We start from the raw sequence: 72,089 nt of genomic DNA on the forward strand, positions 1-72,089 counted from the left end.
GGCAACTTCAGCCTCCCAGCGTCTCAAGTCAGAAACCTAAGCATCCTCCCTGCCTTCTTTCTTACCCTCGTAACAACCTGTCAGCGAGTCCTTTCAGCTTTACCTTCAAAATCAGCCAAATCCCTCCTCGCCACCACTCCCACGCCACCCACTGCAGGCCGCCGCCTCTCTCGTCCCCTAACAGGTCTCCGTAAGCCGCCCTAGCCCGCCACAGCCTGTTCTTCCACCACCACAAGGAAAGGCTTTAGAAGTAAGTGACGGAGTCTCTTCCCGAAGCTCTCCAACGGCTTCCTTGACTGCCGAGAGGGATATCCAGTGTTCAGAGCACGGTCCCAAGCCCCTCCATGATCTGGCCACCCACCACCGCCCACCTCTTCTCACCGCCTTGCTGTCTGCTTTCTTGCAGCTCCGCAGACACACCAGGGCCTCTGTACAGGCAGCTCCCACTGCCTGAAAGGCTCTTTGCCCGGGTCTCTGCAGGAAGTGCTGCCTCACTTCAGCCTACTCATGTCGCCTACTTAGAAAGGTCTTCCCTGCCTCCTCCACTGGAAAGAAAGGGTATGCTGTATCCGCTCACCCAGTTTCGCCTTTCTGTCTAACAACACTCGCTGCTCCGTGAGGCGTTATCTATTTGCCTATTTGTACAGAGATTTTGTGTGCTGGTTCATTGCTATAGTCTTAGAACCTGTAAGACGAATAGCTAGAGAGAGCAAAAGCACACCTGTCAGGATGTACTTTGTGGGACTACCAAATGGCCATCTCCAGACGTTCTTCTGTAAGAGAACTACAGTCTCCCAAGAAATATATTGAATGTCTAATATCTGACTAGGATCGAGGCTCTGGAGAAGTAAGAGAAGGAGAAATCCGGCTAGGAGGGAAAAAAAGGAGGGCAGGACTTAGGCAGGTAAGTGTCGGGGGCTGGGGAGCAGGGAGGGCAGGCACTGAGGTGGAACAGTGTGCTGAGGGACAGAAATAAAAGGAATAAAAGAAGTGTGAGGGTATCCACTACAAACTTGGTCTCTGTCACAATTTTGCCTAAGCTCACCTCTAAAGTAAGGTTTTTTTTTTCAACCAGCAAAAAGGGAAAGAGATTAAGGTCTTCAGAGTACACATTTATCTTGCCAAAAGACTGGTCATGTGTTTTTTTATAACCATAAAAAAAAAAAAAACAGCAAACCTGAATGTCAAACAATAGAGGATGGTTAAGAAGTTATGGTATAGCAACTCAATGGAATATGATGCATAATCATAGTTTTGAAAACTATGTAACACCATAAAAAATGTCTATGGTATACTTTTAAGCGACGAAAGAAGAATTTTAAAATGTGTCTCTTCTCTGACTAAAACTATTCACCTCTGGATAAGGAATGGAATAGAATGTGAAAGTGAAAAATCAATGATTCCTTACGGTTGTGAGATTCTCTGGGATGTAGTCATCCCGCCTATTTTTGAATTTCTAAAACATTATTACAATCGTTTTTGAGCTACAGGGACATCCATCAGTACACCAAATTTCCCTAGGCTGATTCTCCCAGGAACACTTGCCGGACATCAAACATCTCATGCTGGTAATAGGAAATGCATGACAAAGAACGATGTTCAAGTACCCCCTGATCAATTCACTCAGGGCAAATTAACCACCTACCCTGTGCAAGGGACTACATGTTAGATTCTGAGGGAAATCAGAACTGAGCATGCATCAGTTCTTGCTGTTACAGGGCTTACAATCCAGGCTAGGGAATTTATGACAAACATAAAAATAAGCTCAGTAGAAGATAATTTTTTTAATCATAAAAATATATATTAACCAAGCACTAAGGAATTAATTAATTTTGCATTCAGCTTTGAATGTGGGGGCTTAGGAGGGAAGTGTTTCCACAGGCAGAAGGTGAGGGGTGGAGGAAATGGGAGTGATGGACAAAGACAGGGGACACCCCAGGGGAGAGGAGAGGCTGAACATGAGGGACACTCAACACAGACAAGACTTTATTATGGGTCGGGCTTGAATGTGGGGTAAATCTATAGGGATTTATTTAGCAGCCAAAATGGAAAGTGTGAGAGCAAAGGGACCAAACAAGGCTTGTTCCAAACGCCAACTTTGCCATTTACTGGTTTTGTCACAGTAACTGGTTTGTCCCTTAACTTCTAAGCCTCATTTTTTTAATTGATAAAAAGAAATAACTTCAGCTTCTTGGTAGGTTTGTTATGAAGGTTGCCATGGTAGATCAAGAGAGTTGATATCGGTCCAGACTCAATAAAAACTCAATAAATAATTCTGTTCCCCTTAACTCTCACTTTGTGGAAGGAACTGGTTGAGAAGAAGACAGGAAAGAAGGACAAAACTCAGGACACTGCTCAAGTGGAGGGTCTAGAAAACTTGGCAATGACGTGTTCATGATGGCCAGGGGAAAAGGCGAAGTCAGTGACTGTCATAAAGTTTCAAGCTGGGAGCACAGAGGATGATGGCAGCCCCCATGGAAATGGGTGTGTCACAAGGAAAAATGGTTTGAGGATGTGAATGTTTGAACAATTTGAAAATTAAGAAACAGCAGCAGCCCATCTAAGAGGAAATAGCCCTGGAGAGAGGTATGGGTTAGAGACACATATGACATATGCTGTATGATTTTTAGTAGTTGACTGTCCCTATTACCATGGTCTATATTACTTCTATTAACCTTTCTCTATTGTTCATCTTGATATATTTATCCCAAATATGTAAAGAAGTTGTTGGGTCAAAATACCCCACTTGGCATCTATTCTAACTAAAGTTAGCATCCTATATTTTCCTCCATGACGTGTTATCTTTTTAAACAGCTTTATTGAGATAAAATGTACATATCATACAATTCACCCACTTAAAATGTACAATTCGGTGGCCTTAGAATATTCACAGATATTTGAAACCATCACCGCTATCAATTTTAGAACACTTTCATCACTCCAAGAAGAAACCACACATCCCTTAGTTGTCGCTCCCAAGTCCCCAGTCCCATCCTCAGGTTTAGGCAACCACTAATCTACTGTCTGTCTCCATGGATTTGTCTGTTCTGAACCTTTTGTACAAATGGAATCATACACTATGTAGTCCTTTGTGTCTGGCTTCTTTTTCTTACCATAATGTTTTCAAGGTTCATGCATGTCAGCATGTATTGGTAAGAACTTTGTTTCTTTTTGTGACCAAATGGTATTCCAATATATAGACATACCATACTATCAGTATCTGTTCATCAGTCGATTGGGTTGTTTCCACATTTTGGCTATCGTGAATAACACTGCTAGGAACATCTATGTACATCTTTATATGTGGACATATGTTTTCATTTCTCTAGGTTGTAAATCCAGGAGTGGAATTACTGGGTCATAAGGTTTATGTTTAACTGTTTGAGGAACTGCCAGACTGTTTTTCAATCCCACCAGCAATTGAGGATTCCAATTTCACCGCATCTTCGCCAACATTTGTCATCGTCTGTCTTTTTTGTTACAGACATCCTAGTGGATGTGAAGTGGTATCTCACTGTGATTTTGATTTGCATTCCCCTGATAGCTAGTGATCTTGGACTCATTTTCATGTGCTTATTAGCCATTTGTATATTCTCTTTGGAAAACTCTCTATTCAGATCCTTTGCCCATTTTTTAATTGCCTGTTCATTATGACATGTTTTTAAAACAGAATTTTTTCTTCTGTGTTTTCATTGTGCAAAACAGAGGTAGCACATGGGTATAAATTTCCATCAGCAACTAGAAAATCAGAATTTTTTCCTTCCTGCATTGAAACATCTATATTCAATTTGGTATGCGTGTTCTGTTATAGGAACTAGTGGCTTTTGTCCTTGTCAGTAAATATTAGCACATCAAAACAATGATTGTTAAGCCTAGCAGGCTGACAAACTACAGTTCTATTTAATTCTTTGTTCTCAAGGTTAAAGTTGGTGCTGCCCTTTTGCCATTGCTCTTTCACAAACCCTAGGGATAAATTCAAGGCCAAACTAAGGTCAATACCCACATTAGCAAATTCGTTAATCAATGCAACATGTATATATCTATTTTTTAAGTATAGCTTTTTTTTTTTTTTTTTTTTTGGTGTTTTTCTGGCTTTGTCTATACCAGGTAATGTGTAGACCCACATCTATAAAGATTTATTCTAAGTTTTTCTAGGAGTCCATCAAAAATTTATTTTTAACACGGACTAAAAAATGTCTGGTTATAATCTACATCACTTCTAATCTGTCAGCTCCCATAGGGTCCCACTACCACTTGTCCTGGGTACTGCCTTCTTGCTGGACAAGTCTACTGTTACGGGTTGAACTGTGTCTCCTTCCATAGCTACCAAATCTCCAGTATCCCAGGAAGTGACCTGATTTGGAGATAACATCCTCACATAGGTAGTCAAGTTAAAATAAGGTCTTTATGGTGGGTCCTAAATAGGACACCAGTATGACTAGCATCCTTATAAAAAGGAAAAATTCAGGCACAGAAGGAAGACAATGTGAAGAGACAGGGGAAAGACAGGAGCTGGAACAGCCCTCAGAAGGAACCAACCCTGCTGACACCTTGATCTTGGACTGCTAGCCTCCAGAAAGGTGAGAGAAGAAATTTCTATTGTTTAAGCTCCCCACCCTCCAGCTTCTGGTGATTTGTTACAGCACCCTAGGAAGCTAATACACCTGCCCATGCCCTGAATCCCCCCAAGGGCCAGAGCTGTGGTTTCCTCGCTGGGTGGGTGCCTCTCCCTCTGGAGGGTCTACTCTCTTGACAGAAATTGTCAAAACTGCACTGCCTTGCAATACAATAACTGCACTACAGTTTTTAGTTAGAGTTGCTCTTCGAGTTTTTGTTCACAGTTAGTTTCTGTTTTCTTCCAAGGACTCAGACACAAGATTATGGGGCTCTGGGCCAGAAACCTTCCCCTTCTCGCACACCAAAGAGGACAACCCAGGCTTCCTTGCTGGGTCAGGCTTATCCTGCCTGGCTCCCTCTTCCCTTAGAATGAGTATAACTCCTCTCCCTTTCCCTCATCTTCCTGTTAATCTGTCCCGTAGTCATAGTGATCCTATCTCTTAAATGGCTTTTGGATCTGGCACCATCGTAGCCCAAGACACTGTCACCCCTCGCCTGGACAACCCCACTAACCCACTAACTGAGCTTTCTGCATCCATAGTGGCCCCCCTCCCCCCCACAACATTCCATTGCAGTGACTTATTTAGTACATTCTGTGCGGAGAGGAACCGAGTCTGTTTTTGACCATGGACCCCCAGTACCTGGCACATAATACGTGCTCAGTAAAGGTCTGATGAAGGAAGAGGAGGGAGGGAGGAAGAAAGGAAGTGGGGCTTGTATTCCTTTTGATAAGCTACCAGGCTCTGTTTTTTCATTGATCTTAATTGAGCGCATCCTTGTGCTGAGAAAGGCAGCTGATACAAAGAGAGGTGTCAAATGATGTGTTTTTCAAATTAAGTGATGCAGCTTTCTATACGCATGGCACATGGAGATCCAAGCTGGTCTCCAGAGAGGAGTCATTCGATGGGTGCTGTGTGCCTGGCTGTGCTCTCCCCTGGATTATCCGACACATTGGGGTGATGTCATACACCCTTCACCTGAAGTGTCCTCTTTAGGTTTTTGTTCCTCCCATCAAGGCACTAAAACTGCTACATCTAACTTTAAACAAATGGTTTAAACATTCTATTTCTCCATCTGGGGAATGCCCACAAGTGAACCCTATACCCTCCTTTAAAAAAAAAAAGGTGCTAAAATGCACCTAACATAAAATTGACCATGTTAACCATGTTTAAGTGTATAGTTAAGTATATTTACACTGTGATGCAACCAATCTCCAGAATCCCCTATTTATAAAAACAAACATTAAATAACTAAAACTGTGTAAAGGAATGCAAGGCTTCCTAAAGAGACTTCCTAAAATATACAATAAATACTAAATAAAGATAAAGCATCCATTTACAGCCTTCTTTTTAAAGGTGCTATAGTTTTTGTGCTTTAGAAAAAAACAAAAACACTTCCTGGAAAGAGTGAAAATGAGCCTTGGGTTGAATGGTGAACCTGTCTGTCTGTCTGTCCCTTCCAAAGGGCAGGTCAAGTCATTATGTATAATTGTTTTATTCCCTGACTTTTGTGAGTGCTTCTGAGGCACATAAAAAAAAAAAGTGTACTTCTCAGTCAATGCTGCTTCCATCCAACAGGCAGACAACACTGTTGTTTTCTTAATATTTTGAATGGTTTGGAGATTATCATGGGTATTTAGCAAAAAAGTACAATTTCAAATTACATGCTGCTTCATGGTGCCAAAACACTGTGCATCATCATCTGTGATGACGTCCCCCAGCTCGGTTCTAAGAATGGTGGGGGTTACTCATCTGGCTTTGCAAAGCTGGGAGATGAAATTGTAAACCGTGTGAGCTCAGACAGGCCTTATTAGAAAAGAAGAGCGTCTTAAACATGGTTTCACTTTTTAAAATCTAGTAATATCTTTTAATCAACAATGTGTGTATCTAAATCAATATGACAAATAGATGTGCTCAAAGGAGGAACATGTTATATATATACATGGGCATCCTCAAAAGATGATAATCACATTCACAAGTATATATGCTAATAACCCTCTGGTCCTCATTGGCCAAGGTTTTTATTTATATACAAGCTTAACCACCATAACCACATATATGTGTGGATGTTAAAATTGCTTTAACTTCAGTATAATGCTTAGAAAAGGATCCAAAGTAATCCCTCCTGGCACTGGTCGCAGATTGCATTATTAATCATGGCTTGTATTTCACCCATGGAAGACACAGAGGTGCAGACAGAAACTGAAAATGGCTAAGTCCAACCCTAATCATTATTTGGAGAAAACAAAAACCAAATACTCAAAAGCAGATGGCTCTATGCCCAGTATGAAGACAGCACATTGCTATAACAAGAGCTAAAATATTTTAGTAAAGATAATTCAGGAGCTAGTGCTAGAGTCTATCTCGCTCAGTGAATGAATAGCTAAACCCCTTTACTTTCAATCCCCAAAAGAGTTGAACAAGTTAAAACTTTAATCTCATTGTCACGCCACAAAGTCCTCTAACAGTCGATCATAAAGTAGCCTGAGAGAAAGTTTCCCTAGATACCACCAAAAACACAGGTTTGTAACAGATGTCTCCATGCAACATTTAGAACAGATCCCATGTTGAGAGGCTGATATACCCGTATGTATTTGTTCATCAATCCAGGTATATGTAGTCTAAAGCTGGGGCCCAGGAATTATTAGCAGAGGAACCACTTAAGTGCGGATAATGCATGGAAAAGCATCAGAAAGAATGAGTTTAAGTAATAAGTTTAAGAATGAGAATAAGCAATAAACTCACAGGCAAAGGCACAATTGGAAATTCTCGCCTGGCAGCCACCCACGGCCGCACCTGTACAAACGTGAGCTCTTCCCCCACACTGACCAACCTTCTGATCAACAAACGCTACGCCTCACCAGCCTCGTCAACCCCTCAGCTTCTCCATCTATAAAACGGGAATTGAAGCCATGTTTTACTACATGGAGGTTAAACTCTTCTAATGACTGGCATTACAGGAAAACACAAACGTCATCTCACAGAATGTAAAGACACACGCAATTCTGTACCCAGAAATGGTTTTCAGTCATGTCTAAAAGCACGTGGTCAGACAGACCTGTACCTGGAAGCAGACTGCGGTGGGGACAAGGAGAGAAGCTCGGGTGAGATGACCCAGGCATGCAGGAACCCAGAAGCTCTCGGTGGCCAAGGCAGCGGGAAGTCACAGGGACCTTCCCTGGGGTCTTTCCCCACCTCCACAAACAATGCTACTTGTTGACTTCAAAAAATGATGGGTAATGAGTCTAGAAATCATTATTTCTCTTCCTTTCTTCTTTTTTTAGAGGGGGTTCTTTTTATCATTTAATGAGTGCACAGACTGATATATTGTTTAAGAATTTAAAGAAAAACACGCTGGTGTGCAATGAGAAATATTGATTCTTCTGATATTTGAAAGAATGACAAACAATGCAAAGACTATAAGCTGGGGGGCTGGGTGTTATAACTAACATCTTGACAGAGCAAAAAAGCACATTTGGCCTGTGCAATGACACAAAGCTCATTAAAATCTTCGAGGAAAGAAACACAAGGGGATGCAGATGTCTCAAATGGAGTAAGATTTTCCCTCCAAAAACAGCTAAAGGCGAGTAGTATCTGGAACAAAGCAGCAAACTAGCAACGTAACGGAAATGTGCCAGTCTTGACTGTTTCCAAAGTGAAGGGTTTCTAAGAGGCTACATGCAAATCAAATCATAAGTGAAGATTTGGGGGGGGGGTGAAAATCATTTAAAATATCCATATTTGAAACTTAAACAAAACAAGAACTCATCTGAGGTACAAAGAATTATCTTCCAAATGAGTCAATCTGTACATTTTAGTTTTTATTAATTATATTTTCTTAAATGTTTTGTAGCATGTAGCACACCTTAGAACAACCACTTGATGCCCTTGAACTTTGAATGCAATACAGAATCTTTCCTTAAATAGAATCACAGAATATTAAGATAGACGATTCCTCAGAGACCAGTTAGAATGGTGGTTCTCAACCCTGGCTGCACTTCAGAAATAATTTTGGAGCTTTTCAAAAATATAGAGGCCCAGGGTTCCACCCCAAACCAATGAAGTCACAAGGGGGTAGAGATATCAGTATTTTTTTGTATTAAACCCCACAGGTGGTTCTACCTGACTGCCAAGATTGAGAACCATTGGTACAGGATGTAGAGTTGCACTGGCTGATACCATAGCCACCGGCTACAGGTGGGCACCGACCACCTGAAATGCGGCTGGTCCGAATTGCGTGGTAATTGCAAAACACACACCGGATTTCAAAGATTTATTACAAAAAATACTGCCAAGTATCTCATCAACATTTTTTATTGATTATATGTTGAAATGATAATATTTCAGATATACTGGCTTAAATAAAATATTATTATAATTAACTTCACCTTTCCCACCCCCCCACCTTTTAATGTGGCTACTAGAACATTTAAAATTACATATGCAGCTTGCATTTGTGGTTCTCACTATTGAACGGTGTTGGTCAAGACAACAGTCTTTTAGTACAAATGAAGAAACTGAGGCAGGGAAGCATCATGCGTTCAAGGCAACACTCGGGGGGTTCCCTCTTCTAGTCTTAGGCGCCTCCTGTTGCCAATAAAACACTTGCTTGCAGAGCTAGGAATGGCAGAGCCCCTAATGCCCTCAGTCAGAACTTAGCCTTGCTTTCTTTTTGTCTTGCCGTTTCTTCTAAGACTTTATATTAAAATATATTTCCCTTATGGAAAAATCTCCCCTCTCCGTTGTGCACATACTTGTGATTTGTTATTGTAGGGTTACTTATGAAAGCAGAATACTGAGAACGGATGTCAAAAAATAAATCTAGAAAAACATTAGCATAAAAAAATGTAGAGAATGGATGAAAAGGATTATTAAGGCTTTTAAGATGTCCATGGTCAAGTTCAAGCCTGTGAATGTTTTACCATGTTGTAGTTTAATAAGTAACCCAGGAGACTCTCTGCATTCTCAGAGCCACCTTCAGCACACTCTCCATATCCACTCAGAATTTAGAAGTTTGAACCTATAATATTGTCTTTCTTCTCAGAAGGACTGTTTTTCTGGGCAATATTATCATTATAGGGAGGCAAATCCAGCTCTTCAAAATGACATGCCACTTCATACCTAGATACCGTGGCGGAAATGGACTTTGTCCTCAATACCTTCTACCCTCTGGTGCATGGATTAATACCTGGGCATTCAGAAGCCAGACAGCATCGTGGCTTACTTAAAGAAGAAAATCTTGTTTTGATCAAATGAATTGGTCCTACCAGATCTGCCAAATGAAGATGAAATGTGTTTCTTCTAACAACCAGCTAATTTTTTTTTTTTAAATGTTTTTTGGTTTATGTAGTTCCCCACCACCACCACCACTGGAAAGCCAGCAGAGTGACTTGTGTAAAACTGGCTGAAATGTGTTATATTTGAGAAATCATGCAACACAGGGTTCCTCGGTGAACTAAAAGAATAAAAGAGACCTGAATTCTGACATGAAGCCTTCATGCAAAGAGCTGGAAAGGAAACCCACGGGTCAGACCAAACCACAGATACAGGAGATGCATTCAAGATCTCTATTGAGATATTCTTGTTCCCCATCCTAAATATAGCATAACCCAAATGTCACCTTAAATCAAATGTTTGGGGCTCTGGAGCCCCCTATGTTGCATGCATGATTTCTATTAGCTATGATTAGTCAAGTTTTGCCAGTCAAACCACAAAGAGCATACTTCCAGACTCAACTCACTTCTCATGTAGTAATATTCACCTCTAAACCCTCTCATTCCTATACACCAACCTGGAAAGATAATAAGTTACAGATGGATCCTGGGCCAAAGTACATCTGCCAGAGTGAAAACACTTGTTGCTCTATTCAACTAAAAGAACGATTATTGATTTTAACTTTAAATAATTTTTCGGATCTCTTCCTCAAAGAGGATAAAGAAAATACAAGAAGTAAAGAAAGTTACTGCCTTATTCTGAGATGGTCTTTTAGGCCATTTTTAGTTCTGCCTGGATTTTCATCTCAAATGAAATCTGGATGGCGTACTTTTACAAGGCATGTCTAATCCTAATGGTGAAGAAGAGAAGAATGATCTTCAAATAAGGAGGTCGATAGTAGAAAAATTAACATCACAGCTGTATAAGAATAAAAAGAACAGAAACTGCAGTTTATATGGTTAGGGCATTCATTCAAAAGACCTGATTTTTAAAATCGACTTTGAAAGGACAGTGATCAAAGGCTTGAAAGGAGCAGGCATCCATGGGTTGGGTTTCATTTGTGACAAGGGTATTTATGGTGGCCTGGCTCAATGGAAAGAAAACCTGACAACCTGGAGGCAGAGACTGGGCGTCCAGGCTCCACTTGGCATTCTTTCATTCTGGGTCTTGGGTGAACCAGTGAACACCACCAGGCCTTAGGTTCTGTTCTTCAACGTGAAAAGGTTGGTTCATGAGTGAGAAGACCTCCCCAGCTGCAGTTCTACTTGTGCTGCACGTCTTTCTAGCTCACCCTCAGAATCCCCAGGCCGAAGGGAACTCCTACTCTCTAAAATTAGGTCAAGCCAAGCACCAACATGGCAGTTTTCAATCCTGGGAATTTTAGGGTAGAGATTACAAATATAAACCTTGAGGAAATAGAAGGAAGCAACTAAAATATGTATTTTTAAAGTGTTAAATGGATTCTGATCCATTTCTCAGAAAAGATAATTGGGCAATAGAGTGAGCATGGAGGAAAGAAATGTGGGAACGTCAGTATAACATCTTATACATTCAGGAATTTAGCCTAAACATTTTAAGTTTTATTTTGAAAGTTCCAGAGTCTCAGCAGAGCTTCAAATTTTTGCTCTTGTTTCTGGAACAGTTTCCTTCCATAACCTAGTAATTTGTAAAAGCTCTCTCTCTCTCAAGTTAAATTCATGATTTGTGATTCCCATTGATGCCATATTAATGGATCCTTTAAAAAAAAGCACTAATTGCCAATTTTTTCCTAATTACAAAATGTAAAAACTCTTTAGTGAAAATATTAAACATGATTTCATTGTTAAAGTGCCAGGGTGTTTCTTAAAGCAATGCTACAAAATGGGTAGCTTATTTAGTTTCCACATAGCAACACAGGAAGGCTCTTTAAGTCTGCTTAGCATATCTAAAAGTGCTCCTTTCTCACACTTAAATATTTGAGGTTATTGTCCCCACCCCCACCCCCCAGTTTATTATCTCACTCGATTGTATAATCTTCTCCAATGGGATTCACAGAAGTAGTCCATGATTTAAATTTTTAAACACTAAGTTACAAAAATCATCGGTAGATTCCCATAATACAGCTAGCAGTCAAACTGGACAAGATAATGAATTGACTGAGATCATTGTTCCATCTTCATCCAAGGAAGCTGCCTCTAAAAAGAGATCTTAAATTGCTGTAGAAATCCAATTTGTAAGTTGCAAAGGAAGCATATAGATGGGAAACACCAGCATGATCACATTAATTTTGTGACTAAAGGCAATGCTTTGAAGTGAAGAAGAAGAAGAAAAAAAAGATGACAAAAATAATAAGTCCACTCAAATCCCCAATTTTAAGTTAACCATACAACCAGAAGAAAATTAACTACAAATACAAAATTCACATCCTGGGGATCCAGCAAGCATCACCCCCAAATACACAAAATAATTTTCAGCTTAATAAGCAAATTCCAATGCTAAGGAAATACTACAGAAAGATGGTGATCCATCATTGCTAAAAGGTAAATTATAGTGAGAAATCAGGAAACCAGGAACCTGACATCAGTACAAATAGTCATGGAAAGTTCGTGGTGATTGATTGGTTTTCAGTCTGTAGGTATGGGAAACTGACAAGTAGTTGTCATGAAAATCTTCAACTTACTGTAATTGAAAAGGAGAACTCTCTAGACAAACTACCATTCATTTAAGCAGCTATTCAAATAAAAGCTGGAACACCGCAGAGACAGAAGCAGAGGCAGTTTCCACTTTTTTGGTGGGAATCTAATAAACTATCTGCTCGCGTATAAACTGTATGAGAGGCCACAACAGACTTCTACTTTGCAGGCAGTTTATGGACATCAGCAATTTACATTAAGAAATAGTCAGCTTGAAGATACTAACAATTGAGCAAATGTGTTTACTGTAAATAATGGTGAAAAATAAAAATCACCACGAATCAGTCAGGAATTTTTAAAAAATAGAGCTATCTAAAATACTACAAGCAAAGGAAAATGGGAAATTTTATAGGGAGGCACAGGTGAGTTCTTTCATTGTTTTCTTTTTAAGTTTTAGAACTAACGTAATAGCTGACGTTCAAGAGACAGCACCCTTCCTCAGGGGAATACACATCTAGGGTTGGAAGGTGGTGAATGTTTTTTGGTTTGTTTTATTTTTAACTTTTAGGTTTCTTTTTTAAGAATTCCTTCCTTATTAAAACTTAAGTACTTACTGAAGTGATTCATAAAAGCTCATGGAATAAGGGAATTCTTACCTGACACATAAACATGCTCATAAACATTATCTTACTCAGGAAATAAAGGTCTTATTCACACACACATACACACACACATACACACACACACACACACACACACACACACATACCCTTCCACAAAATGCTACCAAGTCCCAGGAAACTAACAAAAGCAACATTAAAATTTAGTGCAAAATATGAACTCCATTACTGAATTTCACCTATGAAAATACAAGACTGGCCTCATTTAATCAACTGCAAATTTCCCTTTCTGCTTAATAAGCATAATAAACATCATCTTACCATTCTCTGTAGAATAAAGTCAGCAACGTGTTGCTTCCTGCAGTCACCAAATCAAGTGTTTTTTCTTCCTTTCTTTCTAGTAACTTCTTTTCACCAGCAAGATTAGGAAGAAAATAAATCTGAATATTTGTCTCAGTATTTCAGACCACAAGATTGCGAAACTAACTCTTAGTAAAAAAAAAAAAAAAGAACAGATCTGGTATTTTACAATCACTTCTGCAAAATCAGAGGTACCTCCTGGGCTCTCGTACCTCCTTTCCTCCCTCGTTCTCTACGTTTCTTTTAGTAATGAGACTAATTTTTCCAGTAGCCTTAAACTCCCTAGATTTACTGACATGGAAAATGTGACTAAAAACTTGTAGAACTGTCTAGCCTCCAACCCTACACAGAATCAACTTTGTTGTAAGTGTTGAAGAACACCTCGCAAGCAGCTACTTGCTCGCTTAGGCTCCTGGGCTGCTCAGCACAGAACACCAAATAACAGTGCGCCATCTAGTTAGCGAGCCACACTCTCCATTCCAGAAGGGGGGACACCTTCAAGCCCTGGGCGTTAAGGACTTGTCAGGGCTCAGCTGCTCTAAAGGTCCAATTGTTTATTTAAATTTAAAAAAAAATATCGCTACGGAGATAATCCACATCTAGTGGATATGGGAAAATCTAGGTTATAATGGCACTACAAACTTTTACATCTAACTTTGATTTACAAGATAAAAGCAAGTTTTAAATTAAAGGGGCTTTCTGTTAATAGAGCTTATTATTCTGAAGACGGGAATGATTTTCTTCGAAAGTTGTCCCTGGGTGCATGCCTATTATCTTTGCCTTTCCCCTTCCACTAATGAGCATTTATCTAAAGAGCCTGTTAATCCTCTGATGTGTGCTTCTGGTCAGAGGTAACAGTTTGAATAAAACCACTAATCACTGATCACTAAATCACTAATCATTAATCACACTCTCGAGTGTCGGTGACCCTGGCCATTTTTTCCTTTAGGACTGTGCATCACAAACAAGAGGTTTAACATCTTAGATGCACATGGGTTGTGTGGGGGGTTATACTATTTCATCTCTACATGTGAATAAATAATAAATACTGCCACAAACCTGGGGAAGGATTGTCAATTAGACCCCAGGCAGGAGTTTCACAAATGTCTGCTCTACAGCATGGCTTTCACTTTGAAGGCACTAGACCTGATTATAACAAAAAATGTGTCCTTCGAGAAATTCCCACCTACTCAGGATATAAATTTTCCTTTGTTTAGCTTTCACCCACCCCAAATCAAAGAGCACCCAAATCCTCTCGTCCTTCCATCCAAAACCCTGTTAGCAATTTCTTATTTGATTTCTGCTGCACACACACCCCAAGAGTTTTTACTTTTATCCCTTCAGACTGCCACAGGCAGTGTTTTTATTTCAACTGGCAGATTCGAAGTTCTGACTCAATCCAGTAACTTCAGTATTTAACTTCCTCCTTGACTACAGAAAAACTTAAGGTTAAGAGAAAGAAAGTAACACACAACAATTCCTTATCCTGTACTTTGGGTGCAACGACTCCCATTCCCTCACTTTGGAAATGGAACGTTTAATCTTGATTCTTTCAACCAAATCTGATTTAGTCAGCATCCTCTCGCCTTCCCTCTTCCGCTAAGCACTTGGAGAAAGGCGCTCCGTCAGATTAAATACTTTGTTTGCAATGGGCGTGTTGTTTTCCTAAGTCACCGCAGGCACCCAATATTCACAACGTCTCCAAACATTTCCTGAGATGCCTTTTCTGTCAGGACTGAGCACTTTCGCCCTGGAGACGAGCGCTCGCCGGTGCCTTTCTTAAAGAACAGAAAAGGGCAGATTGTGCCCGCGCCGATCAGGTACCCGGCTCCGCTCTGACACCAGAAGCTCTTACCCACACTCCGGGGACAGTGGCCGCCCCAGGGACAGCAGTAAAAGGCGGAGGCGGGGCCGGAGCGACCGCGGGGTGGGCGGGAGAGGGGGTGGGGAAGGAGGGGTCCTGCGGGAGAGGGCAATAAAGCTACCCTGGAACTGGCGACTGTACAAAGTATGTTGGGGGCTGGGGGTGGAAAGCAGAGTTGCTTTGTCAGCATTTCTAAGCCTCCGAACCCTTGACTATCTGAACCTGTTAATCAAACACTCACTGGCCCGCAGAATGACGTAATGGACCTGCATCCAGCTTTATTCTTTGACACATGTCAGAGAGGGAGGGAAAAACAAAAACCAAACACACTCTGCGGACTCTGACAAAACATACAAGCAGCCCACCCCCGACCCTGGCCTTGAAAGAGCATCAAGTGGGGGCGGCACACGTCCAGGGAAAGTTGGGGAGCGGGTGGACACCTTCTGGGACTGAGCGGTTATACAACCCCTTCCCCCAAACAGAGTGACAGCAAAGAAGAAGCGGATGCAGCCGCTGGGAGAAAAAACATCTCCTTGGTTCCTTCGCACGTCTTGCCCCTCTAAGAACTTCATGAAAAGTTTAAGCGGTTCCGTGGAGAATCTGCCGTGGAGGTTCCGCCGCCAGGAACTGCCACCGCGCCGCTGAGGCAAAGGCGGCAGCTGTCATTCGGGGCAGCGGCGGGGAAGAGGGAACGATACCAGCGAGCACGGGGCGCAGGGAGGCAGGGGCCTCGCCACTCCCGAGCCTTCCGCGCCTGCAGCACAAGCCAAGTGCCCTCCAGGAGCAGCGTCCCCTCCTCGGGCGGGCAGCCCTGCGGGAGAGGTGGCGGCCGCAGGCTCAGCACCCGGGAGGGCGCGAGCCCCCGCGCACCCGCCTGTGCACCCGCTAGGTGACCCGGCGTCCTCGCCGCGCCCGCTGGAAGTTTGCAAACTTTCTCCGGGGGTCCGCCGCATCACGGGGAAGTTGGGGACGCGGGGGAACGTTCCTGGCTTGCCATCTGCGCTGCCGCCGCCGCTGCCACCGCTTGACCGCACTTCCGGAGGGTTCCGCACCTTGCCAGGTCTCTGGAGGCAAACACACACCCCCGATTCATAACTGTTCCCCGTGTCAGGGAAACACACGCGCGCTCCCACACACGCACGCACGCCGGGCGAACACCGCGCTCAGTCCACGTTAGCATCCCTCCAGTCGCGCGGCGCTGCGGCCGCCGAGACGCGCTCCGGATTGGACGCGGCGTGGGGTCTCTAGGGTGGCCTCAGGACACGGCAGAATTCCACAGTCCACCAGCATATGCGGCCGGACATCCTTCTGGTCCGCCAATGTGTTTACAAACACATATCACCCTCACAAAAAAAAAAAAAAAAAAAAATGCATCGCATCTTCCCTGCTCCTTGCCCTGTGACCTGCCCACTGGACCAAGTAACCTCTCGGCTGCTGCCGAGAACCAACCCCTGCCAACCAGTACGCTCCGGAGATGGCTCCCTCGGCAAGCGCAACAAAAGTGGCTAAATGCAAAAGCCCCAGAAGTGGCCCAGCCGTATTTTTAGGAACTTACCAAACAAGTGTGGAGAAGGCAAGAGCAGAGCCCGGGTGAAGGGACCACGTTGGACTGAGCAAAGATTACAATACATTCTATTTAGAGTGCATTACATCACCCCCCCGGTGACGTCACGTGGGATTCCTGAACTTCTAAATCATTGCGGTCCGCGGGGGAGGGAGGGAGGGGCGGGGCCGGCGCGCCAAGGGGGCGGACCCCGCCCCGGCCCCGCCCTGACCCCGCCCCAAGAGCGGACCCTGGTGCACCCGCTGGAGAGCGCGTGTTGGCGGCAGTGGCAGCGACAGCGCAAGCAACAGCTTGCAGAGCCCAGCGCCGTGTGACACGGCTCCCTGACATGAGTGGTGTGAGTCAGCTTGGAAACAATCCTCAGGGTTTCAGACAGGACCATGGAGGAGGGGCTCTCCTGCAAGGAGGGCCTGGTAGCATTTGAAAGGGGCGGGGGTGGGGGTCGGGGAGAGGTGGCAATCGGGGGGGTCCTGAAGGGTGAGGGAAGACTTCCTGCGAACGTAAATTCAAGACGCTCCACTCCTCCCTCACCAGCAGATGTCCAGCTCCTTTTTGCCTGCGACAGTCATGACCTCATTACAGTGTTCCCTGCCTCCTGGCTTCTCAGAGCGCTCACTCAACGCCCTTTTAATCCCCCCCCCCACCTCACATCCAATGGAATTACTTTATTGTGCACACTCCCGTGGAACACACAGACCCCACCCTTTGGAAGACCCCTGCCACGCGCTTCTGGGAAGCTGGAGGAAGAGTTGCTCCTGGAGGCGAAAGGTAAATCACAGCCAGAGCCAACTTATGCGCCTGATTTAGATTCAGCGTCAGAGCCGGAAGGGCCCTTGGCGATCACTTCCAGAGCCTCGTCTGTAACTTGCCCAAGCTCACAGGCTGGCAAGTGGCAGAGCCAGGGCCAGAGGCAGGATCCCAGCGCCTGGTCTGCAGTATCCCACTGACAACTCCTTGAGAGAAGGAGCCTGGCGTTTTCGGCATCGGCCAGTCACCATCACCATCACCATCTTCAGCTTAATTTCCATTCAGATGTCCTACCTGCGAGGCGGACTGCGGGGGGTGGAGGGAGGAGGCACAGGCTGAATTCCAGCCATGGCCCCTGCAGCAGTTCACACTTTACAAAGCACTCACACCCATGTGAACTTCCTTGGTTAGTACAACAACCAAGCACAAAAAGTAGGGCAAGTGTTATAATTATGCCCATTATACAGGTGCGCTAAGGCAGACTCCAGAAGGTGAGGGGGCTGGCCTGCAGTCACTTGAGCAAGTGGGGGCAGTGGCACCACCCCAATGCCTGTTTTTAAACCCCAGGCCCCAGACGCGGCTCCTTTCTAGAACTCTCTCCTCCTGAGTTTTTGGTGGTTAGAACCTTTGCTAAGGATGTGTTGGCTAGAAGTTGAAGCTTTGCTTAGGAACAGTTTAGCCCCATTAACTAACAATAATTATTCCTGACATTTATGTAACATTTGACATTTATATAGCTCCTCTCATCCCAATGCATCATAACCGTGACTGTGCAGTTTGCCAGAGAATCATGACTGGACTGGCTAGAAATCGTAATGCTTTGCCTGGATTGTCACATAGTTCTGAGCTGGTTTTGACATAATAAATGAAAGAGCTTTGTGTTTCCCTTCTGTTTTTAAGTGTTTAAACAACTCGCTTCCCTTCAGTGTTCCTTGAGACCATAGGAACTGAGGGCTGTTCGTTTCTCACAGCCTTATTCAGAACTCTTCACTGAGTCTTCTATTTGTTCTTTTCTATATGGAACCCCAAAGGAATTTGCAAAAGAAAGGCACCGGTCCTAACTTGAATCTTAACCAATAAAACTTTAAATATGACAGCTCAATTACATGGGTTTATGGAGGGAAGCAACAGCATGCTGAGGGACAGCCCTCTTGCCCACTTTCCCACTCAATTCCCAGGACAGCCTTTTCCACCTAAAACAGGGCTCTGCCTCCTTCTCCCTCAAAGAGAAAGTATGAGCCAGCAGAAGAGCAAACTTGAAGCAGAAAAGGGATACAGCGCAATATATCAGAGCTCAGTCTGAGAGTCTATCATCTTTTGTTTTTGTTTTTCCAGTTGACAGGTGGGACCCAAGGACTAGAATGGAGAATTTAATAAGCAAAGCCAACATGATAATCAAGTGTTTAAAAAACTGTAAGGAGTGAATCAATAAATTTAAAACATGTAATCCCCAACATGCTCTAAACATAAACATATAGATACGTTTTAATGCAAGTAGTTCATTCGTTTCTAATACTACCTAAATCATTTTTGATCTTTAAAAATTATTTATGACTTCTTGTTTGACATGCTGTCACTAGGTAAACAATGCCCCTGTGTGAGCCATAATTGACATAGAAATACACAGGGAACTTTTCCAATGACTTCCCCAATTACTTGATAATCATTAGGCTTCTTGAAATCTCAATAGGTAGATAATTTCTCTTAACATCAGCAATATTGTTCATGGTGCTGACTCCTTTCTCAGCTTCTGCTGAACTGACAGCAATTTCACTTAGATTATATCTATCAATTGTATTACAGGTTTTAAAAATATATTCCAGATCTCTGTTACCACATCACATACACACACACAAAAAAAAAATTTTTTTAATGTAAATTGAAAAAGAAAAGTAAATAGTGTTTAGCAGTTTGGATTCTAATGCCGACCTGCCTAAATTCAAATTATGGCTCTTATACTTGAGTTTTTAAATAATCTCTGTGTCTCAGTCTCCTTATCTATATCATAGGAGTGGTGCTGATAACACAAATGGGTTAATAATTATGATATGTAAGTACTTGCCCTCATTTTTATTAATGAATGTAATGTGGCTAATACCACGATAGGAGGGCACTCAGTGATTTTAGCGAACTTGCCCAAATAAGTGAAAAGAGAGCCCCACACTGACCCCTGCATGCACCAGCTCTCTGTACCAAGCAGGCTCTCACCTGTCAAACCATGCCAACATAGCCCTTGTGCTTGTGGTCTCTAAATCCTGTGTGCCTTGTGCTTCCCAGTCTCTTCCATGATCACTCAGAGTCAATGTCCCATGGAGGCTGCAGTTCCCAGAAGCAGTGATCCAAGAGCATCTCAAGAGGTATCTCAACTGGAGGTGGCCATCATCTGGGGCACTTGCCCACTGGGGTACCAGCACCGCCTCCACAAATGCCATTTTACCCACTAGGACTCTGCCCATTATGGCCTGGCAGACATGTGAAGACAGGGACCCTTATACTAGAGTCAAGGTAAACTGGCTAGGGTACCGCATATCTAGGATGCTCTGACCCCTACATCACCCCCGTCCACAGGGTAGGGGCACAGGCAGCGCATAAGCCCCTTCCCTCAAGGCACCACATTGGCTGGACCTATAAGGGGCTGACTAGCATCTCTACCAACCCAAGAAACTAGATGAGACCCCTTATTGAAGAAGGGGTTAACCCTTTAGTTGCTGAAACACAGGGCAGTGCAAGGGAGAGGCTGGGCAGCTGGGCCAGTGGATAGGACAGAGGTCAGAGAAGTGGGTATTAACTAACCCCTGTGGAAGAATAATTATATTTTAATAAAGTTATAGCCCTATCAGTCTTACCTACTGAGTATCAGGCCTGAGTAGAACCATCCCAAGGGTCCTCAGATAGGGAGAAAAACCTGGGCTTCTTGCTTTAAATCTAGTCATTTCTCCAACATTCAACAAAGGGTAGCAGATCTACAGAGTGCTGGAGAGAAAAATAAAAATAAAATGGTCTCCTAGGCTCCCACAGAAGTTCTCAAACTGAGCCGCATAAGCAGTACTTGGGCATCTTATTAAAATCAGTTTCTTGGGTCAGACTTCCCCAGGGATTTCAGTTCAAAGGTCTGGCATTGGGCCCAGGATTCTGCATTTGTAATTCTGATGCAGGCATCTGGGGACCCCACTTTGAGTGGCTCCGGTTTAGTAAATTCATAGATGGGCAGCGACCTGAGAGGAAGCTGAGGAGGGAACAGGAAGTCTGCTGCCTGCAACACTAAAAAGACAATGACCCTGGGCTCATATATTGAACTTAAGATCAGTCAGTCCTCTAGCTTCGTCCCCAAAAGACACACATTCCCCTGGAGCAGACGTCTCCTTGCCCCTTGTACATACACCACTCGAAGGAATCTCTCCCGCTTATTTTTCATTCAAGGCCTTTTTTGACTGAGTTAACTGTTAATGGGAAGAATGCCACTGGGTTTGTGGTTACACCCCTAGCTATGGCCCCACTGTGAAGTTTCTATCTCTTCTGAAATGGATCTTCACCAGGTTTCTTCATTATCTCATTTGAAGGAATAACGACTTTCAAATAAATGAAACTGCAAAACGCTGAAGACAGCAACGCCCACGACACAGCTAACACTTACCAAGCATGCACTCTGCGCCAAGCCTGGGGCTAAGAGCTTTGTGTGTATTCTTTCAGTTCCTCCTCATAATAACCCTGTGACGTTGGCGGAGCCATTCTCACTTCACAATGAGGAGATCGACTCCTGGAGCAGCGAGGAACCCGGCCAGGGTGGCACAGCTGGGCGTGGCAGGGCTGGCAGAGGATCACTGGGGGCCTGCACCAGCACCTGCCAGAAGTCCGATGGACATACATGGAGCATGCACATGAGTAGAGGACATTCGCACAGTAAGCATGTCCACCGTTCCCTCCAACCCCATCTGCATGTAGCACCCATGATGCCTCCTGAGCACAGATTTCTGGTGCGCCCATGGTGCATGGGAGTTCAGTGAGACACAAACCCAGTAGGTGGAAGCCTATTTCATCTGCACGGGATGGGGGTGAGGCCGGTGCTGACAGCCCCAAGACACCACGCTTTCCTTTGAAATCAGAACTTTCCTAGAACACAGGGGGAAACCAAGGTGTTCTAAGAAATATAAGTGACCACGGAACCCTATCTTACATATGTTATGTCCCTGTGTTGGCCAACCAACTGCACATGCCTTACATGGTGACAGAGAAGGAAAGGGAAAGACAGGGCAGCCCTTACCAGCTTTTTCTTTCAGTCCTCCCTCGCTCGTGAGCAAACAGAAGGCAGCATGTGGGTAGAATGTGTGCATATCAAGAAGTGAAATAAAGACAGCCGAGTTTCTTTGCACAACATCTCCACTGCCCCGGTAAGAACAAAGTCCTTATGCACATACCAGCTATGAAATACAAATTGTGTGAATTCAGTGATTCCACATACAAGTTAACTTACATGTACATTTAAAACTGTCATTGCACAGTATAAAAGTGAATGGTAAAATGAATACTTATAATTTAATATTTTAATTTTTGTTACTTAGAATGACATTAAATGGCAAATTAAAAGCACCATGACAGGTCCACAGATTGACTATTTATTTTCTTTCTATTTAATATCTTTAATGGCACTTTTCCCCTGTCTTTTGAACACGAGGCCCTGTATTTTCAGTTAGCACTGGGTCCCAAAATTATGTAGCAAGCCTACCCACAGTCAGATGATTGACATGATGTACCATGCCCCCAGACCCACACTCACCGTGCTGAGAGTAAAGGCAAGCAGAGCGGAGGTCTAACAGTCGCTTACTAGCTGTGTGACCATGGCCAGTTTTTTAACCTCTCTGAACTTCAGATTCTTCATCTGTAAAATGGAGATAATATTAGCATCTACTTCCCAGGATATTACAAGGATGCAATGAGTTATGTATGTACAGTGCTGAAAACAATGCCTGGCAATAATAATTACTGAAAAAAAAAAGTTAGATACTGCTATGCCTTATAAGGTTTGGGAGAACACTTAATAAAATAATCATTGTCAAGTGTGTTTAGCACTATGCGTGGCATTTAGAATGTGCTCGGTAAATATTCATTACATCAAATTGCGCATAAACTGTAATATTGAAGTTCTAGGGATTAATGTGAAGGAATCAATCCAATTAGTCCTCAGACTAAGGGCCTTTGTAAAAACCACTGGTGTTTGTAGGAGAAGGTAGAGTTAGATAAACAAATCTGCCTTGGATTTCTGGGCAACAGATCCATTTTGTACAAACTGATGGTCTAGCTGGAACCATCTTCACAACTTCCCCTTCAGTCTGGACACACAAATGCATTTTTACACCAACCGTTGTGTAATTATTAACACTGTGCGGTTTAGATTTTCCAGAGTTACATCTAAAAATCCTAAGAGGTATAACCCTGGTTGGTGTGGCTCAGTTGGTTGAAGTGTCATCCCATAGACCAAAAGGTCGCTGGTTCAATTCCCAGTCAGGGCACATACCCAGGTTGCAGGTTCGACCCCTTAGTTGGGACACGTACAAGAAGGCAACCAATCGATGTTTCTCTCGCACATTAATGTTTCTCTCTCTCTCTTCCTCTCTCTAAAAGTAATGAAAAAATGTCTCAGGTGACAATAAAAGAAATAAAAAAATAAACTTCTAAGAGGTATGGCTTGAAAATGTCATGCTCTTACATGGGAGGGGGGGCGGGTCACTCTGAAATGTTTAACAAGGGACAGCCTGGTCACTTGGCTCAAGCTTGGAAGACTTCATCTGGAAGGCCACCAGGTGCTGATGGCTTGACCTATTTCAATATTGAATTATTGTATTCACCACCTTATAAAATGTAATGTTTTCTCTTGAACCTGGCTGAAAATCAAAAACTTCACTTATCCCGAAGAATATTAAAATGTTAACATCTCTATAAAAATTATGCTTATTTTAACGCACTCCCCTCCCTTCCGCTCTCTCGCTCTCTCTCTCTCTCTCTGGAAAGAGAGACTTGATTAAATAAAAAGAAACTACTCTTTTCTTTTCCCTGCCTTGGTATTAAGTGGAAGAGATTGACACCTCCTCTGAATAATGACCCAGAATAATAGTGCTGTGTCAGCACACTCCAAAAAATTTTAGTCATTTCCTTAAGATCAATGGTAAGTGGAAAGTAACGGTTTTACAATAATTAGGAGTGTTTTATATATAGGGAAGGTTCATTTAGACTAAAACATTATTGATATCACATAAATTAATACTGAGCATGGCCTCACATGAACTGATATTTCACATACCACCTCTTTTTATATCATCATTAACCACATGTTTAACTCATGTACTGCTGATGTGGAAGGTTACTCTCATCTCTTTAGGGGCAATTGGAAGCACCTTATTTAAATGATTCTTGAGAATTTCAGTAGCTTTCACACCTAATTGATCAGCAGTTCCTCCTCATTCTTACATGAAACAGAATATTTAAAACCTGGGAAGTTCCTCTCAACCTCACTGAACTGTGAGAACTGCCTACCGAGGGAGTCAGGAAATAGAAAGCTTCCCCATGCCCCTCTCGCCTTCCCCACCCTGGTTTAAAATATTCTGTCTACAGCCTCCTCAACTGTGCCCTTACTTGGCACTTAGAGAGAATGCAGTACAGACAGCACACTGGGACATGGTGCTGGTGAGAAAAACCATCTATTCGCAGGGCTGCTGTGGCCATTTAACGCTGTGCCGAAGTCTGAGGGTGGGGAAGACGACGATTATCGTGAGCGCCACCTCTGGTTCCAGCCGATTATACGTAGTTATCTCATTTAGTCCTGACAACTCCGGTGAATGATGTTATTACTCCTGTTTCATAGACAGGAGTATTGAAGCTCAGAGAGCCTACGTCTTTTGACCAGGGTCACAGAGCTAATAAGTAAGGCAGCTGCGTTTCAAACCCAATTCTAACTCTAGAATCCCCCTTGCCCATCACATCCTGCTGAGGCCTTCGTTTCAAGACACTCCATCTCTCCTTTAACCCTCCTGCATGACATTATTTTGTTTTTTTGCACAACCCACCAACATGTGTATATGTATCTATATCTATATCTATATCCATATCTATATCTATGCAAGGGTTAACAACTGCTGTGCCTCGTAGTAATCATTTTGTTGGAAGCTGTGTCCCGTTATAGGCTGAGGGGAGCAGAGATATCTTTGATGAAAAACAAAGGACTCTGCATAGCAAAATCCTGGCCATTGTGTTGGGGGAGCTGTGGTCTAGAGAGGCAGCAGTTGTCTTGAGTGCATATTGTGAGAGTGGGCTGCTGAACTTGGCTTTGAACTTCGCCCCACTGCAAAGACATACCAGGGAAGGCGGAGAAGGCATGTGGAGGCTGGGGGACACTCAAAACGCGACTGAATTTGCCAGAGGAAGACAGATGCAGGGACAGTTAAGGTTGCCGGAGCGCAATTTCTCTCTTTCATTGCAATAATTGCACATCTATTCTCTTTTTACTCACTCAGACCTGGGGGATGTTTCTCTTAAAAATTAAAAGGTTTAAATTAAGATGACACCTTGAGGAGGGCCAGGCCTTGTTCTTCCTCTCCGTAGCCCAAGAGGCCCCTTATGGTCCCCTTTCCTTTTTTAATGGAAATATTTTTATTGTTTCTACAGACTGTAAAAGTTATATATGCTTGTAAAAACCTCAAGTAAAACAGAATTATTTAAAGCAGAAAGTAAATTTCTCCCTATAATCCCATCCAGAGATAAGCATGATTATTTCTGATGAATATTCTTCCAGAAATTATATGAACATAAATTGCATGAATGTGATCAAAAACATAATCTGTTCTCAAACTGCCTTTTCCTACTTCACAATTTATTGAGGACGTCAGTCCAGCGGGATACTATAATATGGCATTATCCTTTTTCAAGGTCATATAAGATTCCAATGTTTGGATTTAATTAATTTGCTATAAATGGATATTTACACAGTTTCAGATTTGTTGCTAATAGTTAGTCCTACTGTGAACACCTGTTCATGTACTTACACATACTCATGTGACTACTCTTCATAGAATAGCGTCTCCGAGGCACAGGCTCTGCCTGTTTTAAAGTGTTGTTACAGACTGCTTAATACTCCTCCACAATGGCAGTTAACAGTTGACTGTCTAACCTACAGTGAGTGAAAGTGCCCCCTCCCCCATACCATATCAACAGGGGGCATCTTTTAGGAGGAATTAAAGTCAGACATGAGATATCAAGTCAATGAAAGTCTGTCTTATAAGCAAAACAGAAATTGGTGGTTTCTACAGAGAATCCTACAAATAGAGGACTACACCACAAATGCAGCAATTTTAATGACAGAAGTCACACTCACAAGTCATCATAACATAGGCGAACCTTGATTATCACGAACCAACGTATAAATCTGCTCCACACATCCCAGTCAGTTAGGATAAACCAGTGAAGCTAGTATCATTATTATCATCCTGGGCCATTATACAGATGAGGAAACTGAATTAGAGAGAGGGGCAGTAACTTGCCTATCTTGCTAATATGAGGGGGACTGGGAGACTTTTTTATCTGTTTATATTGTTGTAACAATAAATTTACCTTTTTAGCCACTTTTAACTGTACGATTCAATGACATTACGTACATTCACACTGTTGTGTAATGATCACCACTACCTACTTTCCAAAACGGTTTCATCTTCCTAAAGGGAAACTCCATACACACTAAACAATAACTCCTTATTTCCTCTGCTCCTGGAACTGGGATTTGAACTCATGAAACCTGAGGCTAAAGCCCAAAGGCTTAAATACCGGGATCTACTGCTTCCACTGGTTCCACCATGTTCTCCTTAATTATGCATTTGAATAAACTAAGGTTTTAGTGTTTTCTTTTTGTGAGTAGGGACTTGTGTGCAAAGAAATAGCAGCCAACCTGCCGTGGCCAATGTGGCTCAGTTGGTTGGAGCGTCATCCTGTATACAAAAAAAGTCATGGGTTCGATTCTTGGTCAGGGCACATGCCTAGGTTGCGGGTTCAGTCCCCTGTCAGGGTGCATGCATATAGGAGGCAACCAATTGACGTTTCTCTCACTCTCCCTCTCGTTTCCTTCCCCTCTCTCTAAGGTCAATGAGCATGTCCTTGGGTAAGGATAAGGGGAAATAAAAAGGAATAGCAGCCAAAGAATACTTCCAGAAGAATGGGAAGCTTCGCAGCAAAGGAGGATTGTCAGAGCAGAAGTCCAGCCTTGGCCCTGCTCACCTACCATCACCGAACCTCCTCGTGGTAGTTCTAAAGCTAAACACAAAGGCCAAGGTTTTATGTTAAGCTGATGAACCAGTTTTAAAGAAGAAGAAAAAGGGAGTAACCATATCTACCTGGATTCACTAATCCAAATAAACTGACCAAGGGGCAGCTGTGGCATAGCTAGGTATCCTCAGGGCAAATCCTCAATAGCTCACATCTGGAAGGTGAGGGAGATGCTGTATCCTCCGGAAACTGGTTCCAGCCCAAGAGATCCAGACAGATGGGACCCTTACGTCTCCTTATCTCTTTGTGTTGGTCCCACCCATCCTAAGTTTTGCTTCCCCAAATAGATCCTTCTGGAATACAGCTGCCATCACTCATTCCATTGTCAAGGGGAGGATGGTTGCCTTTTTAGAGAGGAATACCACTCTGTAAGTCAACCACCAGGCCCTGTTTGTCCACGGATGGATGCCACACACCCACACAGATGGGCCCTAGACCAAAGCTATGGATTATTTTTCCAATCCACATACTGGATGTTTTTCTCTGTATTTTCATCTTATTACACCCACTTTAAAATAAGTTCTTCTTGGGAGATCAGGTTTCACATATCATTTATCCCTGCAGTCAAGGCACTGACTTAACAAGAAAACGTAAAACTTAAAATATATTATAAAGTAATCTGTCTTCATAAAAAGAGACTCCGATTGTTCCCTCTTTTATATTCATAGCCCAAGGAACTGAATAAAGTCTAAATAGTCCAGAATATAAGGAGGAGGGGAAAGAAAAATCAGACAAAGGAGTCAGTTAGAGAATGACACAGGGAGAAAGCAGAAGAATACAGAGGCCACGGCTTCCTTCTTCCACTGTTACCTGGTCTTCTTCAACTTGCCAGAAACAAGGAGAAATAATAGCATCCAAGAGTTATGGTCATGTTTTAAAAATAACAAGAAATTACAATTAAAATGATTAAACTAAGTAAAACAGACACAGGAAACATAGAAAAAATATATTTCCTGTGCACTAAGCCTCTGATCCCATTAAATACTTAAATAATATCTTCCTGACATCACGACTATAGAAATAACATGTTACTTTTATACTTATGACATCAAGAGATTATATTACTAGTTCATGAAAAAATATGTTTAATTTGCCATTTTTAAATGACACTGATATAGATTAGTATATATTATGGAATTGGATACATATGCTATACCAGCTAGTTTTATATTTTACTATAAACATCCCCAACAGGTGCAAAAATACCACCTAAAATAAAACAAAAGATAATGTATCTTATGACAATAAAAGCATATCTGCCTTAAATCCAAAGAGAAGAGAAAAAATACATGTATATTCCCATCATCCCACATTTTTCTTTCTTGGGCACAGTGCCATATATCTATAAACTTTTGTATCTTATGATTAAAAGAAAATAAGTGTAGAATCATGGTTGCTACAGTCTGCTGCCAAAAGCTCATGTCTACAATTCATCATTAATATGTGACAGTGTATAGCTACAAAGAAAGAAAAATCTCAGTCGTCATGTTCATTTGCAAATGTTTCAGGGGCTGAAGATTGTTTGGCAATCCTGCTGTTTCTAGGTTATTTGTGGATTAACCAGTTTATTAAACTGATGATTGCCTTGTGCCTGCCTTGCACTTCTGACTTAGATCTTTATTTCTGCTTTTGGAATCAATGTGTACTACATGGCAAGGGAATGGCATACATTCAGTAAGCCCAGATTCCAGAGTTCCAGCCCACCCCGCCTTTGCCCTTGCCAATCCGATTTCTGAGGAATTTGCCTAGAGTTGCTTCAGGAAATAAAATGGAAAAGAAACTCCTTGCCCCATTTTGCAGACCATTCTATAGAATACCTCCCCTTTGATTTGAGGTTCTTGGCTCCAGTAAGGAAAAGGGCTTTTGTGCCTTTATTGAAATGAAGGCCTGTTTAGGAGGCTCTCTATAATTGGAACACATCCCCCTGCATGTAATACACAATACAGACCAACCTGTTGCAACCTGGAAAACAGTGCAAGTCAGTTATTTGCTACCCAACCGAGCCAATTAGAAAAACCGATGGGGGGAACCTGGGTTAACCAACCTTGTCCTGACATGCACCAAGGCTATAGCATGAAGGAAAATTGGGAACAGAAACACCAAGAAGATCAGTGAGAAGGCAGGGCCTCCCTTTTTTCCTTTACTTTGTTCCTAACAAATGTTCATCTTCAACCACCCTAAATCATGTCCCTGGAATGAAGACAGGATGAAGGGGAAATGCATACTGCCAAGCCAACGTGGAGAGAAACTGCCCTTGGACACTGATGGAAATGACTGTAGCCTGCTTTGGAATGAGTCCATCCCCCCTAGAGAGTAGGTGATTACCCCAAGCCAGCTGAATCTTGGAATCGGAGATTATGATGAGATCAATAGACATCATTTAAGAGTTTGTATTTTTCTTCCATGAGAACAGCCTAATATCGGGCCCTTTCCCAAGGAAAATTTAAACAATGTTCTCAATAGTCAATTTCATCTAAAAACCTCCAAATAGTTTCCTCCTAAAACCCCCCAGAGAAATAACTGCAGTCCTTTTCCTTCTCCAGGGAAGAGAGATAAGACGTATCATTTCAGAGTAAGATAGTTTTGATGAACATCGCCAAATACATAAACATTTAATTCAAAGAAGGTATACAGCCAATAAGTGTGCTAAAGTAAAATAGGAAGGTGTGATTATTCTTTTATTTCTCCTCTACAAAAATAAAAATAAAAATGCAAGGGTCAGAAGATGAATTTCCAAACACTTTTCTTTTCATGACAAAGTTTTGAGCAACATTGCTCTATCCTTCGTGAAACCACATCAGACCTAAACACTCAACAGGCACGATGTAATCATGGAACTACAATGGGTACATACTCAGATGTGGGTGGAGTTTGTGCCGGATACCAAAAGATGGGGGACTCTATTTTAATATGTGTCACATGAGGCGAAAGCAAGCCCTTCTTAAGAACACCTGTCTCTCCACAAAACCACATTACTCATCTTAAGCACTAACTTATCTGAAATTAATATAACTACTTCAGCTTTCTTTTGGTTAGTACTAGCACGATATATCTCTCTCCACCCCTTTACTTTTATTAAGATTTTATTTATTTATTTTTAGAGAGACAGGAAGGGAGGGAGAAAGAGAGGGAGAGGAACATCAATGTGTAGTTGTTGGCAGGCGGGGGGGACCTGACCAGCAACCCAGGCATGGGCCCTGACTGGGAATCAAACCGCCAACCTCTTGGTTCGCAAGCCAGCCCTCAATCCACTGAGCCACACCAGCCATGGCCATCCCTTTACTTTTAATCTATATGTATCTTAATACTTAAGGCTGGTTTCTTGCAGATACCATATAGGTGGATCTTGTTTCCTTCATCCACTCTGATGATCTCTCTCTTTTAACTGGTGAATTTAGACCATCCACATTTGAAGGGATTACTGATGAAGTTGGAGTTATATGTACCACATTTGTAACTGTTTTCTATTTTGCCTGTTTCTTTTCTTTTTCCACATTTTTTCTGCCTTCTCTGCTTTTAATTGAGCATATTATGTGATTTAATTTTCTCTTTTCTCTTAACATATGAATTTTACTTTTTTTTAAATTTAGTAGTTTCCCTAGAAATTGCAATATACATTTACATTTTAATCCAAGTTCACTCTGACACTATACCACTTCACAGTAGTCTGAGTGCCTTATAAGAGAGAATTCCCAATTCCCATGCCTTATAACTATGCTTTCCTTTCTCTCATCCATAAGTTATAATCACCCTACACATTGTTGCTACTATTTTGAACAAACTGTTTTCTATCAGATAGTTGTTGATTTTCAATTGTGAAGGTGGGATTGATGACTTCCAAGCTTTTTATATATTGAATGCAAAGCCAGAAGTCAACTTTAATTTACATCACAGTGAGACCAGGAGAGACCAGAGAAAGGGTAATTAAGATCTAGCAGAAACAGTAATGAGACTAGAATCCATAATCAATCATCAGAATATCAAAGTAACCAAGAAAATTTGAAATAAATGGGGAGATGGGTGGAAATGGAGCAGACAAGGGATAGGATGGATGAGAGACGTTTGAAAACTAAAGCTTTCAGCTTGCTGCTTTCGTTGTGAAATGTAGAGTCTAAGGAAACAAGATTTCTGAGAGGAGAGTCAGCCCCGACAGAAATAGTTGCTGTTTCTTGGTCCAAAAGCATGGCTGTTCTGTGGGTCGAGCGAAATTGTCATGCTTGGAAGGACAAATGAGTGAACAAGGAGGCAGCAGGAAGCTTTGACTCACCAACGCTAAAATCGTGTCACGGGGCTGAGGTGTAACCTGTATCTAGAAAATCTCTTCAGCCCTCCCAGCTTCCTTTCCCACACCTTTGAAAATGAGGATTTGACTAGATGAATTACAAGATTGCTCTATACTGAAATTCTAAGGTTTGATGAAGGGTGTATATGCAATGGAAATACTGATCTATTCGTGTTCAAGGGCAAGAGGGAATTAGAAAGAGCTGAGGGTGAAACTCTGCAAGAGAAATCCTGCATACTCCATTAGGTGTAGTCCCTCCAGTTCAATCCTGGGCTGCACAAAGCAAGGCCATGGCATATAGAATGAACCCTCCACTTGAGGAAAATTAAAGAAGGGGCAACCCGACAGGAGTCCCCAAAGCCAGAATCTCCTGTAGCTTCATGCAGACCCTCTGATGGAGAATGGGGAGAACTCTTTTGACATCCCTAAAACAACCACATTAAGAAAGGATAAACCATAGCTAGGATGCAAAAATAACTGAGAAATCACCCCCAAAACACAGAAAATAAAAATTCTCCTTACAATAGAGGAGGTGAAGAGCAAAGAACGCTAGGGTAGGAAAACAAGCGAAAACAAGGAGCCAGAGATGGAAGGTTAAATTTTTGTTCTGAAATTTAATGAGGAGAAACACATCCAACCACACCTGGAGGCCATGGAAATACTTCAGGTGTCTTATAGGCAGCTGCCACTAAAAGGGGCACAGAGGGCCACTGACTGATTGCCCATCCGAACCGGAGGAGACCTTACAGAAGTAGACCTTATACCATGGTGTCACCGATTCTCCAATGAGTGATTCTTCTGTGGCCAGTTGATCTCATTTTGTTTCTTTCATGTAATATTTATATTGGAAAGCATGACACTATTTTAAATATAAGTTTTATTTGTTCAAGTTTTTTTTTCCAAAAGATTTATTCTACAGCATGTAATAATAGCCTGTTAGTAGTGGCAAATGAAATCCAATTAGTATCAGAGAAAGAAAAGGGCAATAGAGGAAAAACATCTGTTGAGCACTTATGTGCTAGGCACTGTGCTAGGCTACTCAAATGAGGTCATTTAATCCTCATATCACCCTCTGAGAGAGGTATGATTACTGTCTTCTCACACACGAGAACAGTGCCTAATCTTTGAAGACACACATAAATTGTACTTACTGAAATCTATAAGAAGTCTGAAGAACACACCAACACATGAAAAACAAGTTTTTGAAAAATTATTTTATAATACTAAATTTGAAATAGAACAAAACCAGGTGATGATACAAATATATATATATATATTTTACCATATGAATAATTGATGGCTAAAAAAAATAACAGCAAATGCATTAAGGTGACAGATGAGACACTGAGTGGATTGTTTTCTTTATTTTAAAAAAAATTTAAAAATCAAAGTTATCAACAGACTTGTAACAATTCCATCAACAATAAAACAAATATGGCAGGAGGCATGTAATGCATATTATATCATATTCAACTCATCTTTCAAAGAGTTAAAAATGCATAAGTAAAGTCTAAGTTTGAGTCCAAATCATAAACTTGACTTGAACTCTGTTGTCAATTGCCAGGGAAAGCATTCCAGACTCTAAGAAACTGTTTGATTTTTTTTTTTTTTTTTCCTTCATAGCATCAAGAAAATGCTGGAGGGCTTAGAGGGCCCCTGGCATGTAAATTGCAGCCATCAGGAGAAAAACCCACTGTACTATAACAAGTGTCACTTTCGAAGTCATTTTCTTACAGTCTCTTATAATGTTGCCACACAGACAGCATAAGAATGGGACAGAGAAGTCTTCTGGTTTGAAATCAACCAAGTGGTGCAGAAGAAAAAGAAGCTCTCTGCCAAAACCCCAAGATTAAAAGTGATAAGAAGAGAGTTGTCTGTCAACATCTAGAAGAGTTTTGTAAACAATAAATGCAAAAGAGCAGAGCCTCCAAAAAAAAAATTTCTTTCCAGCGCCACTTTTGAAGAGGGATCAGTAATGTATTTCATTTCTGGTTTAATAAGATTATTAACAGTTGTGTTTTTTCTAAAGAGCAAAATAGTATTTTCTGTGAAGGTTTGCAGATAGGCATCAGTGCAGTAAAGAATTGTGTGCCTTTTTATGAATAGTCTACAGAGTAGAATAAAACACTATATACATGAGCTTTTACACAGAAGAGCAATTAATTAACTTATGTTGGTGAAACACTGTTCTTACTGAAACTTATTAAGTCTGATTCATCTGCAAAGCCTCAGGCAATCATCAATTGCCTCATAATAATACAAAAGAAAAATAAGTTATCGTTTTGTTCTCATTTAATACCCTAAGAAGATCTTCTTTGCCCTCTGTCTTTGTTTGAAAATATCTCTATTAAGAGTTGTTTTTTTTTTTTTTTTAACCCTCCCATTTGACATGAAATATGTTATGGCAGGGAACCGTGGGAGTAAATTACAGAGCCTCCAGGATACCAGATTAAGAGGAGAAGCTGGACTTTCTCAAAGACACACAAATCATTCAACATGTAGCACAACAGGGCATAGAGTGTGTTATCGATGCCGAGTTCCAAGCACCATTGTTAATACAGACCAGAAGAGGAATTGTTCATTAAATAAGAAAAGGGGGGAAGGGAGGGAACGCTCAGACTTCAGCGCTAAAAAACCAGCAGCAGGGGATGATGGTTTCACAGGTCTTAAACAGCTTAATAGTTATTAATTTGCTTAGGATTTTGGTTTAATTCAACTCTCTCAAATATCAACCTAATGACTTCTAAGCAGAGACTATAGTTTATGAACCATGGTTTTGTTTTTTTTTTAAATGTTTAGTATAGTTGACAATATCAATAGCGCCCTCTACAGGAAGCTCCAAACCCACACCTTAGGTTTTCTTAAAAAAAAAAAAAAAAAAACCTAAGGTGAATCATCTGATAAGAAGATGAAAACATTGAACAAAATTGATAAAAATTGAAGACAATTTTGAAATGCTGATCATGTTTTCATTTCACATATAGATTTAGGAATTTGGGCTGAAGCAACAAAAACCACCCCTACGTTATTTTATATCTGTGTTATTTTCGTCAGTGGTGGTAATGATTTGTTAACAGTCATTCGAGAGAAGACCATTGAACTCCTAATTTGCCTTTTGTCTGTATGTTGGAATCTCAAAAACATGTTAGCTTTTTTCCTATTCTAAGATTTGCTAGTTGCAATACTGTACAGTATTGCTCAGATTCTTTTCAAAATGCAAATAGAGCCCACTTTTTTGAGAATACATGGATAACTAATGTACATACCTTTAAAATTACACTTATTTTCCTAATATACAGTTCATGCATAATCTGAGGCTTTTGCATGTGAGAAAGTCCTGGTGCTAATAAAATATACCCATATGAATCCTAAAAATGTGGCTGTTTAATAACTACAGATAGTTCCGTGATTAGTGATCTCAAACCCAGATTTAGAGCCAGGGTCTGCTGGAGAAAATCACTGCAACTAAATTTTCTGTTTATGTCACCAACAGCCTTGGAGGTCAGAGGCACAGGCTTCTTAGCTCACAGCTGTAATACATCAAATGACCTTGTGACAATGATTTAATCTCACCTTATTTTAGTAAGTTACCACAACTTGGGGGAGACTGACTTCGGATTTCAGAGCTCTCTCAAGAGTTACTAGGAGGAGCACAACAAATAAATGCCAAGTCTAAGAGCTGAAGAGTTATAATTGTGCGTGATCCATGAAGACATGAATAAGGAGTTTGGAGTCTTGGCTTTAATTTTCACTTTGCTATACCTTCTTCAAGTCAATCAACTTTTGAGGGGGGCCTTAGTTTCTTCATCAGAAAAAAATAATGAAAAGATTTCTGTTTGGTGAAAAATTAAGAACTATATACTTACAAATGCTAGATGAAATCCAATAAACATCTTTTTAATAGTTGAGCTATGAGAAAGGAAGGGTAAACAAAGAGGTGGACTCTCAAGAGCTAGAAAGCAGGTGTTAGCTGAAGGCATGGCTATCCTGTAAGCATCTGCCAATATCCATAACTGAGAGGCTTGGATTTAATGGCCACCCTGGGGCCTAAGCAAGATGAGGAATTGGAACTGAGACCTTGTACAAAGCCAAAATAATGAAGGGGCTAGGCCTTCTGTATTACCACGTAAAAAGGAATAACAAGGAGGTCTTCTGTCTCAGCTTCGGCTCTGGATTGAAATATTACATCTTTCCTGAAAATGTATAACTACAGGCCTGTCCTTTGAAGGTTTGGGGTTAAATTGGTACTATCTGTGCAATGCAGGAAACTTCAAACCAAGAAATTAATCCAATGTGGACCCATATGGGTAGTGATTTGCAGGGGTTGAAAGAATGGGCTGGAAATTCACTATACTATATTTTTTTCTGGGGAACCTTGTAATGCTACCATTCTGTATCTATTATTTTGTTTTGGTAATATTCATATTTTTATTCAAAAAGCCATATCCTCTTAACTTTTTTCACTCTCATGCTTCTTCTGTTGCTTCAAAGGAGAACAATTTAGTTAAGGAAGCTGCACAGGAATCGTGCGTCTAGGTTAACACACATAGATGTTAATTCTCATTAATCCCCACCTTGTTTTTTCCCACCTGCATGTAATCTTCCTTAATTTCAAATGCATTTTTTTTAAATCTGCAAAACTATTATTTTTCCAGAGCATTTGTTATCAATTTGTCTCAAATAAACTCTTATAAAAATTCTCTACAGGTTGTTATGTTATTGTTTTTCTTAAACTATGAGTTATAATAGTTAATTATAAGCTTATTTTTTAAAATATAGATAACATAATCAAGGAAAGACACTTATCAAAGAAAACTAATGTCAATACTTTTGTTTTTTTAAAGAGAAAAATGTTAATTATAAATGCACTGACATAGTATTTTTCAGTGAATTAGAACTATTAAAGATCCCTAGATTAAGAGAGAGGTACAATTTGAATCTTTTATGTATAATTATTTATGTTTTAATAAGAAGGAAATATTAATTAGAGTTTAAATTTATTACAGCATTCAATGGCAAAGGGTTTCACAGGAACTCCTTCCCACTAACCCTCCCTTTGATTTACCTCAACAGGAAAAATAAAAACTGGGAAATGCTTCTGCAGGTGTCTTCATCTGGATGTCTTGCTTTCTCTGTTGGCACCAAGTATGCTGTTGGCTCTCTGATTATTACTCTATACTGTATGATATTTATCTCCTTGTCAAACTGCAGCTAGTAAACAGAACTTTCGTTCATTCATATGTTTCCAAGACATTAAATCAATACTCTCTCTTGTTTTTTAGGTTGGGAGAGGTAACTACTGTCACAGTTAAGTTCTTTTTAAAATGCAATGATCTGTTTTCAGATATGGAGATCCTAATGCTTGGTTATCTGAAGGGTGAGGATGGGACTCGCAATGGAGGCATAATGCTGCTATACTAGAATCGGTAGAATGATTTTAGCCACTAAGTTCATGGTAATCTGTTTCAGATGCAATAGGAAACCAATACCAATACCATTCAAAAGATGACTGCAAAGCTGTCGCACAGTGAGTTTGAGAGCAAATTCGCAGCCTTTTCTTCCACTGTTAAGTTATGATATCATATGCTTGTTTCCACAAGCTGTAATGCACACTGGGGTTGCCATTGTTATCCTGCAATTGTACTTTTCCAGTTAAAGACACTACACCTTTGGCCTCTTTTGCGTTCCCAGGGTGTCCAGTGGGTGGCCTGCGAACGATATTTCACCCGATCTAATAATAAGCACTCAGCTCAGATGGTCATCTGTGCAAATACCACAAGATACAGCTCCCATGGGACCCAGAGAATTATTCATTTTCCAGAGAAAATTAAAGCCTACAGTGATAGCATATAACATAAGGACTCCTTAAAATGTAAAGAGTGATGAGGTTATTTCACCCTTCCATTATGCTTTTAGGAAAAAGCAAAATTTAAATCTTAAGAGATCTATACACCCATTTGACACTTCCAAGAAATAGAAATCCAGCTAATGAAATGTATCCTAACTGCCTTGCCCAGCTTCTGTACTCCCCAGATCGACTACCCTCTTCCAACTAACTTTTCCTTTCTTCTGCTACTTTTCTGATCTAGAAATTTCAGAGTAACATTTTTCCCTCTGAATGAGCCCTTAGATGAGGTCCCGGGTTTGTCCTTGTTTCCTCTGAGTCCCCTCCTTCTCGCCGTCCGTGTGCATACACACCCGGGTCTGGTCCAGTGGCAGGCTTGCGGGCCTCTGCCTCTTGGATGGGTTCACGCTGTACAATCCACGTCTCTTTCTGCCTCTTCTCCACACCAGTCGCTCCACTCTCTGGAATGCCTCCCTGCTGCTTCAACCTGGAGTATAAATCCTTCCGCTTGGTTTTCCACACCTAATGATCTACTCAGCCTTGTTCCCCACGCCTCTCAACATTTCTTCCCTCTTTCAGACAGCCAGGCAATTTCCACTGATTCATTAAACTTAGTTTCCCCTCTTCTCGCTAACTCAGGAGAAAGGGACAAAGCTGACTAAGAGTGTGACCCCTTTCTTTGACAAGTTCATAATTAGATGGGGTGGGGGGAAGACAAATAAGCTAATTAGTGTTTTAGGTACTGCTGTGAATGAGTATGGTGGGATCACCAACAAGGGCTGAGGGGTCAAAACTTCAGGTGAGGGCAGGGTAGGAAAGACTTTGGAGAGCAGGAGATGATGGAAAGATGAGTTGTCACTCTGAGAAGTGACTTTTCCAGAACATTCTGCAATGAGCAGTAGACTCTATCTATACTGTTTATGCCAAGAGTAATGTAATAAGAGGTAAGCAAAACTGAACAACTACCGATTTCCCCCCTGAGAGAAAATAGTGACTTTGGTATTGTTCTATTTTGTACTTAGGAGTAATTATCTCAGATGGGTTAAGAACGTGTCAGATTTTAGTAGGAGTTGACCAATCAGCAAACCCATATAGTTCATTCTGCTGGGTATACTGGGTATTATTTAACCATGAGAGTAGAGGAATGTTCCCAATAGTTTTGTATTTCCCTGCAACGAGACAGAGGTATAGCATGAATTTGAAAACAAACCTCTGTTTGTCAATAACCTGTGCTAACCCTATGGGGACACAAAGCCTGAAACCTCTGTGATATTTTGAGGTGGGTCTGGAAAAAAATACTCCATTTCCCAACAGTGTTTCTGGGTTTTTGAAATTCCACTCTCATTGGTTTCCTTGCTTTTGAAATGGGAATAATAGCAACCCCTGTTCTGAGGATTCATGAGCATGAATCCCAAAGCAAACTACATGTGCCGAGGAAGGCACTCAGTCGCGGGCTTCCCTTCCCTCCTGGGAGCTAAGAGATGCTCAAACACTCTTCGGTGGCATCTAGCTGTGACAGCACTGACACAGGAAGTGCCGCTAAGTCACGTACATCCTGGTCTTAATTAGAACGCCGGGTCTCTAACTGATTGACAAGGGCAAGTGAATTCCAGAGGGTAAAGGCAGGCCAAGATCCCAGCCTGAGGAGCAAAAAGGGCACCGTGAGGAAAAAAGAAAATTTCTGGAACCAGGATCTGACGAGGCTTTGCACACGAACGCTCTGCTCCATAGTTTTGCTGAGCCCTAGTTCTGAAAAGCTCGCGAAAGACAACACTTACAATTTGGTGGCAGATACACAGCGGGGTGAAAGGATAACCACCACCACTTACTAAGCGCTCTGCTTGGCATTTCACAAACAGCATCTCAATTAATCCTCAGAACAACCCCATAAGGTAGGTATCATTGATCCCTGTTTTGTTTTGCTTTGTACATGCGGTCACCGGTTCCAAGAAATTATGTGAGCCACTCAAGGTCACACTGCCAGAAAGAAGAGCCAACATGGCTACGACTTCTTCAGTGCCAGCCAAGCGGCCCTGCAGCCACAGACAGCTCAGGTCTGGGCCAGCTTCTTCCAAACTGTCTATGCCCCTGAGCAAGATCCCAAAGCTCTTCTACCAATCAATGCCTGCCTGCCTGCTGATGTTTACATTCTGTTTCCTCCAAGTGCCCGAGATGGCTGTAAAATTTGCATTTTTAACATCCAGGGCAGTATTCTTTTTCCATTATTTTTTCCCCAGCCATCTAGCGCTGTCACAAGGAGACAGGATCAGCCCACGGCTCAAAAGCATGCACTGTGAATGGAAATAAAGGACAGAAAGAAAAGGCATGAGCAGTAAGCTGGGTTGAGCACCCTCCATGGAGGATGGGAAGATCGTGCACACCCACTAGATGGAAGAAAGCATTCGCTGTACGTCCTGCGGGCCAGCTCACTGGCTGAGAGGGAAACGGAGCACACAGAGCTTTCTGCATCGCTCCGTGCCAACTCCTGTGGCCTCTGAGAGCTTTAATTGGCGTCAGACATGTTCAGACTCAATAGCATTTGCAGGGCAACCCTTTTTCCATGAGAAAGGAAAGCCTAGAGCTGTGGTTTTCAAACCTTCCTGTGCATCAAAAGCACCTGGAGGGCTTGTTAAAACACAGATTCCTCCTCTAGAGCTCCTCCTCTCGAGTTTCTAATTCAATAGACCTGTGGCCTAAAAATGTACATTTCTAGCAAGTTCCAGGTGATAGTGATGCTGCTAGCCTAGCACTCCACTTTCAGGATTGTTTGCCTCGGTCAGTGTTCCTGACATTGGCTACACATCAGAATCCCCTGAAAAGCTTTTAATAATCCTGGCACCCATCCACCCAAGCCAATAATCCAAACTGCTGGGGGTGTGACCTGGACACCAGGGTTTTAAAACTTCCAGGTGATTCCAGTGTGGGAGCCAGGGGCCCCGGATCTCTGAGAGCCGCATCTTGTTCTGAGTAACTCCTGCAGGGGAAGCAGGGGAAGCATCCTGACATCTACTTTTTCTGAGAGAAGAGAAATGTTTATGACTCGTAGTGGAAAAGCATTTAGCTGTTCTAGACTTTAAAACAAAATAAACTCTGGATAGCTCAAAGATAATAGCTTCCAGAACCTTAAAAAAAAAAAGACATTAAGAGTCAACAAAGAACAAATTGTGATAAATAAATGTAATTGCTTTTAGGGAGCAAATGGCTTAAATTGGTGGACAGAATATATTACAGCGGCAGATAGTGTCTTTATCCAGGCTCCTCGCATCACATGACTTTTATCCTTTAACTTAATGCATCATTATTCATCATCACCTTTTATTACTGGGGCTCAGCTAACTTAAAAGCCTGTTATTTCCCAGTTTCAATCCAATGTAGATTTAATTTTCAACCAAGCCTTTATCACGACAATTGTTCCAGTTTTCAGAAAGATGTTAGAGCATGGAGAAGGCAGATTCCAAAAACTACAGTCCCATGGGTTTATTGTCAACCCTCTAGTAACATCCTGTGGGCAGTGATTGCTGGGAGCCAGTCTAGGTTCCCAAAGCCAGTCTTTCACCAAACCAGTCACATTTCCCTTTTTGACAGGTTTACAGGTCGGGGAGAAGTGGAGAATGTCACAGACAAAAATATATCTTGATTTCAGCAAAGAATTTGACAACCTGTGGACAAGAGTGACATGAATGAGAGTACAGTTGAGTAGATTTGTAGCTAATTGAACAACTTTATCCAAGGAATGTCGACTGCCTGATGAATCCCTGCCTGTCCAAAGGGCAGTCACAATGGCAGACTCCCAAGTGCTATCTAGGCTTTACCCAGTCCAAAGCTGCAGTGATGGATGAAGACACAAAAGACGTGCTTATCAAACCTGCAGGTGTGACAAAGCTGGGAGAGAAGCCTCATTCGTTAAATGTCAGATGAACCAAGAGAGGCAAAAGATCTCAATAAACCAAGAGAACAGGCTGACATGAAAAAGAATAAACTTAATTGTGATAAACATAAAATTATTCATTGAACAAAAATCAAATGCAAAAGGGTGTGAATATGAGAGATTGAGAATAAAAGTGGTTCTGTGGTGGGAAAAAAATCCCAGGGGTTTTAAGTAACTATAACCTTCATACAGTCTACTGGGCCTCAGATCCCTTTGAAAATCTATGAAAGCTGAAGACAATCTCGTAGATGAATAGTCATGAAATGCTGTTTACAGTTTCAGCTGGAACTCATCTGTGACCAGCAGGGATCACAGACCCCAAGTTAAGAACCATTGACTAGTATAATTGGACCACCGTAAAGCAAGCTATGTGCTTTAACAAATGTATAATATCAAACAATGGACATAATATCCCCAAAGGGCTTGGTACATCTTAATTATAGTCTTTGGTTTACAGTATTCAACCAAATGTAAAGACTGAAAAACTGGAATACACTTAATGGTGAAAGGTCTAGAAATCATGTTAAGTAAAGGGCATTTGAAGGAACCTGGGACATTTACTGTAAAAAAAATAAAAATAAAAATAAGGGAAACACAATAGCAGTCTTCCAAAATCTAAAGACAGCCGTTTATGAGACGGTGCAGACCTATAAAACTCTATAGCAACATATGCAGTAGAAATATAATGCTGGTCACATGTGTAATTTTAAAATTTTCTAATCACCACATTTAAAAGTAAAAACAGGTGAAATTAATTTTAACATTATATTGCATTTAACCCAATATACCAAAAAACAGTATCATTTCAACATGTAATGAGTGTAGCACTTTTTGATATTGAATTTTTGAAGTCTCGTGTATATTTTACATTTGCAGCACATTTCAAATGCTCCACAGCCACAGGTGGCTAGTGGCTGCCATACTGGACACCACAGTTCTGTAGCTCAGCTGGGCAGAAGAGAACCAGTTGAGAAATGTTAGAGAGGGAGAGTTTTTTTTTTTAACAGAACTGTCCAAAAATGGAACAGGTCTCTTTATAAAATAAGGAGGTCTCTGTCTTTGGATTTGTCCCACTTGAGACTAGATGACCACCTACCAAGGGTTATTTAGGCATTTCTACATAGGATGGGGGCTGGGATGGATAATCCTAAAGTCCATTCTCATTCTGAGGCTCTAATTCTATGACTGTCATGTTGGGGAATTAAGGCGGTTCGAACTGCCACCTTCATGGTATCCTGGGACAAAGGGCCAGCCAGCCTTTCCTTAAAAGATACCGCCAATGCATGGCAGGTCTCAGCAACAGAGCCGGTTTGTCCTGCCCCTCCTGTTGTGGAGCACAGCCTACGTTTTTTTATGAAGACAAGCCATATGCTTGGCTCAAGCTCTGACATGAGGCTGAGAGAGACTATTATCACATTACCGAGCTAAACTCAGTCTGGGAATAACCCACCTAAAACATGTGTCTAACACACACAATTAATTGTTGTACTCATCCAACCAGCTCACCTTTAGTTCCAGTTTTACTTTAAGCTCATTAACAGAAAATTAAGTGTTTAGCTCTGTTAAGAACAAAAAAGGTATTTTTCTGGAGGGCATCCCGATGTTCTATTCAAAAAGGAAAGCAATCCACAAAGGAAAGCCATTGACTTGTGTGGACCCAGTCAGTCCCAGCTGTCACTCAGCATACAATCTGTCTGAACTAAATTGGGTAAGTAGCCAATGTCAGAGGAGCCAGTCCCAGGGTTTCTGTAATCCACGCACAACTGCAGTCTGGAGAAGCATGGTGGGAAAGGGGACAAGCTCTGGACCACCTGAGTTCGAGCCCCACTGGTACGTTTCACTAGTTCTGTGACCTTGGACAAATGACCAGCTGTAACCTTGGTAATCTCTAATTCACCCTTTCCGCCTGAAGTACTTATCTGTCCCTGCCAGTTATTTTAGTGTTTATAAAACTAAAAAGTCATATACAGAGTAAGAAACAAATGTAGGATAGAGTTTGGTTCACTGATGACACTTCATAAACATTACTGACAATTCTGTTTTTGAAAGTGCTGTTTCCTGAGTATATGTGTGTGAATATGTATATGATAACATTCATTATAGAAAATTTGGAAAACATATGAAACTATTAAGAAGAAAAATTAAATGACCTATTATCTTACACAGAGAAAACCACTTCTTAATGTTTGTCACTTGTGTACATTTTTTAACATAATGTGCATTATTTTTTAAAAACATCAATTCTTATACATCTTTAAGTTCTGAGATAACAAAGAGCAACTTTCTTATTGAAATCTCTGAACTCATGCCTTCTCTCCGACTATCCTGATTGTTGTAAGAGGAACATCATGAGAAGATAGAAGCCAGGTTCTGGCCTACTATTTATTAACAGATAAAAGACTTTTAGAGTTATAGAGTCCCAATCCTGCACTTAACAAGTGAGGAAACTAAATGCCAGAGAACCGAAGTGACTTTCCTAAGACTGCCAGGACCTAAACCTGGTGTGTCCTTACCACATATAAGCTCCCTCCCACCTCAAACAGCGCTTCCTACAGCATAATTCAACCTTACATGTTCTAGCTAATTTGGAGCTCACTTTCAGCTGGTCCTCTCTATATTTTAAGGTACAAATTAAATGCTTAAATAACTTATAAAATAGTTGCATGGTACTCTGTTTGATAATAGCCAAGTCATTTATTCCACAAATGGCATTTTACAAAGCTGTCTTTCCAAAGAAAAATGTCAAAAGAATTCTCTTTGCCATATGCAAAATATCCACTAATTAATATGAACACTCCTATTACTAGGCAATTAAAATGATTTATTCAAAAAGCTTTATCATTGTACCTTAATACCAATCTATGAAAAACAGGAGAAATAAGAACAATAATACTATCAACCAAGTTAAATATAAGCATCAGAAATAATATTTGCACATTTAAGCAAATATCTTTCCTAAATAGTAAGATTGTAATATGGAGTGTGTGCTTTTCAATGGGATAAAATATATTGCTGACTTTTATTTTATTTTTTTTATTTTTTGCAAGGCCAACACTCAAGGGGGAACTTTTTCTGGTCTGTTTGGACTATTTGTCTCCTTGAGAAATAACTTAAAAATTACAGGGGCACCTCCCCAAATTCAGGGACACAAAGTTACTCGCCCCCAATCCCTAGTCCCCATGCTTCTATACTGCCTGCTGCGTTGTATTATTAGTCGTTTATTAGTAATGTATGATATTTATCTGCCTCTCTCTTTAAACCATTCATACGCCTTCCTTGAGGGCAGTTTGCTGTGAGGATGAACTAATAATAAGTGTAATGCTCTTAGCACAGCTCCTGGCACAGGGCAGGACATTGTTACCCATTATCATCAGCACCTTTGTTATTGACTTGAAATGCTCACCACTGCCCAGAGCAGAGGCTGGCACACTCAAAAAATAAATGGCAACGTGAGTCCTTGGAATACCTGGTGACTTAATCGTCTCAGTGTTACAGAACCCCTGGGCTGCTCCAATTGAAAACAAACCCACGGGCTCTTTAGTTAGGGGTCCGATTGCCTGCCGCCAGAATTACAACTCTTAATACTTCAGCTGAGTGAAAAGAAAATTGTTTATTTAACAGTTACACATATCCTCGCCTCCCCCCTACCAAACCTGGCCAGTTTTAGGAAGGTCAGAAACACCGTTTCCCTACTTCCCAAACACAGTTCAGCTTTACCAGCGGCTGCCAATCACTCAATCTGATTGGGGAGGTCCTTTCTGTGCTGTGGTGCCCTCCAGCTCTCAATACAAAACCACCGGGATTCTCAGCCTCCTTGCAAACTGTCTTCTTTCTGTAAACCGCGTGGACCTCCCCTCCTTCTCCAGAGCACCCCTGCGAACACCCGCCAGTGAGGGAGACAGCCCCAGAGCGCGTCACCCCCCTAAAGTGTTCGCAGCTGCCATTTATATCCCTCTGACACAGTGGGTGTTGCCAACAGTTCTGACCATTCACAGAACCCCACGCAGGCTCTGCGTGCTTTCCATACCGTCCCCTGGTTCAAGACTCCACCCATCCACCTGAGGCCTTGGAAGCATCCAAGCAATTTTGCGTAATGAAAGACACCAGCCACCAGCCTCAGGCGTGTGGAGGCATCCTGAAAGCTGCTTCCTTCTCCCCATCCCCCAGCCGCAAACTCCAGGGATTTTTGGACTCCCCTGTATCTGTAACATCAGTACTGACCCATTAAAACTGTACAGTCTCGGAGGCAGATTCTCCCTCCCTTCTTACGCAGATTTTTATTAGTCATCATTATGAGGACGGTGTGCGGCAGACCAATTCGGAAGCGGGGAGGATGTGAAGACGGCCTGCTCTCCACGGGTTCATCGATGACTGCTGAGGGAACACGTGAGTCCAGGGCCTTAATGCAAGTGAACGGGGACAAGTGCAGAAGCAGCGAAGGAGCTCACACCTCTGTCTAGCAGCCTTTGTCCTGAGTGTTGAAGATGGGACTCCTGGGGGGCGGGCTGTACCAAGTCCCAGAGGACAAGTGAAAACCATAAGCCTTGTGTTTTGTCTACTGGAAATAGAGAAACAAGGTCATTTCCTTGTGTGGCACCTGGGAAGGGCAAATGCTGCAGGACACATTACCAGTCCCACTGCTGCATGCAGGGCGCACTGAGGCGGGCGTGGTTGGCAGCGCCCCCTGCAGGCCGGTCCCTGCTACAGGCCGGCGGTCCTTTGTTTTCTGGACGCCTTGCGGCCACCCAGTTCCTTTTGCCTTGGCTGGTTTCCGTCATCGACGTCCGCCACTTCGTCAGCCTTCTGCTCCTGCTTTTCTTTGCTCAGCTTACATTCTGTCTCCCGTCATTTATTTCTTTGCTTCTGCCTCTGTCCTAAACTATTTGAAGTACTTCTTTCCCTCATTTCCAGGTAGCTTAAGTTACCTTCAAGTTGTGGGTTCCTCAAACTCTGGGGTACCCATTTTCACTGGTGCTTCCTGCAGGAAAAAAAGTCTCTCTTTGCCACCAGAAACGTGTTCGATTTCTTACTTCCAGGTTTGGCAATGATTGAGGTGCCAAAAAGCAATTTTTGAATAATTAAAGCCTTATGTGGGCAGCTCTTGGGGACTTTTTATGACTAATAAATCCTATGAAATACTGTTAATTTAACTCCTCTAAATAGTTCTCAGAAATCACCAGAGCTGCAATTGATATACACAACACACATACATTTTATCATTTACAAAGTACTTTTGCCCTCCTCTACTTTTATGTAAGTATGAAATAGATGTTTTTCATAAAAATAATTGCATTAAAATCAATGCATGTGACTCCAACACAATTTTACCTAATTCTACATATTAAGAGTCTCACACTTGTGGGCTGTAGCTTAATACCTTCACTTCCAATTCCTGAACTAACCAGAATGTCACTTTTATACCTCAAACACCTCACCTTTATGATGTGTTTTATAATTACCAAACTCTCACATACAAGATTTTATTTACTTCTTTCAACAGCTCTGATTTTTTTTTTCTCATTTTACAATTGACAAAAATGAGGCAGAGAGATGCTAAGTCCGGCAGTCCCTCTCTATATCGCGGTTCATTTATCGCGGCCTCACTGTATCATGGGATTTTTTTAAATATTATATTTAATTATTTATCGCGGATTTTTTGCTACATCGCGGGATTTTGCGGTACTGTACAGTAAATACTAAAATACATGTAAGGTTCCTACTTCGCGGATTTTCACCTATCGCGGGGGGTCTAGAACGTAATACCTGTGATAAGAGAGGGATCACTGTATTTTTTCCCAGGCCTCACAGCTTAGTTGTGAGCGACAGCAGCCGCTTGAATGCAGGACTGCTGAGGCTCAGACCAGGGCACGTCTAACCCCTGCCTTGTATGTCATTAGGAGATAGACAGGCCTACACGTGTAAGCCCTAGAGCCTGGTCTCATATTTCTCTAATGAGAAGAGTAATTGCTTCTCCTTTCCATTCTTTCTTCTTCTAATAATAAATAACTCCTCCAATCGTGATGAAACTGATGCAAAGATATCATGATAATTCTCACTTCTAAATAGGCTCTTACTGTGAGCAAATAAATATAACTGATGGACTTGACATTACCAGAGGGAAAAAAAATGCTGCTAAGGTAATAAACCCTGTGAGTGTCTTCTGGTGGAACAAAAGGTGATACCCACTGCCCTAGGCAGGTTCCATAAGGCATGTTTAGGAAGAAAAGAGGGGCAGCGTGGCTGGAGTTCAGTGAGCAAGGGAGACACAAGTGTAAAACTGGGATCAAAAGGTAGGCAGGGTCCATATAGCCTTGTAGACCCAGATGAAGAACTGGGATTATTTTTGATACAGTGTTTCAGGAATGGAGTGACATGACCTGATTGATGTTTTTAAAAGATCCTTTGGCTGCGTTGTGAAGCATGGATCCTTTGGGTGGGGGGTGGCAGAGTGAAAGCGGGGAGACAGCAAAGGACTATCACAGTCCTCCAGATGAGCCCTTATGATTGTGCCTCTGACTAGGAAGAGAATAGTGAGGATGACGGAGAAAATGGATGCTGAATTCTGTCTCATTGTAACAATTAGTAGTAGTATCCGCAAATAATGACCTAACTAGTGAAAAAAATAAGCCCTAACCAACTCATAGGAATTCATGGTTCTAGTAAAATTTTCTTTTTAGATTAATACCTTTCCATCAAAATTTGAAACATACAATATGGGGTCTGTTTGGAAAAAGTCCCGCCATTGTTAATATAACAAGGACGGACTGCACGACATCAGTGGAACCTGAGAGCCAAGGAGAGAGGGCTGGAATGCACATGCGTGAACAATGACAAGTTCACTGTACCAGTGAGTGGCGGTGGTAGATGCCGCTGAGTGAGCATGTGTACTGTGTGGCCATTGCATTCAAAATGACTGAGCGAGGAGAGCAATGAATCTGCATCAAGTTTTGTGTTTAGCTTGAACACTCCTCTGCAGAAATTACTCAGATGATTCAGAAGGCCGCAGCTATGGGCAACTGGTGATTGGCAGCTTCATCACAACAACACACTTGCTCACACATCACGTCTCATGCAGAGTTCTTTGGCGAAACATCAAATCACCCAGGTGACTCAGCCCCCCTACAGCCTAGATTTGGTGCCTTGTGACTTCTGGCTTTTTCCCAAACTAAAATCACCTTTGAAAGGGAAGAAATTTCAGACCATTGATAAGATTCAGGGAAATATTACGGAGCAGCTGATGGCAGTTGGGAGAACTGTGTGAGGTCCCAAGGTGCCTTCTTCAAAAGGGACTGAGGCCTCATTGTCCTATGTACAATGTTTCTTGTATCTTGTATCTTCTCAATAAATGTCTCTATTTTTCGTAGTACATGGCTGGGTACCTTCTGGACAGACCTCATACTTAGTTATTTTGACCAAGGGTATAAATAACTGTAATGATAACTAAACCTAAAAGAAGTATTAATTTGTAGAACTTCACGGTAATAGAAATTTTAAAAGTTTATTTTCAATTTATATACATAATTTAGTTACAGAGAAGTTGGTAGAGTGATCAAATATATTACATGGGGGAAAAGATCTGTGAAGAAAGTTGAATGAAAATACAAATTCAAGGGGAAAAAAGAACAATATGTAATTTCTAACTCTTAAAGAAGTCTGTATATTTTCTACATAGTTGATGGCAACAAATTTCTATGGTGTTTAGATTCCACTGAGCACATTTAATAAGAACAATATAACAGTTTTAAGATGTTAGTATTCACAGCATACTAGAAATTCTATCCCTAGCAACTATTTAAACTTACGGTGAAAAATATAGATGTCATCTCTAAAAATGTTCAAGGGTCTACAAAATTTTACAAAATTACTTTAGGGGCTGGAAGAGCAAAAACGTTTGAAACCAACATGAGTAAGCCAAGAGGGGAAAAAAGGCTTCATAAAGGGGTGGCAGCTGAGCTGACCATGGCTGAGAGGTAAAATGCGGATACCACGGGACTGGCAATGGGCGATGACCCTCTTGATTAGAGAAGTTATGTACAGCGAAGGGGCTGGAAACAGCTGGAGTAGGCTGAATAGAGTATGGGAAATGAGAACTTAAGCGGCTGCAAATAAAGACGACTGTCAATAAAGGTTGCTGTGAAGGGGAACAGGGGAAGAGACCAGTAGCTGGAAGGTGCGACCAAGAGAAAACAGACAGACGAAGAGGTACTAGAACATGTTCATATGCTGATGGAAAGAATCAAGTAGAGAAGGAAAGACTGATGAAACAGGAGCAAAGGTGAGAGGATGGGATCCAGAGAACAATGGACATACCTTCCACTGTCGTAGGAAAGAAGCGTAGGATTGAGTATAGAGGCCAGACCTATCATGTGTATAAATGAAGAGGGTGGTGGATAGTGAAATATATTGTAGGATCAAGGAATCAGAGGTCTTGATATGGTCAAAAATTATTGGAGTGAAGATAATAGATTAAGTGAGATAAAATAATAGAAAGCATCAGAGAGAAGAATGTTCAAAACTTATATTTTAAAGGATATACAAGTATTGTTTTCATCAAGAGAACTGGTGACGAGGTGGAGCAGAAAAGTTAATTGGAGGTGATGCAGTTAAGGAGCTGGGAGCCCAGAGTATTGGGTGGATCACCCACATAGATCTTGACATCACCATGGATAACAGGGGTAGAAGGGAGAAGAAGACAGTGAACCAGTTACCAGTGTTATAAATAAAGGAGGGTACCTGGGAGGCTGGTAGAAGATGGCACAAAGAGAATGTTGGACTGAATAGGAGGGTGTCCTGAGCTTTAAAGATTGGGGTTTCTGAAAGATGAAGAAAGACAAATAGTTTCTAATGAGCAATAGGCAGTCAGGAGGACATCTATCCCATGTCAATGCCCTGAGGTAGATGGAGCATGACAGAAAAGCAGCCAGCACTTGAGACAAATTTCATGGAGGGAAGTGCAGGTGGAGCAAGAGGGTCTAGGGCATTTCAGAGAAAGGCTGAGGATCCAAGGCAGTTTGCTGATGACAGACTGAGCACGCAAACATTCACAGTGGAAGGGCGTGGGAGGGAGTCTGGTTGATGATGGATGGCCCAGGAGGCTTGGGCTTCCCCTGGTGATATCGGTAGATGGAATCTGCCCTGCTGGCAAGACACACCACCATGCACTCGAAAGTCCAGAGGACTTAGCCGGAAGGTATGTAGGCAAGTATATACTCAGCATCTTTATTTTTCACTAATAGAAGCAATGGCTGCTGTGGGGGAATTGGTCAAAGAGAAACTGTATTCATGAACAGTTTCTTTACAACTCATCCTCAAAGGCCTGTGTTTGTGTGTTTGTTTTCTTAATCTTCCTGTTATTTGGGTATGCCGCCACCAGGGAGTATGACGTGGTTCTCACCCTCAAGGTGCTTATACCCTAGTAGGGGTTCAGAACCACTATAAGTTCCATAAGAGAAGTTCAAATCCATTCTCCTGTGGAAGAGATCAAGCTAATTGGGGGATCAGAAAAGACTGCATGGAAAAGAGGCTACTTGGGATGGACTTCAAAGAATGAACAGGAATTCAGCAGGGGAAGGATACATTCATGGCCATGGGACTCGGTCCTCAAGCATCAGTCACACTCCTTTTGGGGTCAGGAGCCCAAACTTAGGTCATAGCTAATTTCCTTCGACTGCATCCAAGCTGATCAGAGAAGAATTAGGTGTTTGCCTTCTTCATGTCCCAACACCAAAAACATCTGCTGTATGTCGTCATATTGGGTAGAAGGAGAGAGAGAAGAGACAAATGGAGTAATATGTTGTTGCGGACCTCTGACCAGCAGGGTCCACGGCGTTGTGGATGAAATGAATAAATGCACAGCGACTGCAAGAATCCTGTGGAGAAGAGGGGACAGAACTGGCCACTTTCTAGAGGAGAAAGCGCAGTCTGCCCCTGCCTGAACAGGCTTTTATTAATTATTTAGCTGGATTACATCCAAGAAAGTTATGAATCATGTGCCAATTATTGCCTTGTATGATTATTACTTTTATATAACAGAGAAAAGGATGTCACACATGCATGGATGATAAGGATAACTCATCTAGCCACATCCTGTTTTTTAAAAATCAGCCCAGAATAGACCCTAAGAAACTGCTTCAAGGTTACACGCTGAACATCTGTTGTTCTCAGCCCAGAATGAGGGGGTTCTTCGGCAGAAAGCAAGCTTTTAAGCTATTATAGAAACACAGGCTTGGTTCCCCATGGGAAAACCAGTGTGTGGAGTGGGTCCTGCATGGCACCACGCTCCCAGTGGTTTTCCAAATCTGGGGCTGAGCTACATTTGCCACCAACAAGCACCCCGACTTCCCATACCTCCCCCCTTGTTTTTAGTTAAATCGGTCCTAGTAGTGAGATCTACAAAGCTTGCTACTATATGTACTCATGATGTCACTAATAATGGAAAAGACCAAGGTCTTTCCAGTCCTACATTTTACTCAGAAATATGTGATTACTCTAGAGATGTCATTCATGACACGCTTTCCCTTTTAACTGACCCTAAGCGATACATAGTGGCTGCTCCTAGTGCTTAGCCGATTTTGCCCTTGGCAAAAAGTAATAACTTCGAAAAAAATGTCTTCTGCCCCCTGCCCAGCATTAGAAATTATAAAATCTTTGTCTATAACTGAACTCTTCAAATAAAATGAAGACTATATACATGTGACCACATGTTATCATTAAAACAAGCAGTGAAATAGTTACTATTATTATCCCCAATTTACAGATTAAGAAAACTGAGCCTCAGAAGTGTTGAAATTTTAACTGGCTTCATCAGAGACTTAATAATTGTATTTTTAAAACATTTGCAAAGCTTGTTGATCCAGTTTTATTTCTCATGCCTTTACTCAATAATCAAGCAGATGGTAACTACTACCATGGGCACATGGAAATACATAATTTGACTTTACAAATGCATATTAACTATGGATTATGCTATCTAACCTAAACTTGGAATAATTGCTAGTTCTTTCTGTTGAGGATAATTGACAGATTCAAGAATTGTAACTCTGAATTTCTATTTCAATTATTATCGTTGTACCCTTAGAAAACAGAAGTTGCTTAAATTTCACACACACTTCAATATCATGGGTTATATTTATAATGAGAAAAGATACATGTATAATATTCTTTGTAAACTTTAAAATGCTTGACAAACTGTAAACCACTAAACAAGTGTGATTTGTTTCAAAACAAGAGAAGCTCATCAGATTTTTTTTCCAAGCTGTCTTCTAATCCAGAAAAACACCCTAAAAACAAGTTAGTGAATGTGCTGATTGTTCTTCCTTGTGCTAGTCACTAGTCAATGTCACTGCTTGTCTGGACTACTCCCAAATGGACACCAAAATGTAAGTTTCTATTCTATGCAGATATGAATATACAGTCTAGCAAACACAAAAGATGAGGATAAAAGCATAGTTTCAAAAGTGTATTTTACAATAAACATACCATGTACTTCTGAGAATTTGCTTAAGTCAATATTTTAAGTTATATTGTTGCCCAATTCTATTAGCCAAATGTATAGGGTTCACCACAGGACAGAGCTAAAGCACTTTGCTAATTTATGTTATTGATAAGGACTTGGCTAAGAGGAAGAAGAGTCAGCTTTTACTTCGATAAGGAATACGAGCTGTAAAACTTGGAACTGAATATTGCTGCAGTGTTACTGGGGAAAACACAGTTGGAAGCCCTCCCCTACTTTGCTACCACCCAGACTGCAAATCCATGCCCTGTGCCCAGCTCCCTTCCCAACAGACACAACACATACAGTCCCTTGGTTCTGTTGACTGGGTCATTGACATCAGTCAAGAGTTTTGTTGCCACCAACAGAACCGACTCTGGGAATGTACTCAGGAGGCTGTGGGAACCCTCCTGAGTCCACCAGAGCCTGACTAACAGGCTACGGTAAAGACAGGAGCCAAGGGGCTCTGTGGACTGGGGAGCAGACGTACTAGCAGTAGCACAAACCCCAAGGCCAGCAGGCTGCTGCATGTTTTTTATCACTTTTCCTTACAATCAAGAATCAACGTCCTAGAAGAGACAGATTGTCCAACGTCAAGTTGTGTGCCCACTCCCTGGCTGTGCAGGGGTAGGAAGAGGAAGGAGGTGGCCCCTTTTGCTTCCTTACAGAGAAGCATATGCATTTATTTCCCACCAAGACGTCACAAAATTGGGGTAAAGAAATTCTCAGAAGACAACTGGAGCTCTTACAAGAGAGCAAATGAATAGTAGGCAGCCAAAACCAGACGAATGTTTACTAATGTAAGGTTAGGAAGGACTGATAATTAAGGACTGCACACAGGTGGGAAGGATTCTGGGAGGGTAGATACAGGAACGCCGAGCACGAAATAGGTTTCTGTAAGCACTTAACCCATGTCAGGCACTGGATTGTGATTTGGTTGAGTTACTCTATTCAAGCAGCACCACTCTGTGCAGTAGTCTATTGCTATTACGTCTTTCTTGCCTTATAATGAAAAAAAAAAACAAAACCCTGAGATTTATTAAGATAAAGCAAGGTTTTTTTTAACCTTGGCACTACTGACATTAGAGCCAGACAACTCTTTGTGGTAGAGGGCCATCCTGTGCATTGTCGGATGGTCAACAGCATCTCTGGCCTCTACCCACTGGGTGCTGGCAGCACCCCACCTCCCAATTGTGACACCCAAAAATGTCCCCAGACATTGTCAAACATCCCTAGGGCAGGACAAAATTGCCCCCCGGGTTGAGAATGACTGAGATAAATCATTTTCCCAAGTCATACCATGTAAGCGTTGCTCCTAGACCAGACCAAAACCAGAACCCAAAGTGCTAACCGGGTATGTGACGCACATTACAGTTCACAAAGCATTTATACACAGGTGATTCCACTAGTGTCTGAGAACAGTTCCGTGGGCAGAGTAAGATGGGTTCCTTATCTTCATATTTCCTTTAAGAAAATTGAGCTTCGTAGAATCTGTCACTTGCTTAACATCTCTCAGTTCTCAATTTGTCAAGCCACCACTCAAAAATCTCTTTGGTTTGTACAGTTTTTAGTTTAGTCTTTTTTTTCCCTTCCAACCCAGTATTTTTTCTACTCTAAACAGTCTTAGTAAACAATAGAAGTAATCTTAGGAATAAATTCCTTGATCAAATATTAAAGGGAAATATAAATTCTCCTTGAATAGTTAAGTTTTCCTATTCTCAAATAAGTAGAAAGTCAAACAGAATGAAGGAAGGAAAGGAAGAAAGGAGGAAGGGAGGGAAGAAAGAAGGGAAAATGAATTCATCTGACTGCTTTGAGGTCCTATCCTCACTCTCACCCAAAACAGGCCCCCCAAATATATCACAAGTCCCTTTGCATCCCAAAAGAACTAAGGGGGAAGGGACCTTTGGATTTCATTACAGGGTGGCCACATATCATTGTAACATGTTTTGTTTCTGATTCAGAGGGAGGACTGACTCACAAATACCACTTAACCACTGAGCCTTTCACTGAAGGTCTCCTGGACAAAACCAGGTCAAACGCGAGGCAGCTTGGAGAAAGGGATCAGATGAGCTCATGGCCTAGGGCAGAATGGCTGCAGATGTTTGGGAAGGAAAGACTTTGACAGCTGGGATGTTCGTGACTTTGAGGCAAAACAAAGCTCCTGGCTGATTCAGAACCAAGACAATGCCTAAAAAGAAAACAACACGCCTTGGGTAACCACTAGAGTTCTCGGGCCTTGCCCCATCTGCTAGGAAGTGGGGCTATCCAAGAACCACTAATGATCCTGATGCTGGGCACCATTCTCCCCGGCCTACCCAACTGCTAGAGGTCATGTCCGGTTCTGGAGACACAGCAGTGCGACTGCTGAGGGGTGGGAGTGGGCAGTGGGAGATGTGAGGTCTATGTGAGCAGAACACCCAGGTTAAATTGGCTTACAAGCTCTTGTCTTCTGCCTCCCTTACGTCATAACTCGACATGGGAGAGCAGACAGAGCCTGTCAGAGTCAGGAGGCCATATCTGAGCCCACGCTTTGACTCTTGATCTTCAATTTCTTTTAGTGTCAGTTCCTTCCTCTGTGAAACGAGGAAAGTGTACGTTGCCCAGGGTGGTTGTGATGACTAACTGAAGGTGTGTATGTGAGACACCTGGCATAACACATGACATACAGGAGGCGCCCAGTAAAGGCTGTCCGCTGCTTCACTGTAGAACCCCAAAAACCCAGGCTCTTTCCTCCACACGGGCCTCCTCTGCCGCTGTCAGTCAGCCTAGACCACATGCAGTTTCGTAAGTTTAAATTCTGTTCCCCCACCCTCCTCAGTTCATGACTCCCCAAAATGCTCTCTCCTTCTCCATTAGGGATCTTTCCTTCCTTTCATGCTGTAGCCACTTCCGAGAATTCTTCAATGAAAGCTCTGCCTTAAATAGAGTGGCACTAAATGCTATTCCAAGCAATTGCTTCCACAGTGAACTCCTGGCACAATGCTGTATTTACTTAGTCCTTGTCATATGCAGAATAATTCCAGTGCATTCACTCCCTGCCCTGCAAGGGCATTTTCTAACTGATACACATTCACACACACCAAATCATACATCTCTAAACTAGAAAAATAAAAATTTAGCAGGAAAACAAAGGAAGAATTTGGGGTAATATTTTTCTTTATTTTTTAATTGATTAGATGAAAAAAGACCCTGGGGAAGGGGGAAAAATTTCCTTTAAAAAAATTCAGATTAACAGAATTCTTAACAAAGGACTACAACTAGCAAAATTCTAAATAATTCACGCAAATACTTAAATACCTAATTTATTATACCTCTACTCACCTCAACAAGTTAGAAGTTAGATAGGCAGGCCCAACCTTATTTTCTCCTAGTAAAGACTTCGGCACTCGAAAAAAAAAAAAAAGAAAGATAGAAAACTCAGAAATACATTCAAATTACGTTGTAAATACCTGACAGACATCGGACGTTACTCCTGGAGAAGTTGCACTTCCAACAAGAACCTAGACTCACGCTGAAGAAGGTGTGTAGACTTCAGAAGAGTACAATTCTGGAAGAAGGAACCAGCAGAGCAATCTTCCCGTTACCCGGCCCTGGACAGGAAGAAATATTCTTCCTTTTGGGATTTGCTCCTTGGCCTACACCAAGCGTCTCCTTTTGTGGTTCTAATGAAGGGTTGAGGGAAAGAAGAGCCAGGCAAATGGGCGTGGTCTAGGGCCGTGGGGAGGGTTGTCTCCTTAGGAGCTGCTGTACAAAGCAGCTTTCTTCCTCGATCATAAGTACCCAGAGCTACCGCGCAGTCCCCTGGTGTCCACATTCTTCCTTTTTATCATAAGAACACTCTTTACCTTCAGAAATGGAGATATGTCACCAGCCCCTTTGTGGCTATATATGAACACGAGACTTAGCTCTGGCCAATGACAAGGGTCATGTGGCAGCTTCCAAGAACTTAATTAAAAAACAGCATCCTTATCAAGCCTATTCCATCCTGTTGCTGAAACACAGTGATCACCCTGGGGTCCCTGCGGAGTGGACCATCCATGGTGAGGTAACACAGTAGAGAGAGCCCGGCCCCCCGAATCCATGAGCACCAGAGCTGCCCTGAACCATCTATCTGCACTTTTACGGGAGACACAAAGGAACTTCCATCTTGTCCAAGCTGTTACGTGGGGCTTTCTCTTACTTATAGTTCAACTAAGACAACAGGTGAGTGTACATTAGGCCCGCAAGCCTATGGGTTGCCCCTTGGGTTTATTCGCGCTCCAATTCAGCTCAGTCCTGGTGGACCAGCCTGGATAAATAATCGACATGTTTATCACTCCTTCTCTGGTTCAATGCCAGAATGCCAAACCATTACCTGAAATAAAATAGTCATATAATACTGCCTGTTTCTAAGTTGAGAGAGCCTTGCACACACATCCATGTACGCACACCCATCCGTATGTGTGTTATAATACATACACACTTCTCCTTGAGATAGCAGCTATATAGGTGGAAAGCCTTCTTTCCAACACGCCACATCTGGGTAAACTTCAAGAGCCAACTGCCTTTTTCACGTTGCCAAGGGGTAGAAAATGACTCATTGTATCTACACGGGCTTAAGTGCCCCCTGATTTATTTACCTATCTGCATTCAATTAGAAAAGTGCCAGTTATTTTCTATTTATTTATAGACGTCATTTTGGTTATGCCGGGGCTTTACTGCATGTTGTTCACTTCCCCCGAGCAGAGAGGCGTGTTTACAAAGCCCTTACCCATAATTAGTGTCACTCAGTGGAACAAGGCACCTCTGTTTTGTACCTGCCACAGCCGTCATGCTCTCTTCAGAATGAATTGCACTGATGGACGACTTGAGTCACCCACTGCTTCAGAAAGTAGCATAAAAAGTGTTATTGCAGCGGGGCTGGTGCTCAGGGAAGCCATATCAGGTGTTACGCCCTATGACAGCCCAAGCTCAGAGAGCGCTTCCTCCCTTACATTTCCCGTTAATTATTCCTGTTCTTCTCAATAGCTCCATGTCATAAAAACGTGGCATGCAGTCAGTTCAGATTAGTTTTATTCTGTCAGGTGATGGCAGACATCAGACAACACGTTAATCAGTGGTCTTGGCCTAAGTACTCTGCATGTGACTACTGTCGGCCATGTTTAAGTGGAGGGGGCAGAAGGCGGGGAAAGCGTTTTTTATGGGTATATATTTCATTAGAATTCCAGTAAAAGTGCCATGTCTGTTTGAGAAAAATATAACATGCCCCACTGCTGTGTTTAATTTTTCTTTAGGACACTTTTCTATTAACATAAATTGCTTTAAGGAAAAGCATGCTGTAAGTAATATTTTTCTCCAAACATAAAGCCTTATTAAAACTTCAAGGTATTTTTTTTTTTTTTTAAGCATCATGATCCTCTCTACTGTTGCTTTTGGTGCCTGATACCCAGTCACAGGCCAAACAGACTGCATTCCAACACCATGCCAAGAGTGGGCAGCAAGAAATGAAGCCACAGCTCAAGGAATTCCGCAGGCCTTCTCTGTGCCAGCCAGAGCAGGTACCTCATGGCATAAGTACATTCTATCCCAATGGAAGCAAAAGCCCCAGAGTTCTGCCTTCCAACCTGCCAGTGTAGTAAGTGAACTCTAGAAACTTCCTTTTCTTGCTTGAAGAATGCAAACAGTGTACACACAGTCAAAATGAAATAGAGAATTAAAAATCTCTTGTATTAGATCAGTGATCTTCAACGCTTTTCATCATGGCACACAAACGAATTATTAAAAGTCTACGGCATGCCCAAAAATATATTACATTTTTGTCAATATGACATGACAAAAATACGTATATTTATTCATTCACACTGAAAGGCTATTGATGTGTCGGCTGTTGTCACTTTTTTTTTTTATTTAACAACCTAAGGGAAAAGAGGGCAGTGCCCCTGACTAAATAGTCGGGTATTACATGTTTTAAAAATTCTTGTGGCACATTGGTGGAAAAGCACTGTATTAGATAAATGCATGCCACTTTCCTGGGAATGCTCTCTTTTGTGAGTAACAGAAGAGGTCACCAACGCTGGCATAAACCAAAGGCACAACTATTGCTTGCTGAATTAGATATTTGAAGGTAGCTAGGCCCCATTGGTTTGGAGAGTCTGTGATGTCACCAGGGATCCAAGTCCTTCTATCCTTCTGCCTCATGTAGGTATTCATCCTTAAGCATGTCACTTCATGGTCAAAAGATGGTTCCAGGCATCAGGTGACCTCCTAATGTGTCTCTCTTATTACCAAAAATTTAAACTCATTCCCAGAAGCCCATAGCCAAACTGGGTCACATAACCACCCCTAGATGAATGTCTGGGAAAGCAAGTATCTGGATGCTTGTCTCTGAAGTGGGATGAAGATGAAGAAGAAGGGAATTGGGAATGGCTCCTGAGTCACCGACAAAGTCGGCCATAGGGAGACCCCTGGTAATGCCATAAAGGGGTTCACTTGAATCAGCCAGATAGTGGCCTTCCTCCTCCTCTTAATTGGGACTTGAAAGTAAGCCTTAATTCTGCAGGAATCCACTCTTCACCCTGCAGTTGGAGAGGCCTTGCTAAAATTTTATTTCAGGCAAGTCCCTCTTCTGCCAAAAATTCTTATTCACTTCCCACTCATCTCAGAATATAGTTCAAACTCCTTAATAAGCTTCATAATGTCTTTAACAGTTCACTTCCTTTTACCTCTAGAGGCTTCTCTCTCAAAAACACCACACTTTGTGCCTGACACAGGTTATTCTGAACTACTTTCAGTTTTCCAGTTGCACCCCATTATTTCATTTTTGTATGCTGTTCTCTGTCTGAAACACACACACATACATACATGTTTTACCTGGATAGTCTCTCTTTTTCTAATGAGATATAATTGACCTCCAGCATTATATTAGTTTCAGGTGTACAACATAATGTTTTGATACATGTATATATTATTAAATGATCACTACAATAAGTCTAGTTAATTTCCATCACCACACATAGTTACAATATTTTTTTGTGATGAGAACTTTTAAAATCTACTCTCTTAGCAACTTTTAAATATCAATGCAGTTTTAACTATAGTCACCATGCCACATAATACACCGGCAGGACTTACTTGTTTTATATGGTTAATCTTTCTTGCTCTTTAGATCTCAGTAGAGGTAATGTAACTCACTTCCTCTGGGAAACTATCCCTCATTCCAAGGCCAAGTTCATAGCACCTCCCATAGACTGTCCCAGAATCCTGTATTTTCCTATCAGCCTCTGGGATCCAGGACAGGACCCTGGGAAGAAAAAGAGACAGTTCTAAGGGAATGAACAAAGATAAGAAAAATCAAAAACAATGTTTACCTATTTCTTTCACTTAAACTGACTCCAAGGTCCTATTTAAAGTTAGGAAGGTACAGATTTGCCATGGCCAGATAGTTTAGTGCAGTGGATAAGAACATGTGCTGTCAAGTCAAACCATCTAAGTTCAAACCCTGGCTTCACCACTTCTGAGCAGAGAAACGCTGTATACATTTCTCAACCTTTCTCAGTTTCAGTTTTCTTGTCTGTAAAATGGGGATCGTGGCATCATCTACCTAGAATACACGTGATGGATTGGTTGCCTACTCTATAGCTGTATCCCACTTACCCTGAAAGTCTTCTGAAAAAGGCAAAAGATGACTCTAAAAAAAAGAGACACAAAGAAAAGTGAATCCCTTCTGCTTCTGCGGGGGGGTTGACATAAATAACGCAAACCTCGACATTGGGGCAGTTGCCTTGTGACCCTGAAGGGCGCCAACCTCAGACAAGTCACACACTGGGAACAACTGAGCAAAAGGACAGAAACTATCCAAGTTCTTCGTGGTGTCAAATGATAAATTTACCAACTTTGAAGCTGCTCTGCCTTTACAGCTCTTGTTTCTACAGACAATTCATTTCTTTATCACTTAAGTCATTTATAGTTTGTATTTTTCATGCTTACAATTGAAAAAGAATCTCAAGTAATAGACTTCCTCTGAAGACTCTGAGAAAACCCTTGAGGCATGATGTCAATCATCATTGCCTGTATCAATGAAGAGAGATTGTTGCCAATGCAGCTCAGGCCAGTGCAGACAGTTGCAGAGATAAACTCCTCAAAGGAAGGGATCTTCTCTGGGTAAACCTCACTAACTTCCATCATTCCCCAGGCCGTTGCCCACAACTCTATAAAGAATAATTAGAATAATTTCTGGTTACAAAATATGGCAATCTCAGAAGCTCTGTGACTGTTAAATGATACTAGAATATTAAACTTCAAATCATGTCTATTTGTTTTTTAAAAAAAATTTTAAGGAAACTAAAATCAGACACTTTAAAACTGGCAATTATTACTAGTTGCATGTGGTTGCCATGAATGGCCCAGTTTTCTAAACTGTTTGATTTATTTGGGGGAATGTTAATTTACATTTGTCCCTTTCACTCATCACTATCCCTTTATTACCAAACTTTATTACTGCGGACTATAAATTCCTCCACAGCATATGGACCACATAACTTTCTTGGATACCTAATTAACAGGGATTTTTTCCTAAACTGTAATTATAACAAAATATGGTACATTTAGCTTAATTTTCAATTTAATGCTTGAAGGTGCATAGGAAATTTAGCTCCCTGGCTCAGAGATGGGGAAAGTTGCCATGTATACACTCAATTCTAAAGAGTGTGTCTGGGAAACAGATGTTCGTAGGAGCAAAAGAGAGATGAGGATAATGAAAAAGTGTATATGAAATGATATCAATGATTAAAGGCCAGGATGTAGTTCATACTCATTAATAGACGAGGAGAAAGGCATAGGAAAGGGAAATCTCAAAGTTATCAAAGAACATAAAAGACACTTCATTCTTGGCGCAGGAACCTGCCTTCTTCCTGGCTCCTTCACAAACATCTTTCTCCCCCCCTCACGCAGCCCAGCAGTGTGGACCTGCAGCCGCTGGATGTGTGTCCTGAATAGGAACGAACTCCTGCGAGTTAGTGGGAACACGGGACACATTGGAAAACCTCCTATTAGTAATCATAGAGCCCTAGGAGTGTTTTTCTAGGAGATGTGTTTCATGAAAATATTCAGGAGCGTGGAAGCTATTTAAGAAAATTATAGATTACCAAAAATAAATTTCAAATGCCTTCTGCGCTTATGCATAGGTTCAGGTTCCACTTCTCCCTGCCACCCCAGCCACTTATCATGGTTAGCTCTTAAATTTTTTGAGCAGAGATGGATATAATTTACTTTCAGATTGCATTTATGAGTGCCTTTGGAGTGCACTTTACTTTTCTCATTACAGGAAGGGGTCTGGTGGAAATTCAAGAAGAGTTCAAAATCCGTGATACCTGTTGGGACTCTTTATGTCATATATGTGTCTATGTGTCATAACACAAACTCAAACTGCCTCAGGAGAAAAGGGGAAATGTATTGGCTCACATGATTGAAAAATCTGGAGATAACTAACTTCAGGTAAGGCTTGATCTAGCAGCTCAAAAAGTATCAGCAATACTCCAGCTTCTATCCATTTCTCTGTTCTTCCATCTGTAGTTTGGATTTGTCTTCTAGCTCCCCTGCCCTCTTCTCTCTTCCTCACTCCTGAAACTAAGGACTCTCACTGGGATCAAAAAATGAGTATCTAGCTCCATTATTACACACTCACACCACACAATCTAGTACAAAGTTCCTCGGAGAAGAGAAAGGAAACTCCCTGTTACAGAAATTCTAGCAAAGGTTTTCTCCCATTTCCATGAATATTACTGGAATAATGGTCTCTCCCTGAAGCAATACTGTAGCCACAGGAAACAGATCCAGTGATTGGCTTAAGCCAATTAGGAGAACTGTAAACCAGGAAGAGAAGCAAAGGGTGCTGAGCAGTATGAGGTACACTGTGTTTACTCAGGTAGTTTACCCTAAATGAGTGGCCACTCTGTCTCTTCCCAGAGATAACATGGAATGGGACAGTTCGGGGTGGGTGTCAGATGAAAAGACAATGAACTGTCCTTAAATAACCATAATATGGATATTATATGGATATGGATATATTTCTTTAGTATACTCCTTAGATTAACCTTTCCCTTTGTGACTCTCAAGGACAAAAATCAGTACTTTATGTCTCTGGCCAGGTAGCTCAGTTGATTATAGCATCATCTCAATATATCAAGGCTGTGGGTTTGATCCTCGGTCAATCTCAATCTCTCTCTCTCTCTCTCTCTCCCTCTCTCTCTCTCTCTCCTCTCTTCTTTCTTCTCTTCTCTTCCCTCTCCCTCCTCTCTCTCTTTCTCTCATGCCCTCCTCTCCCCCACTCTAAAAATCAATAAATAAAAAAATTAGAAATCAGTATTTTGTCCTGCCTCCCACCAGAACACCTGTATCCACAGGAGAAATTCAAGGTATTAACTTTCTTCTCTAATTGCCTCTGTGTAACACCCAGTCTATGACTAAAAAGGCCTAGACTCTACAGCACACATTTCATCAAGTAATTCACCTGCAAATAAAATAAGAACTTTTTTATTTTTGGTGGACATCACAGCACCCTTTTCCCAGAGCTACCACAAAAGAAACAAAATTCAGAGCTATTTCTCCAGTGTTTAGAGCATAGTATGTCACAGAGCAGAGGTGAATAAATGTTTGACTCTTCCTTTGACTGAATTAATGATTGAATAAGGTACAAACACAGATATAAAAGTAAGAAGGGACATGGTCACAACCCAAGCCATATGTCATCTCCTGGCGTCCGACCACCACTGGAGCTAAGGTCCCTGCTGAAGCAGATGACCATTCATAATGACATGGCTTAAAAATATATTTGATTTAAGTCCAACTGGGCCAACTGTGGGCCTACTTTCTCAGTTGGTTCATAGGGCATAAAAGGACTTGGAGCAAAAGCAAAATTAGAAAAGTTCACACCTCTCCAATTGGCTCTTTCTCCTAAGTTCAATGCCAAGGCTTACACACCTCTTTCCCTTTTCCCACCACAAAAGGACACTAGATTGACTAAGGATGGGGAAAATTTGGATCAGAAAAATCTGTAAAACCCATTAAATTTTAAGTGTGGTTCCAATATGTTGCTAATTTGAGTTGAAAATTACAGAAAGCCAAGAATAAAAGACCATTCCATCTATCTACATGTCTTCAGATGAAGGGCAAATTAAGAGGCAAAAGTCAGAAACAGTCGTAGATTACTCTTTTCTATATATTTGTTTTAACTTCTAAGGTTATAACCACTGTCAGAGCACCCTGCCGAGAGCCCTCGCAAGTTCAGGGTTACAGAAAAATCACACCGCTGCTCTCTGCCCAGCCGTCGCTGATGGACTATGGACTGTCTTCACTTAGCACAGTTATTGCCACCCCAGCGCCTGGAGTTACAGAGCCGACAAGAAACCGACAAGGTCCAGTGCAATCGCGCTGGTAAGCCTGCACCTGGCAACGTTTGTCTGTGGAATTCAGTTTCCTACATTGTATGTCTTTCCCCAGCACTAATACTATCATTTAAGAAATGAGAACAAGAGCTAGGCCAAAGTCAGGGTTGGTTATGCCATAAATAACCTCATGTTCGAAGCAATTTATGCAGCTGCCTGGTGAGCCAGGCCCGAGAGGCTGGCACACACAGCTGCCATGCGTATGGCCCAGTTGGGGAGTGTTTTGTGCATGGAATGTGGCTATTGGCACAACTTTGTTCTGTACCTGGACCGGCTTGAATTGCTGTCTCGTTGCCAGGAAACCTAGCAGACCTTTGGGAACCTGTTAGGAAAAAAGGCCGTATATTTCATATGACTTGTGAATGGAAAGATGGATGCTGTCAGCAAGCCATTTTTGCCACCAGACTGAGCATAAGATGAGCATACTGAGGGTTGAGGTTGTACAGAAAGACCCTTTTCATAGATTCTACTAAGTAATAGTGAACAATAATAATAACTCCCATGCAGTGAGCGTCTGCTGTGGGCCAGATAGGATGCTGAGAATTTTAGATGTAGTATTTCTAATTCTCACCTCTATTATTCAAGGTGAGTGTGTGAGAGTGTGTGTGTGTGTGTGTGTGTGTGTGTGTGTGTCTGTGTGATCATTTTATAAACAAGGAAACTGATGTTCAGATCAAGACTTACTTCAGGCTAGTAATGCTCCAGCATTGAGAGGCAGACCTAGTTTTCTTCGGCTCCTGATCTCTTGTTTTTTCTTACTGAGTCACGCAGTCTCCTGCCATGCCTGCCTCTGCCTATGTGGAATAAGAGGCCACACAAATAAGCAGTGATGCTAGGTGCCCCAAGCCTCTGAACTGACCAGTGGAGGTGTTCAGATGAATAATACATGCCTCTCAGCACGTGGACACAACCTGCGCCCCGCCCAGGGCAGCATCTCATCGCCCTCACCTGGAAAATCTCTCTTCAGACCCCTTCCCTGCCCAGAGCACCAAGACCAGAATGAGGTTTTCAAATCGGGTGGATGTGGGCAGTTTGGAACTCAACGATCTCTCCGTGATACTCGTCCTCCCCAGCTCGGGAAGGAGGGCTCCGCTAACAAATGGTTTGAATTATAGGGAATTTGAATGTGCTCTCTTTTCTTGGACAGAGTCGATGCAATTATGAAATAACCCCCTTTTGGAAGTGTGCTGTCCATATGCCGGTACAGCTGAGTCTTTTCATGAACAGCAGACTCCTGACCGTTTCATGCAGAGTCACACCCCCACATGAAAAGTGGACATCCATAATCTGTGAAAGGATCCGAAAGTGAAATTAATGCCGTCGCACCGTAAAGGCAAGCTATTGAAATCTAGACCATCCGAGCTCAGGGGTGGGGGCAGAGTCAGTATTATTTAGAAAAGAAACAACAGCTGTGTAATGATACTTGAGGAATTAGAAAAATCTCATAATTTGCCAAGATGAGCTAAATGTTGTGACATTAAATGCTGACATCGAAACATGCTCTCATACGAGTTCCCCACTGCTTACTCACTTCATTTTTTAAAGGGGAAAAGTTTTTTTGGTATTAGGAATTTTCTATTCTTGGACTCAATCTAAATAATTTTTCCATCCTTCCCATAGACTACTTTGAGCTATGCGGGGAGCGGAGAAGCCTCTCTAAAAATTAACTAATTAATTAAAATCTCCTGCCCTGGTCTTAAGACACAAAGTGGCTGGAACAACACACTGGAAATCTCACACACAAAAACCAATATTAATATAGGCCTAAGGAATGAAATTGTACCAATGTTGTGACAGATACTTCTTAGAACTAAAATTGCACATTTGCACATGATGAGTCGATTTGACTGTTCGCCCACTTTATGAGATTATGAACCCCAGGGTCATGAGGCACAAGATTTGCTGGAACGAACAGGAGAAAAATGTCCCACAGATACCCAAAGAGGTCCTTTCACTTCCCTGCCTCTGTCTTCTTCAGCTTCTCCTAGCGGGGTTCACCGATCCCTTCACCTATACAGATTCAGCTGCCATTACTCTCCCTTCATGCCCATCCCACTCCAGAGTGATTGGGTTCAGAGCGGAGGAAGTATGCAAATAGTCTTGGCCAGTTCCTCCTATTCTTTGTTACTCCCTCCCACACTCTGGCCTCCCTTCCATCAATCCAGAGGTACTTAATATAATACCGTGTCTTCCCTTTTATGTTGATCCAAGTTCTAATATCCCGGTCCTATCATTCACAGCCACTGAGTACTCATGTTCCCCAAGTCATAACTTACTACAGTGGATGTCATGATGTGCTCCCCGGGTCCCCTTTCAGGAAGGAAGGAGTTACTCCGCCAGCTGCTGGGACTACAGCTAAAGTATGGCCCTCAGCTGCTAGCCGTCTTTTGAGAATTGCTTCTGGTGAAGAGAAGTAACCCAAAGTCCTGCTTCCTTCCAGCAGCAGCCCCATCTAATGACTGATCAATGTGGGGATATGAAGGTCTGAGCCGCTGGGGGCTCCCCCTCGAACTCCGGATAGTTCTGAGGGGTTCTCTCAAGTTTCCCCAGGAGACAGCTAAGGCCTTTATTAGGACAGCAACTCAGCTAACTCCTCTCTCTGCTCAACCCTGTTCCCCGTCTCTTTCTTCCTCAAACATTGGTTTTGAGGTCATTCCCAAATAAACCTCCCACATGCTGATTTGCTTCTCAGAACCTACGTCCTGGGGAACCCAACCTGTGACACTTACCCATTCCTACAGTAACCCCTTCTGGCAACATGGTGTCTGTTCCTGATCTTGAGCTTGAACAGAGGTCCCACCTTATCCCATCCCCATCCCTGCAGTTTCTGGGCTGGGTTTCTGCTTGGGGGTCCATAGATGGCCGGTCTCCTGCTGTGTGTCAAGCCGCACCACAGCTGCACAGGACACTGGATGGTAGCCAAGGATCTGTGTGGCCCATCAGCTTGTCACCCTCCCAGCAGGCAAACCTTTCGCTCCTCCGTGGACCCCGTGCTGAGCGTGTGCCCGGACCAAGACAGGCTATTGCTCCCTCCCACCCTTTTGAACACTGTGGTTGCTTCACCCACTGGGTGAGCCTCTGCAATAAACAGGACACCCCGCACACCTCCCTGCACAAAGGGCCTGCCCTGCCCTAAAGGGTGAGTTGGACCAAGCCAACCTCCGTCCACCACCACTCTACACCCATCACAACAAACCTGGATGCAACAAGTCACACAGGTAGCCCAGTGGGATCTCAGAAGTGACAAGTGAAACTCAGATATTGTTTTGTTCCTCCTGTAACCTCGCTTTCCAGAAATGGGTAAAAGTGAGTATAATCCAGTGAGTGTGGCCTCAGTGCCTGGTGAATTCCAGAACAGGTGGCTGAACAGATGATTAATGAGCAAAGGCAAGAGAAAGTGCTGATTACTAAGAGGCTGTGTGGATCGCTCGTATTCAAGTCACTGTTTACTGTTTTCTTGGGGACAATTCAGTTTTACATCAGGCTGTACTAAGTATTACAGGCAGGACAAGACAGTAAGGTGCAAGCTCTGTCTCAAATGGGCCAAGATCAAAGCAGTACAATCCAAAAGCTATTGTCTGGGAGGTGAATAATGGAAGACAAGATGTCCACTAGCAATTTAATATCAACCAGCAGGGAAACCTTTTGGGGTGAGAGTCAGAGTTCCATCTCTCTCCTTGTACTAGTCAGCAGAGCAATCCCAACATAGAAGAAAAAAATAAAATACCCACTTATTAGGTATGAATGATGGAGTACAAAACGTAGTTCCAGAATTATCTCAGTGAATTAAAATAATAGAAGAAAATCCATTTCTCCCAGTAATAAACAAGGATAAATGTAAAATCTTAGTCTTAAAAGTTTAAACTAAATAAAAATCAATAGCATAAGAAAAAAGTGTTTATGCTATAAACTCGATTTAAAAGCAGAAACAAAACCATGCCTAAGCTATGATTATGGGTATGTAAAAATCCCACGCAAATTTTATTTTAAATATATATAATCAATTACTCAAGCACAAATGAGGAGCACTTTACTTCATAACCATTCAGGTTAAAAGACTTAGTAGTTTTAGTTAATTAAGGATCAAAAGAAGATAGCAATCTGCTATCAAAAGAAGGTAGCAACTACCTCACAAAGCTAATTAAATCACTAACCACATTAAAAGAAGTGTAATGTTCAAGTCAAAAGCAATATTACTTCCCCTATATTGGTGTGGCCAGATTTGCAGTACCTTATGTTGACATGGCTATTCCATTTTAAGAGGGACATTAACATCCATCAATACAAGATTGGTTAAATAAATTATAGTAATCCACACAATGGAAACCAGGTAACCATTAAAACAATGATGTGTAGCTACATTTATTGACATGGAGAGAAGCCTATGCTATGACCTGCAATTTAATAAGGAAAAAAAGCAGAAGAACCTATATAATATTATCCAATTTCATATAAAGTTATGTGTCTGTATTTTTTAACATTTTTACACGTTTAAAATGCATGTTTATAAACATGAAACTATAAGATATGGGACTGTTTAGCCCGCACTGGAGGAGATTGCTGGGGAGCGTGGGAAGAGGCGAAGGTGTACATGGCCACAGCCCTCGGGTACTTCCATCTGGCAGAGGAGGCAGTAAGCTCAGAGTCCCTTCCTGCTCACTGTTCCTACTGTGCAAATGTAAACTGAGCACCTACTATATGTCAGTCACCAACCTGTGCACTAGGAATACACAGATGAACAAGACACTCTGCCTTTAGCAGCCAGGGCAGAGTGGAAGAGAGATGGGGTATTTGTTTCCTGTGATTGTGATAACAAGTTACTACAACCTTGGTGGCTTAAAAATAAATAAAATAATTTTAAAAAAAAACAGATTTGCCCTGGCTGGTGTGGCTCAAGGCACTGAGAGCTGGCCTGAGACCCAAAGGGTTGCCAGTTTGATTCCCACTTAAGGCACATGCCTGGCTTGTGGACGAGGTCCCCAGTTGGGGGCATGTGAGAAGCAACCACACATTGATGCTTTGCTCCCTCTCTTTCTCCCTCCCTTACCTTCTCTCTAAAAATAAATAAATAAAATATTTTTTTAAAAAGACAGATATATTCTCTCACAGTTCTGAAGACTAGAAGTCATAAATCAAGGTTTTGGCAAGACCACACTCCTACAGAGGTGCTAGGGGAGAAAGAATCTCTTCTGGTTTTTGGTGGCTGTTGGCATTCCTTGGCTTGTACACACACCACTCCAGTCTCTGCCTTCGGCTCACTGGGCCTTCTCCTCTCTCTGTATCAAATCTCCCTCTGCCTTTCTCTTATAAAGGACACTTATTAATAAACTTAGATCCAATCTGAATAATCGAGGATGATCTTATCCTGGAATCCTTAATTATATCTGCAAAGACCGTTTATTCCAAATTAGGTTATATTCAAAAATTCCTGGAGGATATATCTTGGGAGAGAGGGGAGACATCATTCAACCCACTACAAATGGCTAAACAAATAATTAAAATAAAATGCAATACAGTCTTTATAGAAGTATGTGCAAGGTATGGCAGCAAGAAAGGGCAGAGAATGAGGACAGCGGAGAGGGTACTTTGGTGTATGTATAGGGATTGAGCTATTGGCTCAAGTGTCTGTCATTCCCACAAGACCATGCATTCTCAGTAAGGGTGCTGTCCCTCACGGGGAAGAAATGGTTCTTAAAGAGGAAAAAAAAATCTCACTTTTTATTGTAAAAGAATAAACAAAACCATGCAGGTAGACAGTATATCTGTGGTGTTAAAATTTCATGAAGTAGGAGTAGGGGGAGCAAGTAGGGAAAAAAAAAAGTCTAAAAACGCTTCTTAAGGGAACAATCATAAAAATAAGGTTGAGGAACACTGAAGCAGGCCAGCGCATCCACAAAACCCAAGACCATCCATCTCATGGTCATCAGTGTGTCAGTGAAGTGCTCAGTAACCATCAACGGATTAATTAAATAAATAGATGAAGCTTCAGGGAGATAAATTTGACCTCACTAGAGAAAAGCAGTATCCTAGTTCTGGCCCTCAAGACGGTAAGCACCTTATCCTGGAAGGATTCAAGCAGAAAAGCTAAAGGAGGATTTTCATTTGAAAAATCTCAGGACTGGTATGGAAATATCTGTTAAGCTCCATGAGTACAAATGTCTCAGTGCTATGAACCTTGTTGAGTAATTGCTCAGCTGCTTTGGCTTCCAGACAAACCGAGTCCACGTATTGCAAGTCTGAAGGTCTATGACATAAGCCCCAACCATCACTTTAGAATTTCTATCAAGAAGGAAACATCGTACAACTGCCTAATGAAAACGGGTGCTGTTCTTTTCCACCTGCCCTCCTTGGCTTTTGCTGCCTCGCTTTTGCTCTTCCCTTTTGCAAGGGTCCTAAGGATACAACAAATTAAATGAATTCACAAAGAGTGAGAATCTTCGATAAGGCACACTATTACTTTCCATCTGTCATTGACAATATTTCCTGTTTGATTTAGCTACAAAGCACTGGGGGATTTAATATGATTAGAGAGAAAAGATCCCACTGCTAAAGCAAATTAAATACAGAAAACAAAGGCAAGGCTCTGTCTACAGCACTTGCTAAAAGACTGCATTTTTAAAAATTAAGTCTTATATTTACATTAGGGAATGGTTGAACCCTCCTCTCAATTATCCAGAAATTAGGTAAGATAATTGATCAAAGGGTCTATGAATTTGAGTCACTGAGAGCAGCTGGTGTTTCACAGCCGACGTGTGGGATACCAAGGAAACCTTCAAAACAGGAAATATCAGACTCAACTCGAGAGAGTCGAGCTGTGGTGAATTTGTACTTTTCGGTTTCTCACAATGATTTTCAGATGTCTTCTGAAACCCGTGGCCAAGTGAGGGCGGCTGGGGCCACGCTCGCCCTTCGCTGGACGAACCTCGCCGGCAGCAGGAGAGCCGGAGGCCCCGGCGCTGCTTTGCTGCTGCCCAAGCAGATGAACCAGCGGGAAAGGTGTTTCAAATTATTCCATCCTTAAGCGAAAACAGCCCCACAAAGCCTTCGGTTTAAAAAGTACTTAAGCATCTGCTCTTGGTTTGGTTTTACTTCTCTGACCAGAGCCGCATGGAATGGCACAGCCAAGGCTGTGAGGTCCACTCCTGCCTTAACTTGAGGAGAACGAATGCCCCTCAGCCCTGTTAACACCGTGAGATGCCAAGGGCATAAATCGTCACAGTGTGCAAAGAGGATTGCAGTTTTATCATCGACAAAGAGCTGTACCCTTTGGGGGCTAAAACCTGACACCAACTTTCTCGCTCGGGGGAACTTTTTTCCAACAGGGGAAAAAAATGTTGGCTCTGAAATCTCATACACCATATTCCAGCAATTTGATTTTTTTCAAAAGAGAGAGAGAGAGAGAGAGGGAGGGAGGGAGGGAACGAGAGAGAAAAGGTTAAACAAGTTGGCAGCAGGTCAAAAATATCACCGTTCTCATTTTTATAAACGTTTAAAGGTTGAATCTGGATTTGGTTTCTGAGTGCAGGAGCCTTGGGCCCAGAGCCAGCCTGAGAGGCTACAGCCCCTCAAAGACGTTTCTCCCTAGTGACACCGGTCCCAGAGCTGGAAAGCCAGTGTGAGGGTGAACTCCCCACAGACTGAGGCTTTCAGAAACACAATCACGAACACAGCCTCCACCCCAGGCTGTCGCCTGGTAGCAGCACAACTATAACCATATCTATATACCAAAGAAGAAAAAACAATGCAGGAAACGGGGACATGTGATTTCAGCTGGCGGATTTGACAATTGTCATTGTTCCACGATAGGAGAATGGTTGCTCCTTTTCTGTAAGAAATCTTCCTCTATTTGGGGAATACGAATCCATATTAATCTCTTAGAGGGTGATTAGTCACAGAGGAAATGGATTCTTGACTGTTCAGAATAAACCAGTAAAATATTCCTTTGAGTGCTCAGCTACGCTGGTTACAATCATGCGGTATTTACAGACACCAAAGCAGAAGTGCCTCTCAGAAAGGAGAGTGTCAATCCCGTGACACAAGATTCAAAATTCAGCTGTATTCACAATCATACATTTGTGTGTTGTTTTCTGGAAGTGTTATCTATTGCGTAAAGATAGATGTGGTGACAGAAGGAGTGCCCTCAATATCCTAAGGCAAGTTTTTCAACATATCACAGCCAAATTATACCGGATCCTCATCCGAAACAAGCAAATCAAATTG

The 72,089-nt window shown here is 41.9% G+C and overlaps 1 protein-coding gene across 1 annotated transcript; it reads right to left on the reverse strand.

Moving 5' to 3' along the window:
* Positions 1–15,539: 15,539 nt before the first annotated feature.
* On the reverse strand, positions 15,540–45,733 carry LOC150001275 (uncharacterized). The gene is made up of 4 exons (XM_090286849.1): positions 45,585–45,733; positions 17,040–17,320; positions 16,842–16,918; positions 15,540–16,350 (listed from the first exon to the last, which is right to left on the reverse strand). Exons 1-4 carry the CDS (start codon positions 45,731–45,733, stop codon positions 15,949–15,951), a joined length of 909 nt encoding a protein of 302 aa, XP_090142975.1. The 3' UTR covers positions 15,540–15,948.
* Positions 45,734–72,089: the final 26,356 nt, after the last annotated feature.

Source organism: Furipterus horrens, unplaced genomic scaffold (genome assembly GCF_987537825.1).
Source record: "Furipterus horrens unplaced genomic scaffold, mFurHor1.1.pri manual_scaffold_9, whole genome shotgun sequence".
NCBI lineage: Eukaryota > Metazoa > Chordata > Mammalia > Chiroptera > Furipteridae > Furipterus > Furipterus horrens.

What these genes read in the sequence shown, in the direction of transcription:
- LOC150001275 (XM_090286849.1), bottom strand. Translation starts at nt 45,733, where the DNA reads ATGACGGAAACCAGCCAAGGCAAAAGGAACTGGGTGGCCGCAAGGCGT. An exon ending in CAGGGCGGGGCCGGGGCGGG is followed by an intron (nt 16,919 to 17,039) that starts GTCCGCCCCCTT and finishes CACTCTAAATAG; the next exon opens with AATGTATTGTAATCTTTGCT. An exon ending in GCCTTCTCCACACTTGTTTG is followed by an intron (nt 16,351 to 16,841) that starts GTAAGTTCCTAA and finishes GTTTGCCTCCAG; the next exon opens with AGACCTGGCAAGGTGCGGAA.